The 65,299-nt window shown below is 38.2% G+C and overlaps 2 protein-coding genes across 2 annotated transcripts; one reads left to right on the top strand and one right to left on the bottom strand.

Moving 5' to 3' along the window:
- Positions 1-7,064: 7,064 nt before the first annotated feature.
- LOC110464694 lies at positions 7,065-9,278 on the top strand. Its single transcript, XM_021520084.1, has 2 exons — positions 7,065-7,256; positions 7,317-9,278. The coding sequence occupies exon 2, from the start codon at positions 7,530-7,532 to the stop codon at positions 9,276-9,278; it is 1,749 nt and encodes a 582-aa protein (XP_021375759.1). The 5' UTR covers positions 7,065-7,256; positions 7,317-7,529.
- Positions 9,279-27,227: 17,949 nt separating this feature from the next.
- Positions 27,228-45,470, bottom strand: LOC110464615 (IgGFc-binding protein-like). The gene is made up of 5 exons (XM_021519967.1): positions 44,346-45,470; positions 35,767-35,866; positions 35,085-35,135; positions 28,195-28,341; positions 27,228-27,909 (listed from the first exon to the last, which is right to left on the bottom strand). Exons 1-5 carry the CDS (start codon positions 45,468-45,470, stop codon positions 27,641-27,643), a joined length of 1,692 nt encoding a protein of 563 aa, XP_021375642.1. The 3' UTR covers positions 27,228-27,640.
- Between the last annotated feature and the right edge of the window lie 19,829 nt (positions 45,471-65,299).

Raw genomic sequence — 65,299 nt, 5'->3', positions numbered from 1 at the left:
GTGTAGGAGAAAATATGGTATATTTTCCTTTTTTTTTAGCTCACCTGGCACGAAGTGCCATGTGAGCTTATGCCGTGGCGCGGCGTCCGTCGTCAGTCCATCATCCGTCCGTCCGTCCGGTGTCCGCTGTCAATATTTTACTTTGAATGACTTCTTCTTAATAACCGAAAGGCCTAGGGTGTCAATATTTGGCCAGAAGCAAACTGGGATAAAGGGCTACAAAGTTTGTTCAAATGAATGACCTTCACCCATATTCAAGGTCACAGGGGTCAAATATGTTAAAAACTTAAAACAACTTCTCAATAACCAAAATGCCCAGGGTGATGATATTTGGCCAGTAGCATGCTGAGATGAAGGGCTACAAAGTTTGTTCAAATGCATGACTTTCACCCATATTCAAGGTCACATGGGGTCAAATATGTTAAAAACTTTAAACAACTTCTTCTCAATAACCAAAATGCCCAGGGTGATGATATTTAGTCAGTAGCATACTAGCATCAAGGGCTACCAAGTTTGTTTAAATGTATGACCTTGAATCATATTCAAGGTCACAAGGAGCAAATATGTTCAAATTATTTAAACAGCTTGTTCTGAATAACCAAAAGGCTCAGGATGTTGATATTTATTCAGTAGCATGCTGCGGGATCAAGGACTACTATGTTTGTTAAAGTGAATGACTTTGACTTATATTCAAGGTCACAGGGGTCAAATTTGTTTAAAATCTTTAAACAACCTCTTCTGAATAACCATGGGTCCCAGGATGTTGATACTTTGCAAGTTGCATCCTGAGATGAAAGGCTATACAATGTGTGCAACATAATGACTTTGTTCGACTTTCAATCACAGGGGTGAAATGTTTTTTAAAAAAATAACAGGGTCTTTTGAATGAATTTTAATCATAAATTATGATATTTTGCCTGTAGCTTTATTTTAGGTCACTTTTAAGGTTACAAGTGTGAGATTTATACCAGGTGAGCGATGCAGGCCCATTGGGCCTCTTGTTTTTAAATGGATCTGGATTTTAAGGAAAAGATAAAGTGATGGAGAAAAATCATATTTATTCAGACTTAAAGTTATTTATAACCAGTGAATAGAGTGTGCAGATCGAATGAGACAGATATATAATGGGGAGTACTTCTCTTGGTTTCAGAATAGATACAGATTGTCAGATTTTTGTTCACAAAAGGAAAATTTAATAGAAAACTTGCTTTTTGTAATGTACAGTATTATTTATATTTTGTTTTAAAAAGCAGAAAACACCCTAAATCCTGGCTGAACAAATAGGCACAAGTTGTATTACATTTTATCAATGCAAAAACTTGTCCAACCAAAGATAGCATTCGGCATAATACTGTTATAATGTTGGACTACAAACATTGTAAATCTTAATTATCAAACGGAAGTTAATTGTTGCATATCATACAGAAAATTAATTATGAGTTAACTTATACTGGTACTTTTTTATTGTATACATTTGAAGTTACACTGGGATTACCAGATCACGAAACTGAATTTGTATTCCTACAAAATGATAAAATATGTCATGATTTTCCTGTAACCTCCCCCTTAACCCTTTCACCACTGTAGACCAGAATGGACTTATCCAGATAAATGTATGGTAGAGTCTGCTAAAGTTACCTAGGGATGGAAGGGTTAATATATTGATGTATTTATTCAGATTGATATAACACTGCAATTTGGATCCTGTTTGTGATAAGATTTTCTCAATGATGCTCCGGTAAATTTATAGTGGGCAGGCCCACGAATTTACATCATATACCACGCTTCTATGTATATTTTTTCGTATTTTGTTTTAGTGTTTGACTTACGAGTAAGCTTGTCTCCCAGATTTCGTTTTGAGTGTTCCATCAGCTTTCAGTGAATAGAACTTCCCAAACAGCAGACTGTTGGTTACCTTGCTATCCCACATAATGGTTAATCGACCCTCAGACAATAGGCACATTTTTCCATAAGACTACATCCATTTTTCAACCAAAGAGCTTGAAAGGTGATAATCAGCACTTTGTTTCATTGGTTGTTTGACACAACCTTCACTTCAAGAAATATTTAATCTCTGTGCTGGCAATAATTCTATGGTGCAGTAACATTAGGAAAGCATTGTACTAGTCATCTGGTGAAGGGACACTCTGAGATTCAATTGATATTTTTGCAAACTAACTTGTGAACTTATGAACTTGGCAAAGACCTGTACTTATCTGCTAAAGTTAATTTTCAATAAGATTTATCAGTTTGGAAATATGTGATATCAAAGTTTTTCTTTTTACACAAACAATGTAGATTGTTTGTGTAAAAAGTAAAACTTTGGTATAGCTCCAGTTGATTGTTTCAAATTGTCACTTGGCAAATAACCTATATTTTGCAAATGAATGTTAGCTATTGGTCCAGTTTTTTAAAATCAGTTGGTAACCTTCTGTAGTTCTAAACAGTGATTGATTATAACAAGAGATACATTAACACAATAAGTCAGTATTGTTTATAACTATAAGAAACCCCCTCTCTGTCGCTGGTAAACACATGAAATATGCCTCTGCTATTCACAGAGGCTGGATTGGTTTGGTTTAGTATTGTTTAACGTCCTATCAACAGCTATGGTCATTTAAGGACGGCCTCCCCTGTGTGCAAGATTGTGAAACCTGCCATCAACACTTTTATTATGTTGTCGCAAATTATTTTATATAAAGTCACAATCAGTGAATTAACAACGAAAACATGTCTAGGGTGTTACATTGTGGTTTAACCATGATTGGTGTAGGGAAAGTTAAAATGGTCTGAGTGATAAATTATTATAGACATTTATTCTTATTTGAAGCATTCAATGAACTTACGACAACTGAAATTCTTTGAATTCTCGTCATCTTTTTCAAATATTTTCTGGTTTATAAAAGATATCAAACAATTTTCAGGTGTTATACGGATTCATTTACACCATATACCTTGTTTTTGACAGATTTATCTTTCATGAAAGAATTGAAGTTTGAAATGTGATAAAAAAAATGTTTCTTTAATTTTTTTTACAAGTTTTTAAAGTAGTTTGAATAGTATTAGAACTTTTTGAGGAAGGAGTTGCTGCAAAACAGAATTTCATAAAAAAATTGTAGGTAACAAATACAGTTTTTGTATACATATAAAACAAGTATCATTTTTAACTATGAGATTTATTTCTTGAAAGAAAAAATGGATTACTTTTAAAATGACAATAATCGTTTATTACCCTTCACAAAGCCGAGTTATCTTAGGTAATGTTATGATGCCTACTGGGTCTAAGGTAATGTTATGATGCCTACTGGGTCTAAGGTAACTATCCTACGGTAGCGTTTACCCTGTGAGATTTACCGTTATACATTTACTAGTCCTTTGTTGGGTCACCATCCATTAATTTGCTATTTATGTTTGTATGTTATTCCTGTTTACTTACAATTGTTTTTATTTTTTTGTTTTTGTATAAATGTCATGTTTACGTCAGTATTCCAGATATTTTTGTTATATTACCTGTTTCATGATTCGCATTGATATTGTATAGATTCTTTTAGAGGCAATACCGTAAAATAAATCAAAATGCTCCTGTTTTTTTGTGTTACTGGTTTTCATTAAAAGTTTCTTCTTATTTGCCGGATTACTACACAATCAGGGCTTATAGATTGGTGATTCCTGTCCGTCCTTCTGGTTGTCTGTCTGCACTAAGGTTAAGAAGAATGTTTATGCTCAGTTTCCAAGTTATTAATTATCCCACATCAACTAAACTTGCATGGCCTATGTATCTAAGGATGCTAATTACATGCGATGCTTCGGATGCTGGTTCTGATCTACATTTTCCGCTTCAGTGACCAGGTTAAGAAGTTTGGTTAAGGTCAGTTACTAAGTAACTACTTGTTGTACATCAACTAAACTTGCATGGCCTATGTATCTAAGGATGATTATTACATGGGATGCTTCGGATGCTGCTTTTGACCTACATTTTCCGGGGTCAATATTTTACTTAAAACAACTTCTCAATGAGCAAAAGGCCCATGGTACTGATATTGGGCCTGTTGCATACTGGGAGAAAGGGCTACTAAGTTTGTTCAAATGAATGACCTTGACCCATTTTCAAGGTAGCAGGGGTCAAATGTGTTAAGGTCCAGGGTACTGATATTGCGCCTGTAGCATGCTGGGATGAAGGGCTACCATGTTTGTTCAAATGAATGACCTTGATCAACTCTCAAGGTGACAGGGGTACAATGTGTTTAACTCTTCAAACAACTTCTTCTCAGTAACAAAAAGGCCCAGGGTACTGATATTGGGCCTGTAGCATGCATGGATAAAGGGCTACCAAGTTTGTTCAAATGAATTACCTTGACCCACTTTCAAGGTCACAGGGGTCAAATGTCTTAAAATCTTCAAACGACTTCTTCTCAGTGACAAAAAGGCCCAGGGTACTGATATTGGGCCTGTAGCATGCATGGATAAAGGGCTACCAAGTTTGTTCAAATGAATTACCTTGACCCACTTTCAAGGTCACAGGGGTCAAATGTCTTAAAATCTTCAAAAGACCTCTTTTCAATAACCAAAATTCCCCAGGTACTGATATTGGGCCTGTAGCATGCATGGATAAAGGGCTACCAAGTTTGTTCAAATGAATTACCTTGACCCACTTTCAAGGTCACTGGGGTCAGATGTCTTAAAATCTTCAAACGACTTCTCAGTAACCAAAAGGCCAAGGGTACTGATATTGAGTCGGTAGCATGCATGGATGAAGGGCTACCAAATTTGATCAAATGAATGACCTCGACCAACTTTCAAGGTCACAGGGGTCAAATATGTTTAAAACCTATAAACAACTTTTCCTAAATACCCAAGTGGCATAGGGTTAAGGATATTTGACCAATACCATGCTCAGATGAAGGGCTACCAAGTTTATTTAAACAAATGACCTTCACCCATTTTCAAGGTTACAGGGATCAAGCATATTAAAAACCTTGAAACAACATCTTCTCAATAACCAAAAAGCCTAGGATAATGATATTTGGCCAGTAGCATGCTGGGATGAAGGGCTACCAAATTTGTTCAAATGAATTACCTTGACCCACTTTCAAGGTCACAGGGGTCAAATATGTTTAAAACCTTACAATAACTTCTAAATACCCAAGAGGCATAGGATAAGGATATTTGACCAGTATCATGCTCAGATGAAGGGCCACCAAGTTTATTTTAACAAATGACCTTCACCCATTTTCAAGGTCACAGGGGTCAAATATGTTTAAAACCTTTAAACAACTTCTTCTCAATAACCAAAAGTCCTTGGATGATGATATTTAGCCAGTAACATGCTGGGATGAAGGGCTACCAACTTTGTTCAAACAAATGACCCTCACCCATTTTCAAGGTCACATGGGTCAAATATGTTTAAAACCTTTAAACAACTTCTTCTGAATTACCAAGAGGTCTAGGGTTATGATATGTTGCCAGTTAGATGCTTGGATGAAGGGCTACCAAGTTTGTTCAAATGAATGACCTTCGCTCATATTCAAGGTCACAGAGATCAAATATGTTTAAATCTTTAAATTACTTGTTCCAAATATATTCAAAGGGTCCAGGGTAATGATATTTAGCCAAAAGCATACTGGGACGGAAGGCTATACACTCTGTTCAACTCAATGTCCTTGTTCGGCTTTCAAGGTCACAGGCGTCCTATGTTTAAATCATTTAATAGATTTAAATGAATAGAACACAGATATTTTGCCTGTAGCTGAAAGATTACAAGTGTGCGATTAATACCAGGTGAGCGATTCAGGCCCATTGGGCCTCTTGTATTTTGTTTTAACGTCCTATTAACACCTGAGGTCATTTAAGGTTGTGTGGGAGGGTAGGTTGTTTACTTCTCACATTTGTGTTACTTTGTTAAGTATGATTGTTGTTTATGATTTAGAGACTGGGCTCTGTTACTTTCTGTGTTATTCACCCTTATTTAGGGTAGAGTTTTTCGTTCAGTGTAGGATTCCTGGCGATCAGCTGCTACGATACCGGTGCTGAAATCTGTGTGTTTACACTTTTGAGACGGCCGGAAGTGGGTGATAGTAATAACAGGAATAGGTTCCCTCTCCTCGCTCACATGCTTTTAGATGGTGAGGCTGGGTTCGAGATAAACAGTTGGTCACTCATCTTCGAGGCTATTTGGTGGGGGGCAGGGGGTATAAAACAGCGGGTCCGGGCGGGGATCAGTGTCTTGACAGGGTCGGTGAGCCGACCCACTTCTCCTGGTGAGGAGAACATTACCGCCTCATGCGCTGTTAACAGTGCAAAACATGGGCCGAGGTGCTGCTAACAGTACCAATACCGTAGGACTACATGAAGTTATCGTTCCTGGGATATATAGAGTGCTATAGGAACTACAGTACATGTATTAAGGGATAGTCAGGGGCTTCGGGCTTAGACATCGATACATGGTGGTTCGCTGTAGATCTATAGGGAGCTAGGAGCACGTGGTCGTAGTCTACTGGTAGTACTGTTAGGTAGGATAGGTCATTACTCTACGTAGGGATTGGGTTTCTTAACATTAGTTGTCATTGTTTGGCACTAATGCTATGCTTTGTATTTGTTAAACTTGTTGTACATAATCATTCCGTCTTGTTAATAAACAGTTACTTGTATTTTAAACACCTTGTTGAGTTATTGAATCAATGGCTGGTATTACCACTACATCCAGCGATCGAACCTGTAGTGAAAACAGGTCTGTAACCTGACGAAAGAGGCGAGGTCTAGAGAGGACTGCAGGGGAAGTTGTCGACTCGTTACCATTGCTAAAAACTATACGATCACGAAACGGATTTAACGGAGTGACAACGGATGCAAAACCCTCTCCGGACCTCCCCCTATTACAGTATGGTGCCTCGACCAGGATGTAGTTGTGTAAGTACTGATGCATGATTCATGATCACTTTGTTGTTTTAAAAATAATACATATTAGCGGTATTTTGTACTCAAGTTTTATTGGTATAATTTGTATTTGTGACGTTGTAGATACTCTATTGAAAGATATTCAAGGCCTCTAACAATATACTGTCTACTAGAGTTTACAAGTTTTTAGGTTGATATTTTTGTTGTTGTTGCATTTTTTTAATAGAAATCTACCAATAAATATGGATAAAAATAGTGATACTGAGTTAGTCTCTGATCGGGATTATGATAGCATAGAGGGAGATACAGAGGGGCATGGTAGTGTATATGTTCCATGTTCGTCACCCGGAGATAGACAGAAGGTGTCAGGGGTAGAAACTATCCCACCTATGCCTACATGGATGTCTTCTGGAGATGGACAGGTGTAAGGGGTAGCAACTATCCCACTAACACCTACAACCGCTTCACCTAGAGATAGATTTTTGGGTCAGAGTAGGGCTAGGGTTTCTCGTAGAGAAAAGCAACCCGATACCTTTAATGGATCAAGTAGTGATTGGCAGGACTACATAGTACATTTTGAGCAGGTTTCTACATGGAATGGGTGGACAGAAACTGAGAAAGCTCAGCAATTAAGTATGAGTCTTCGGGGAACTGCTCAGAAGCTTCTTAGTAGCCTAACTAGTGGTCAGCTGTCCAATTATCAGGCAATTAAGAATACACTGACTCAAAGGTTTAATCCTAAGGAACGTAGTGTTGCCCATAGGTGTGAGTTTAGGAATAAACAGCAGGGAAAAGGTGAATCGGCTGCTGACTTTGGGTATACTCTAAGGAGACTAGCTTTGTTAGCTTATCCAGAGCTACCATATACATACCTGGAGACCCAGGTAGTAGATCAGTTTATCAATGGGTTGAGGAACTGTGAAATGAGAAAGAAGGTTACGTTTAGTCACCCACAAACATTAGACGAAGCTATTTCCTCAGCTGTTGAGTTTGAAGCAGTGTTAGGTTGCACCTCCATTAAACTTCATGGCGATTCAGTGAAAGTTTGTACTTTACAAACGGTTAGCGCTAAGTCTAAATCTAATGAATATGAGAATGAGGAGAAATTGACACAAGAGACAATAACCCAACTTATCGATAAACAGATAGGTAATTTGTCTAGGAGTAGAAATGAGCATAGAAAACGTTCAATCGAGACAACTACAAAAACTGGTGCTTGCTATTTTTGTAAAGAAGTAGGGCATTACGTAAGGGACTGTGCTAGGCTCAGTACTCTGAAGGAAAGGGAAGAAAGGGTAGCAAAAGTAGAGTCAGACCAAAGGAAAGCTGAAGTCGCAGCCAAGATCCCAGCTGGTCAAGATGCAATACACACATTATGTATTTCTAGGCATAAAACAAGGTTGGAGAAAAGAGAGAAGACTCAAGGGAAAACAGAAAAACAAGAGACGGTGTCAAGTCAGGTTCGACAAACATTACATGATGTATATTCAGACATGGGTTGTCTTTATACAGATGTGCAGGTGCACAATGTAACATGTATGATGCTGATAGATACTGGGTCTCCTGTTTCTGTTCTCTCCTATGCAGAGTTTTCAAAATTGGGGTTAGATGAACTGTCGCTACAGAGATTTGAAACAAATATCACTACAGCGGATGGTAACCAAGTGGAAGTTAAAGGGTGTATTCCTTTAGTTTTCGAAATGGGCTCAAATACTTTTGAACAAATATTTGTAGTGGCTACCGTAGATAACCTGTCTGGGATGCTGGGAATGGATTTCTTGGTGAAATACAATAGTACAATCCTGTTAGAAAAGGGAATACTTGAGACCTGTCAGGGAAATTTTCATTTAAGTCAACAGAGACGTGATAGTGACAATGTAGTACTATCTGTAATGAACATGGAACCACAAATTGTCCGTAAACAGCCAGAGTTGGTAATTAGTACTGTAGATACAGTAACTAAGGACATAGGTCAGGAATGTACAAAGATAGATGAGATTGTGGATAGTGAACATCCAATCAGAGTTAAACTTCGTAAAGGAAGTAATGCTGTTAATAGGAACACTACTGAGGGAGATACTCATTCCGTGAACGATTCGAATGAAGTCTCAGTCTTGAAAAACGAATCTTATGAGAAGACTTATTTAGCTAGTACCAACAATGCTACCTCAATCAAACTTCTGATAGGTATGACGATAGTGATGATTGCGATGACTATGCTTGGTATGATTAGGTCTGATCAACTAGTTCGTGTATTACTTACGGGTCATACTGATGAGTGTAAAATATCTGGTTCAAATCTGGTGACTCTACTACACAGGAAATGGTACTGTCAGACAAGTCGTGTGACTATTGGTAGACCAAAGGTTTGGTATCCTCCGTAACCAGGTGTAGCTATGGATGTGTAGATGTGTAAATACGTAGTAGGAAATGTGTTGTTATAGTTCGTGTTTATATTGGAAAGTAGTTGATACAACACCGGAAATGGGTGGGGTATCTGTAACAATCCGAGCAACTGTTAATAGTTGTCATTATTGAATTAATATAGGAGCCACCTTTACTCCCTATATGCAGAGTTAGATGAAGTTAGCCAAAGGGTAGTAAACATAAACCTTAGTACAGTAATATGTGTATTTTGTAAGTAGAGATGTGATCTTCTTAGAACTTGTATATAGTACCAGACATATACGAGGTAGAGACAATACTGTCTAGTTTGAACAGACAGGAATAATGCTAAGGTACAAAGCCTAACACTAGTGTCTCTGGAAATAAGTACAGGAGCTGTACCATGGCGTGGACAGGGGTTTGGAGCTCAAGGAACTGTAAACAGTTCCACCGAGTTCCATATCCGTAAAATGTTCAAGAAGATTATGATGGTCCAACAAGGGACACCGAGCCGATGGGAACGGGGAACTCCGTACGCTCCCAACCGCCGACCAAACCATGAGACCAGGAGGGAAATGAACCATACCACAAGCTTGACTGATGGATTAATGAAGTATCCTGACAGATTCGCGGGGATACTTAAGCTTTATTGCGTATTTCAACGCGTGTGAATAAGTGTTATGCATTGTAAATATGTGTGTCATGCATTATGTGGACTAACAGAACCTTGATGAACTTTTGTAGCACGTGGCACAAAGTTTAGGACTTGGATAAATACCTGTATTCACAAATATGGCAATGGACATATATATTTGTTGATTATGTCATGCAAATTACATTTGCATCACTTGGTAGAATAGATATTGGAACTAGGAAAAGGTAGGCAACGTTTATCTGTAGCCTAACGTGGGTTAACATTAGCAGTCGATAGTCATATAACGTGGTTATTTGTTAAGATTGTTATTAGACAAAGTACATTTATTATAGAAAAAAAAAATATTACTTTGATCTTAGGGGGGAGGAGTGTGGGAGGGTAGGTTGTTTACTTCTCACATTTGTGTTACTTTGTTAAGTATGATTGTTGTTTATGATTTAGAGACTGGGCTCTGTTACTTTCTGTGTTATTCACCCTTATTTAGGGTAGAGTTTTTCGTTCAGTGTAGGATTCCTGGCGATCAGCTGCTACGATACCGGTGCTGAAATCTGTGTGTTTACACTTTTGAGACGGCCGGAAGTGGGTGATAGTAATAACAGGAATAGGTTCCCTCTCCTCGCTCACATGCTTTTAGATGGTGAGGCTGGGTTCGAGATAAACAGTTGGTCACTCATCTTCGAGGCTATTTGGTGGGGGGCAGGGGGTATAAAACAGCGGGTCCGGGCGGGGATCAGTGTCTTGACAGGGTCGGTGAGCCGACCCACTTCTCCTGGTGAGGAGAACATTACCGCCTCATGCGATGTTAACAGTGCAAAACATGGGCCGAGGTGCTGCTAACAGTACCAATACCGTAGGACTACATGAAGTTATCGTTCCTTGGATATATAGAGTGCTATAGGAACTACAGTACATGTTTTAAGGGATAGTCAGGGGCTTCGGGCTTAGACATCGATACATGGTGGTTCGCTGTAGACCTATAGGGAGCTAGGAGCACGTGGTCGTAGTCTACTGGTAGTACTGTTAGGTAGGATAGGTCATTATATATTACTCTACGTAGGGATTGGGTTTCTTAACATTAGTTGTCATTGTTTGGCACTAATGCTATGCTTTGTATTTGTTAAACTTGTTGTACATATTCATTCCGTCTTGTTAATAAACAGTTACTTGTATTTTAAACACCTTGTTGAGTTATTGAATCAATGGCTGGTATTACCACTACATCCAGCGATCGAACCTGTAGTGAAAACAGGTCTGTAACCTGACGAAAGAGGCGAGGTCTAGAGAGGACTGCAGGGGAAGTTGTCGACTCGTTACCATTGCTAAAAACTATACGATCACGAAACGGATTTAACGGAGTGACAACGGATGCAAAACCCTCTCCGGACCTCCCCCTATTACAGTTGTACCTCCATGTGTGTTGTGTATGAGTGCATGTGTGTATGTGTGCTGGGGACAGGATATGCCTCCTTGTGATAGCGCGGATCTGATGCCAATTTTATAATGCTATCTCACTGATATACAATGCCAAAGGCACCCAGCACAGCACTCCGCCCGGTCACATTATACTGGCAACGGGTGAACCAGTTGTTGTCATTACCCTTAATGCTGAACGTTTAGCAGGAAAAAACAACTACCATTTTTAAGGACTTGGGTATGTCCCGGCCTGGGGACAGAACCTTTTGCCTTCCTTGCCTGGGCGAACGCTCAACATTAAAGCCGTAAGTGATACATTGCCAAGCCACGAGCTAGGAAATAAAAGGCAGTTAGAAGTAGAAAGAAAAATAAAGTTCCCAAATGTTGTAATAGGTGCAGCAGATTTATTTTGGTCGCTTTTGTGTCCCCAATTAGAGGGCAAAAAAGCAAATCTCCAATTCTGCAGAGTGTTCTAATATTAGACGCCTTTTACGATACACATGCAGTGGTTAATAGTAGGTGTATGGTGTTCAAGGTCAAGAGATCAAATATGTTGAAAATCTTAAAATTACTTCTTTTCATTAACAAAACATCACAGTGTGATTAAATTGGTTAAATTCATGCTGGGATGAGGGGCTTCAAAGGTTTGGCCCATATTCAAGGACCAGAGGACAAACGTGTTGAAAATTAAAAAAAAAAACCACACGTTCTGTCCCCCTTGAATATGCCATAGCAAAATTGAAGGCTCAGTGTGCACCACCTTGTTGATGAGAGAGACATACTTGCGATGGCGCAGATCTGATGCCGACTTTATAGTGCTACTTCGCTGAAATTCCATTCCGATGGCACCCAGCACGGCATTCCGCCCGATCACATTCTACTGACAACAGGTGCACTACGTTAAGCAAGGCGCGAACGTTCAACATCAAATTGAGGTAAGCGCTATGGAACGGAATGTAGTGGGTAGCAGCAGGTGTATTCTTTCCTCGATACTAGACCTGTAGGGGTGCGTGCAGTGTGTGGGTCACAGCAGGTGTATTCTTGCCTCGATCCAAGGCCTGTAGGGGTTTATGCAGTGGGTGGAGATCTGATGCCGACTTTATAGAGATACTTCGCTGAAATTCCCTTCCGATGGCACCCAGCACGGCATTCCGCCCGATCACATTCTAGTGACAACAGGTGCACTACGTTAATCAAGGCGCGAACGTTCAACATCAAATTGAGGTAAGCGGTATGGAACGGAATGTAGTGGGTAGCAGCAGGTGCATACTTTCCTCGATCCAAGAACTGTAGGGGTGCATGCAGTGGGTGGGTATCAGCAGGTGTATTCTTGCCTCGATCCTAGACCTGTAGGGGGGCGTGCAGTGGGGGGGTAACAGCAGGGGTATTTTTTCCTCGATCCTAGACCTGTAGGGGTGCATGAAGTGTGTGGGTAACAGCAGCTGTATTCTTTTCTCGATCCCAGACCTGTAGGGGTGCGTGTAGTGGGTGGGTAACAGCAGCTCTTTCCTCGATCCAAGAACTGTAGGGGTGCATGCAGTGCGTGGGTAACAGCAGGTGGATTCTTTCCTCGATCCAAGTCCTGTAGGGGTGCGTGCAGGGGGGGGGTAACAGCAGGGGTATTCTTTCCTCGATCAATCCAAGACCTGTAGGCGTTTATGCAGTGGGTGGAGATCTGATGCCGACTTTATAGAGATACTTCGCTGAAATTCCCTTCCGATGGCACCCAGCACGGCATTCCGCCCGATCACATTCTACTGACAACAGGGGCACTACTTTAAGCAAGGCGCGCACGTTCAACATCAAATTGAGGTAAGCGGTATGGAACGGAATGTAGTGGGTAGCAGCAGGTGTATTCTTGTCTCGATCCAAGACCGGTAGGGGTGCATGCAGTGTGCGGGTAACAGCAGGTGTACTCTTTCCTCGATCCAAGATCTGTAGGGGTGCATGCAGGGTGTGGGGAAAAGCAGGGGTATTCTTTCCTCGATCCTAGCCCTGTAGGGGTGCGTGCAATGTGTGGGTAACATCAGGTGTATTCTTTCCTCGATCGATCCAAAACCTTTAGGGGTGCGTGCAGGGGGGGGGTAACAGCAGGTGTATCCTTTCCTCGATCCAAGCCCTGTAGGGATGCATGCAGTGTGTGGGTAGCAAGAGGTGAATTCTTTTCTCGATCCAAGACCTGGAGGGGTGCGTGCAGTGGGGGGGTAACAGCAGGTGTACTCTTTCCTCGATCCAAGCCCTGTAGGGGTGCATGCAGGGTGTGGGTAGCAGCAGGTGCATACTTTCCTCGATCCAAGATCTGTAGGGGTGCATGCAGGGGGTGGGTAACAGCAGTTTTTTTCTCGATCCAAGACCTGGAGGGGTGCATTCAGTGTGTGGGTAACAGCAGCTGTATTCTTTCCTCGATTCAAGACCTGTAGGGGTGTAATCAGTGGGTGGGTAACAGCATGTGTATTCTTTCCTCGATCCTAGCCCTGTAGGGGTGCGTGCAGTGTGTGGGTCACAGCAGGTGTATTCTTGCCTCGATCCAAGACCTGGAGGGGTGCGTGCTGTGGGTGGGTAACAGCACGTGTCTTCTTTCCTCGATCCAAGGAATGTAGTGGGTAGCAGCAGGTGTATTCTTGCCTCGATCCAAGGCCTGTAGGGGTTTATGCAGTGGGTGGAGATCTGATGCCGACTTTATAGAGATACTTCGCTGAAATTCCCTTCCGATGGCACCCAGCACGGCATTCCGCCCGATCACATTCTACTGACAACAGGGGCACTACTTTAAGCAAGGCGCGCACGTTCAACATCAAATTGAGGTAAGCGCTATGGAACGGAATGTAGTGGGGAGCAGCAGGTGGATTCTTTCCTCGCTCCAAGACCTGTAGGGGTTTATGCAGTGGGTGGAGATCTGATGCCGACTTTATAGAGATACTTCGCTGAAATTCCCTTCCGATGGCACCCAGCACGGCATTCCGCCCGATCACATTCTACTGACAACAGGGGCACTACTTTAAGCAAGGCGCGCACGTTCAACATCAAATTGAGGTAATCGCTATGGAACGGAATGTAGTGCGTAGCAGCAGGTGTATTCTTTCCTCGACCCTAGACCTGTAGGGGTGCGTGTAGTGGGTGGGTAACAGCAGGTGTACTCTTTCCTCGATCCAAGATCTGTAGGGGTGCATGCAGTGTGGGGGTAACAGAAGGTGTATTCTTTCCTAGATCCAAGACCTGTAGGCGTTTATGCAGTGGGTGGAGATCTGATGCCGACTTTATAGAGATACTTCGCTGAAATTCCCTTCCGATGGCACCCAGCACGGCATTCCGCCCGATCACATTCTACTGACAACAGGTGCACTACGTTAAGCAAGGCGCGAACGTTCAACATCAAATTGAGGTAATCGCTATGGAACGGAATGTAGTGCGTAGCAGCAGGTGTATTCTTTCTTCGGTCAAAGACCTGTAGGGGTGCCTGCAATGGGTGGGGAACAGCAGGGGTATTCTTTCCTCGATCGAAGACCTGTAGGGGTGCCTGCAATGGGTGGGGAACAGCAGGGGTATTCTTTTCTCGATGCATGACCTGCAGGGGTGCATGCATTGTTTGGGTAACAGCAGTTGTATTCTTTCCTCGATACTAGACCTGTAGGGGTGCGTGCAATGTGTGGGTAACAGCAGCTGTATTCTTTCCTCGATCGATCCAAGACCTGTAGGCGTTTATGCAGTGGGTGGAGATCTGATGCCGACTTTATAGAGATACTTCGCTGAAATTCCCTTCCGATGGCACCCAGCACGGCATTCCGCCCGATCACATTCTAGTGACAACAGGTGCACTACGTTAATCAAGGCGCGAACGTTCAACATCAAATTGAGGTAAGCGGTATGGAACGGAATGTAGTGCGTAGCAGCAGGTGTATTATTTCCTCGATCCAAGACCTGGAGGGGTGCGTGCTGTGGGTGGGTAACAGCACGTGTCTTCTTTCCTCGATCCAAAACCTGTAGGGGTGCATGAAGTGGGTGGGTAACAGCAGGTGTATTCTTTCCTCAATTCCTGACCTGCAAGGGTGTTCTCATATTTCGAATTACAAATGATCATATAATTACCGAAGCAAACTGCGACACAGCTAGGTAGCCTTTCGTGTACATGTACCGGGAATACCCATACACATCAGCGTATAGAAATCATCATATTTCGGCCTTTCTACAATTTCACGTTGTTGGAAACGCGTAGGCGGTGACCAAGACGTAGGTACTAATTTGTGGAATGAATGACTCCACTAGTAACCGTAGGCAACATAACGTTTATGACGCGGGACAGGAATGTTTTGCACGTGTTTACAAAATGCATCGTCATATTCGACAACAATTTAAAGTTCAGCCAACGTGTGTAAATGTTTCTCCACAGCCAACAGTATAACAGGTCTTATATTCAAATCATTCACCTTCATCGACAAGGAGATGTCCCTAAGTCTGTGTGTAACTATAAATCTCTCATTAGGCCACATTTGGAATACGCTTCATGTGCATGGAATCCACTATTAACAAAAGACCCAATAATGATTGAAGATGTCCAGAGAAGAGCCACCAAAAGAGTTAAAGAATTAACCAATATGTCATATGGCAATCGCCTTAAATCATTAGGATTACCCAGTCTTCAGTACCGGAGAAAACGAGCAGATGTCATACAACTATATACAATAATTAATAATATTGATATTGTGGACAAGGACAAATCATTCAAAATGTCCCTTAGTACAGCAACCAGAGGCCATACCAAAACACTTTTGAAATCAAGGTCAAGGTTAAATGTAACCAAGAACAGATTTAACATCAGAGTTGTGGACACATGGAACAGTCTACCGGAACACGTGATATCCGCACCTAGTGTTAACTGTTTTAAGTCACGCCTTTAACATCCATTGGCACCATGAACCTTCCCAAGTTTTCACTTACTTGTTATAGAGTTGCCGGACCAATGAACTAAGTTCTACAAGGATATGCCTTTAGAAGCATATAGTGCTTTAAACCGGTGTTAAATTGACATAAAATAAAATGATATGGAATAACCTTGACAGTCCGATGTGTTATACATATTCACCCTAGCCAACTCGTTACTATGGTGGCATATTTCTGCCCATTTTCACGTTTGGCTGTCTCCTGATTTCGTTTGCTGCATCAAAACCTAAAACCATATCACTGTCTCAAATTTGCTAGCATTTTTTAAAAATTCATTTTGTGCTGTGTGAACGGTGTTCGTCTTGAAAGATCATGTTTAAACACATGTGCTTAGAAAAGAACTCCGGGTTTGGCTGAATTCTAAAATGCCGACAATATTTCGGGCAGAAGATAAAGTAAACTCACCTTCACCATTTAATATTATTTTCTCAGTTAATGGCCGTCACTCTCGGAGAAGACGGACCCCTTCATAAAAAACGTTTAAAATGAGGAGGGTCTGGTTACACTCTACATAAGTGTGTCGCTCATGCTGTTGCATGATTTCTCTATTATTTGTTTATATTTCTATCTTTGTAATGTCTGAATAAAAATATTCAACACAATATACAATTCTCGATAGAGATTCAGACAACGTAAGTAGCTACACAGATCAATGTAGAGTAGTGCCCGGTAAGTAGTGCCATTATAATTCATAGTGAACGTCCTTTATTCAAAGTATTATTTGCGATATTAAGAGTGTTAAGACACAAAAGGAACTTTTTACTCACTTTATTGTTTTGTTGAATGTAAACGGTGATGAGATAAATTAGATTAGAGCCGACGAATACTGTGTGGGCGTCCTTGGGTCACTGAAAGTATCCGTACTGTCGTAACCTTTAAATGAGGTTATCATATCTTTTGTTGTTTACTCATTGTTGTAGATGTATTCAGGAACCACGTGATTGTCATTGATAAGTAGTACTTGGACCTATATCGTAGGATAGTGCGTTGACATTATTATGTCAATATGATTAGCTGAAATTCTAACACTTGGTGCACCACTGAGTTTCAATATAGATAGGACACGATCACTATGTTAACACATTAATTGTCTGTCGGTAGATTTATTGCTGGCTTTTGATGATATGATATGAAAACAATTATCGAATGAAAAGGCAAGCCTAATGGGGCCGCATTGTCATCGATTTGACGGCGATATAACCACACGCAAACTGATTTGGTGATGTTTTAGTTTAAACAGTATTTTATTCAATATATTGCAGTGATAATAATAATACAAAATCAACAAAGAGGATTCGAAAACAAGTACATAAGTACTTATATTAATTCGTCTCCTTTATATTTTAAACGGCATACTGTACACCATGTAATTTATTGAAATCATTATAGCATTATAATATGATTTTTGCAATGTAATTTAGACACTTACCCCCTTTTGCCGTATTTCAGAATTTGTTTCAGAACACTTTAGACACGGATTTTCATTCTTTTGACGTCCAGTACCTCTTGTGAATGCTAACTGAAATACATTATGATGGCAGGTGAAATGGTTAATTTGTTATGCGTTCTGCATAGACTAAGTGAAACAGCTACTCCATTACTTTGTAACTATTTTGTAGATTCGTGATTCATTGACGTTATGGTTTTTAAGCATTTAAACGCACCTTACATTATAGTTATTTATTAGATTTAAAACAAGAGGCGCATGGGCCTTAACGGTCACCTGAGTAAATTCTGCAGTTGTAAATATCCTTGCCAAGCACAGGCCTGGGTTGCAATCAGGAATTTTACAATCAGCATGAAAAGTAATAAACTTGATCAAAACATCATAAGGAGCACTTCTACGAAGTTAGAAGTCAATCGGTGTAGCCTTTCTCGAGAAGAAGTAAAATCATCTCAGTTGATTAGAGGTCAGGGTGACCATCTTGGATTTTCTGATCGGCACAACAAGTAAGAAAGCTTGTTCGGAACCTCATTAGGAACATTTGTACAAATAAAGAAGTGAATTGCTACAGATAAACTTGAGAAGTCGCAAATTTCTCGTCTCAGCTAATCAGAGGCCAGGTTCTGCCATCTTGTATTTTCTGATTTGCAGTAACTCTATCAGTTACTGTCTAATCGGGCCCAATTGCGAACTTGTCCGAGTAGCAAAATTCATCGAAATCCATTCACATTTTCTCATGTTATTGTGCTCACAAGTCCCGTAGGCTCCAATAGTAATCAAAATTGCTAAGACCCATAACTCTTCTAGTTACTGTATGATCGGCTCATTGTTTTAAACATGTCCGGGATCTAATGAATATTAAGCTGCAAAGCAAAATTCCTAAAAATTCATTCACATTTACTCAAGTTATTGTGATCAAAAGCCCAAGTCCCATAGGCTCCAATTGTAATTAAGATTTTAAGTCTCCTTACTCTTGCAGTTACTGTCTGATTATGCCAATTTTCGAACTCGTATGCTATCTGATTGATATAAAGAAGCATATCAAAATTTATCGAAATCCATTTACTGTTACCCAAGGTATCGTGCTCACAGACAAAGACAAAGACTTATGTTCAGGTGACCTAAAAACCAACAAAAATGTCTACATTATGGAGCATTCGAACTCAAATCGATTAAACCGGGGTATCATCCGTACAAAATGAAGATTTATTAGTAGGCCGTTCAAGAATTACAAGGAGAAAAGGACTGGATGGCCCCGGAAGGCAGGTGTCGTCTGCTTCATCGTCGACATCCACCGTGTAAATTCCAGGTAAACTCTCATCCTCAAACGGAAAACCGGTGTTGTTACAACGAAATCCATAGATACACTATTGAGATTAATCAAACAAAAGTCGACATTGATATCGCGTAAATATGAAGAACACTCTCTAGTGAGATGATGATAATGATAATACTTGTCGAAATTTGCTCTATTCGGCATTTAACCGATTGGTCGGGGTCCTATTGCATGCTTTTTAATAGTTTCGATGCTTAATCGGCACCCTCATGAGTAACATCTCTCCTCGGTTCCTTTTCAAAGTTGTTCGGAACTTCAGTACTAGCTATTCTGCCCGGAGAAAAACTATTTTGTATGGTTTCGTGGACGTCTCTCGGTTAAAGCCGCTGGATTAATGGCAAACCAGTCTAATTTCTGACAACATCCGTGATCTCCTATTTATTGCAAAGTAAACAACGTTGAAGGCGATTACCACAATGAATAAAAATTCGATCTCTTAGACAATCACAAATATGACTCATACACGTAACGTTTCCGTGTTTTAGTGTTGTTTAAACATGTTATAACTGTTCCATCCATTATTAATTTAATTCTGTTAATTCAGACATTATCTGTGCGTGAATAAACTACCTGTGAAGTTTTAAAAGGGGCTAAGTCAACGAATGTTTAATAATGTGAACAACTAACCAAATTAGATAAATAATAAGCTTTACAGATTTCTGCCGTACTTTGCTGTAATTGTCATCCAAAGAAGTCATTTAAACCTCAGATCATTTGACAATTTTTTAGCATTATGGCGACATTACAGATGTTTTATTGCAACGACCGTTTCGCTTACCGGATTAGTGACACCCTGACAATCTGATAGCAACATTTAGATCAACTCAACACCTCATTTTTGTTTGACTTTACGTCGTTAAAGCTGACTGGATCGTCGTGATCTCGTAACATCCCCATATATATATTAATTATACAAACAAGGTTGTTCAATAGATTTATTTACAATTTAATGAAAATAATTGCCCATGTTTGATCGATTTTGAGTTCAAATTACAGCTTTGTTGACACAGCGGTATTTTGCCTTTTTTAGAAGTAATTTATGAGCATATTTACACATGCTCACGATTAAGGCACATTCATAAATATCGTCCTTGGCCGGGGACAAACTGCGGACACAACGCGGGGAATCTATTTCCAAACTGCCACATACAGTATTTCTCCTTTATTCTAACTCACGGTAATTATCATAATTTTAACAAATACTGACGTTGCGACAATGCAAACACGAACGACGTTTGTTATGTATATGGTCAAGTATACTAGGGAGGATTTTATCAACATCAAACAACTATTTTGTCATTTTGGGATAATTTCCCGAATTAGAACGCGTCAAATCAAATACTTTGCTGTAGCTGGTTAGATTTGACTCTCTTATTCTAATACAAATATGGACATGAGTTATACTGACAACGCGTTTATTTCACACTCGATAATTTTTATCAATATTATCAATGTTTAACGGCCCATCGACACAGGATAGGTCATTAAGGGCCAACAAATGGTCGACACAAATAAACGCTATATAAAAACATTAAACCGAACTGAAAGGTGAAAGACAAACGTCAAATTGAATATTGAAAGGGTGACTAAAAGTTTATTGAAAAGACAAACATCTTTCAGATTGAAAATTAAAATTGAAGCGACAGTTATGCTTTACTGTAAATGGTTCCTGACATGCTATGCATTGAGGCTGGACTTCACGTTTTAATAAATAACAATGGATAATGTATGAATGACCCATCCGAAGACGGGCAAGGACAACGTCGTCTCGGCGCCTCTCTCTGTAGCTAGGATGCCATTCACCGATTTCAGGTTTAATATAATGTAATTTGTTATCGACGCATTGATTCCAATTATTTTACCACTGTGATATTATATATGTTGTGATTAGTGGTTTAAAATCAGCAAATACAATTTATTATAGATAAATACATTTATGTGGTTACATCTAATAAGCCTATGTATACGTTTTGGGGTTTTCAAAATTACGCGCCAAAACCTTTGATTAGATTTGCCTTGTTGTCGGGATTAGCCAATCATCGACTCTGCGTGGTATCAAAACAAAGCGCCCACGTTTTTTCGATCAGGCACGGCCACCATCCAACCCCTCTTTTCATTGTACTATATATATATTAGATGTACACACCACCTCTGGATACAATTTCAGTTTCCATAACCTTAAAGTATATTAAATTGTGTTGTACAGTACAGGTTTGTTTAATTTAGAATTAATCATTTTATTTACCTTTTGTGTGTGTTAAGTTATGATTTATGATATATGTAACAGTCAATGCCAGATACTTTCAGGAGTGACGAAATATTTGGGAATTGTTTCATTCCTTTCTTAAGCTTTATGCCATCAAAATTATTGGCACGGTCAGTGGTGAGACAACACTTTCAGTTGGTCAGAGCTGTATCACTCGATACTATAGGAAAACCTACCTCCCCCTTCCTACATAAATAGAAAAAATATTAAAGGGAGTTAGGGCTAGGTAGCCTGCTCTCCAACATTAGACTGACCTAAATTCGATCTTCTTTAACTTCAGCTTGTTATATATATTTGGTTTACCTTTTCATTTAGTCGATGATTATTATTGTCCGTCTTATTATTTGAACTGTAACTGGCTGACGGGCTGTTGTTATGCTCCAGCTTTTTAGTGAATTGTGAGTTATTAATCACTATTCACGTTTCTTGTTGTATATATGCTATATCATTTCAACTCCGTCATTTTAAATTTTAAAAAAATGACAAACAATTGGAAACAGTGTTTCTGTTGGTTTATGATTGGCAATTACAAGAAGCAAAACCAGCTGCGTTGCGATCTGTCAAAAGCATTAATTGGAGACCACATAAAATGAAGTTTACAATCTTCAGGTGGTAGTAATAGTGCTGCTTTCGCGGCAAGATCTGCCTTTTCATTACCTGGTATCCCCATATGTCCAGGAACCCAGCAAAAGGTAATTTGACATTTTGAGGTAATATTATGCAATGATGTTAATATTTTTCGAATTGAGATACTCTTCAATTTTTTGTTGCGAAGGCTCTGTAGAACAGATAGAGAACTGATTATGGTACATCCTTTGATTTAATGTGCTCAATGCCGAGATAAATAGAATGGGCTTCTGCGGAGAATATTGACGCATCATTGGGATGCCGGCATCCAACAGTAGCATCTTTCGCTGCAATCGCAGCGGCAACTTTATGATCATCTTTCGAACCGTCAGTATAAAACAACTGAAAGTCCTTATATTTTAACTGCAGTTTTGAGAAATTTGAACGATACAAGTAAGATTCGGTGTCAGATTTTGATGTCTCATGAAGTGAGAGATCAACCTCCGGTGATACTAGAAGCCACGGAAGAATATCAATCGTTGCAAATGATTGGATTGTGTCGATACTAATTTGTGCATTTTTCAGAAGGGATGACATTCGAATACCAAAGGTTGGAATACAGTTTGGTCTATTTTGAAATAGAATATGTACTTTGGATTGACTTTAATTGGACTGCATACTGCAATGATAATTTCTTCCGGCGATTATATAATGATAGTTCGTGTGCTTCGACGTAATGTTGAGCCTCCTGATTTTCTGTTTATTGGAGATTGAGATCTACATGTGTTCTTTCTCCCTTCACTTTGCTTTGTCTGCAATAATGTCCACGGAACAGTCTGTACATGGCCCTGTCTATTGCGAAGATGTTATACCAGTACAAACAAACCAAACCAAAGCAGGTGCAGGTCAAAGAGTGACAAATTAGATCGGCACTTTTATAACTAAAGTGTTGACAAGTCTAACGCTCCAAAATACTCACTTTTTGTCTACAGATGTTTCTTTCGAACATAGAATTCTGTATCATTATTCTATAATTGTACGCGTTGAATAAATATAAACGGGTGTTGGAAACTAAAACTCCAGACACCAATGAATGGCGAGGAAGGCTATAACCCTAGAAGTCAATTGAGTTGCGTTGAAAGCTAAAAAGTCTTTGGTTTGGTTTAGTATTGTTTAACGTCCTATCAACAGCTATGATCATTTATGGACGGCCTCCCCTATGTGCAAGACGCATGCGTGAAGTGTATGCGTGTGTGTTTTGGGAGGCTGCGATATGTTCGTATTTGTCTCCTTATGATAGCGCGGAACTGATGTCGACTTTATATATAGTGCTACCTCACTGAAACATACTGCCAAAGACACCCAGCAGGACACTCCACCCGAACACATTATACTGACAACGAGCGAACCAGTCGTCTCACTCCTTAATTGCTGAGCGTTAAGCCGGAGTAGAAACTACCATTTTTACAGACTCTGGTATGTCTCGGCCAGGGAAAAGAACCCAAAGCCTTCCTCACAGGGGCGAACACTCAACTAAAGGCCAAAAGTGAGGCGTTGCCAAGGTAGACATTAGACCTAATGAGTGTCTATGAAAAATAAAAAGGGAGATAGAAACAAATAAAAATAGGAGATATGAAATGGTATAGTTAAAAATGCCATGCATCAAATAGTATGCATTTTCAGACAACCAAGTCAAATTCGTGTTGTAGTAGGTTCACAGATCCATCAACAGGAAATCGAGATATACCCAATATATAGCATACGTTGCATTATCTCGGGCAGTGTTTCCTCGTGAAACCTGATGTCTCTAGTGATATTCAAACATCAAAGGAAAGCTGACCACTTAATACATATTTTACGTTGGTTGTTGATGTATATATTGACTTTTTCCTTTACGTTATTTAGAGTACACTTTGCGATTATCTGATTAAAATCACATTATATTCATCAACAAAATATGTTGAAAGAAATAATTATTATAACGTAAATAACTTTTTGTTTTGCAAATGTAAAGATGTCATCCTATTATTACCTGTAAGCAGTGTCAATAATAAGACAGTTAAGGTAGAAAATAAGCAGTAAATAGCGATAAACAAGAGATCCCAGAGGGATCTTGGCGCCCACCATTGTACCATCTTGATGAGTTCTTTGTCAGTGCGATCTGAGGGATCAAGGGACGTACCTATCAAATTTGAGACAGATCCCTCAAGTTATTCCTGAGAAATAGTACTAACAAACCTTCAATTTCAAAAATCCAAGAAGATGTCTGTCGGTCGGCCATTTTGTCTATCTGATCAGTTTCAAAAGTTATCAAGAACAATAAAGGATAGTGGGGAACCTGCATAAAGAAGTTGAGAAAGAACCCTCTAGTACTCCCTGGAAAATAGCACTAACAAATCTTAACTGTCAACATCGAAGATTTGTTTATCTGATCTGTCTCATACGAAACAGCATACCAAGGGGATCCTACATGAAATATTTAAGAAAGATCTCTCCAGTACTTAATGAGTAATAGCCATAACAAACATTCACTATCAAAAACCATGCAAAACTCAAGAACAAGGGGAACCTTCATATATAATTTGAGAAAGATCCCTCTGGTACTTCCTGAGAAATAGCCATTACAAACCTTCACTATCTAAATCAAAGATGGATGCCTGTCAGCAATGTTGTTTCTCCGATCAGTCATAAAAGTTGCCCTACACAACTAGAGGAAACCTACATATTAAATTTGAGAAAGTTCCCTTTGGTACTTTCTGAGAAATAGTGATAACAAACCATGTTGTTTATCCGATCATTTTCCAAAGTTGCCCTGCACAGCTATGAACCAAGGAGAACCTACATATACAATTTGAGAAAAAATCCTCTGGTACTGCCTGGGAAATAGCGATAACAATAATTGTTTAAGGTCGGACGACGGACGCTGGGCTATTTGAATAGCCCACCATCATCTGATGGTGGGCTAAAAAGTTACACTTGTGAAAATATTTACTTAATAGATTTAACATTCATTTACCTCAATTATTGCTTTTCTGCCACCATTTTGTATACTGCATTGCTTACATTTCATTCGTGATCTAAAAGATGACATTTCGTAATCCAATCCGTCTCCATATACATGTATTTTAGAAGGAGATGACCTGGAGTTGTCACATTACACCAAAAAAACAAACCTCTTAATATATAACATACTGTTCACTTTATAACTAAACACAAAATAAACGTCCGTTAAAGTGCTCCATTTTGTATTGCGCTGTTTTTGTTGTCAGTGTTATTTTCTGGGTTACCGTTACCACTAGTTAAATGCAACTTCAACAAACACAATAAGTTGATCTATATTAATCTTTATTTACAAATCAATATGAAAGTAAACTATTTCAAAATAAATTCGCACTCAATTTACAAACAGTGTTTCGTTTAACTACATCAATATATATCTATAATATAGCAAACTCGTGCCGACATTAAAAGTATAATATATTTAAATTCTGTTACGTACAAAACGTCGATACTCGCAAATGATGCTTTACTAAGCGTGCTGTTGATAACGAGTAGGTCAACCTAGCCATAGTCCCTGCTGAGTTTGAGTCAGTACCAGCAGGTCAACTGATAATTTGGATTAAGCTGTTGATTGGAGGATGTGGTACAATCACTTACAGCCAGTGGTCATATTGGATGTGATAATTCTTTGTTAGTAGATTCTTTAGTAGTACAATGCACTGCAGTCGGTACCACACGCGATAATTGAAAATGTGAATTACCAATATGGCAGTTCATCTTGAAACACACTGAAGGCAATTGGATATATTTGTATTTCTAATTATAAAGTCCTCTCCTATGGTATAAACAATGAATATTATGATATATTTATTGTGAAATGATTTAAAAGTTTTTTCTACATCTAGGACAAAAGTCATCGACCAGAGCTCCCACGAAGTGCCTTGTTAATTTAAGTTATTTTAGTCATATATGCGTTATGGGAGTTCTCTAAGTGGAGATATAATTGGCAAGTTGATTCTGGGTCACCACGTGGATCGCGAAGCCATTATCATTATATCCCCAATGTAGTAAGTCTGTTCCCTAGTCAGTCTCTGTTCCCTAGTCAGTCTCTGTCCCCGTCCGTTCGTGAAACCACAGATGGCCAGCATGGTACATGGTAGACATAGGTCACGGCCTCGTCCCCATTTATCACACTGACGTCCAACGGTCCCACTGGCAGGATGTACAAAATATACAAAACAAAACTTAACTTATTATCTTTTATCTCACCTGCCCGAAGGGCAAGTGAGCTTATGCCATGGCGCAGCGTCCGTCGTTCGTCCGTCAACTTTTCCTTTAAAACGCTACTTGTCCTGAACGGCCCAATAGATTTGGTCTGGAGCATCCTTAGGCCAAAGGGGGCTTACTTTTATATAAATGGTTAGTCTGGCCCCCGAGGTGGCTGAGGTGCGGTACCAAATAGGGGAAATATAGCAAATTCTTTAAATCCTTCTTATTCTGTAGGAATGACAGGATTTGTTCCATATTTGGTCAGAAGCATCCTTGGAGAAAGGGGATTTTTTTGTATAAATGGTGGGTCTGGTCCTCCGGGAGGCTGAGGGGCGGGGCTTAATAGGGGAAATATAGCAAATTCTTTAAAATCGTTCTTCTTCTGTAGGAATGAAGGATTTGGTCCATATTTGGTGTGGATCATTCTTGGATAAAAGGGAACCATGTTTGTATGAATGGTGGGTGTGACCCCCCTGGGGCCTGAGGGGCGGGGCTCAATAGGGGAAATATACCAAATTCTTTAAAATCCTTCTTCTTCTGAAGGAATGAAAGGATTTGTTCCATATTTGGTGTGGATCATTCATGGAAACAGGGGAACAAATTTTGTATAAATGGTGGGTCTGGCCCCCCTGGAGGCTGAAGGGCAGGGCCCAATAGGGTAAATAGAGCAAATTCTTTAAAATCCTTCTTCTACCATAGGGATTAAGTGATTTTATACAATCAGTTTATTTTATATAATTCCTCTATCATAATACTAACATAACAATTTCTTGTATTATTATTAAATTAAAATCAGTTACAAGCTTATTGCATAGTTTTCATTTCCCCAAATGAACCCCAAAGGCACCATTTTTATGAATCATTACAGTGTAATAGCGAGCTGGGGCCGGTAGGGGACATGTATTGCTTTAGCAATACTCAGTATGCTTGTTTAGTCTGGACCATCCTTGGGCCAACGGGACTCAATTTTACTTCATACCAATTATTTTAAACATATTCAGGTGAGCGATACAGGCCCTCTGGACCTCTTGTTCATAAATGTAATTAATATGGTCTCTCCAGCCAGCTAAGTAATTAAATAAAAGACCTAAATGTTTATGTTGTTTTACATTACTTATTACTCATGATATTACTTATGATAGTGTTATTGAAAATAAGGTTTGGATGAGAAATAGTTGCATTGTGGTTTTTTAATGACTATTAATGATTCAATTTTGTTATGATTAAATAGTATTCCCCATTTCTCTGCCCAGTTTGAAATATTTCCAAGGTCTTAGTTAAGTTGGATAGCTACCTGAATAGAATCATTGTTAATCAAAGCATATACATGTAATGATGTGTCATCAGCGAATAACTTAGTAACACATGTGTACCGATGGTAATAACGATATGTTGACAACGTTCTCACAAAGGAGCGGTATTGGACTGTCTAAATTAAGTTTTAACTGTTGTCTCAGACTTTTCGCCTGCGTTTCAGACTTTTCCTGCATGCGGTTGCTGGATTTGATGGTAATACGTGCCCAGGTCTGCTAATAGGAAGGCTGCCGTAAGAGCTGCCAGGATACTGATAAAGACGTACCCAATAACTGCACAACTCGTCCTGTCGTCAGACGCACTATGAAGACTACGTTTGTACTTAGATGTGCTCTTCCTGTCCAGTCGCAGTGTTTTCTCCAGTTCCTTCGTTAGCTTGTCTAAGTCAACCTGAATGACCTCGGTAGACGTTGTGGAAGTGCTGACCGCTATAAATGTAACATATTTGTAAGTTGTGAATATTTCGCTAAGCATACATCAATATCAGTAATACACATACGGGATTTCTGCTTATTTCGGTATAATGTCATTTCTAAAGAATTATGTGAGAAAATTAAAACGAACATAAAGAAATTAACTAGTTTTACAACTTAAATATTCGATTTTCTGTTTAACAAGACATATTGATGAATACTCGGACTCTCCCATTATCTCCCGATCATACATTTCATTTGACATTTTTTTTCTTGATTATTTCATCGACATTATCTTACCAGGCTCCGCTTTTTCACAGGAAAGTGATTCAGAGTTGGGACCAGAGCAGTAGCTGCCCCCTGTACACGTGCGGTTCCGCGTCTGAATGCAGTCTCCCCAAGTACTCCATTCAGCCCAGTCGTTGCTTGCGTTATCCTCTTTCGTGCCTGTATTTGAACATTAGAGATTGACTATATTTACCATTATCTTGCGGGGTAGTTTAAGATGAAGAGACAATTGCATATTTGGATGAACCATGAAGACATTCATAAATGAAAAGTACACACTAAAGTATATTATTCAAAATAGATAAAAAGGCGAAATACCGAAAAACACAGAGTGAGATGAAGTCCAACTGTATATCCTAATATCTTTAAATGACATTAGTTGTTAATAGGATGTTAACCAAAATAAACAGAAACAATGATAGTCGAATAGTTCATCACAGTCAATACCGAAGCCAATTGGTCGCGAGGAATATCTGCTGATGCAGTACGAATTTCGAGATGGAACGTTCAGAGCTTTATTGTTTGTAGTACAGGTCGTTTATCTGATGATGATTAAAGGCTTTGTTTTGTTTTGTTTTTGTATCGCTTCACGACCCACCGACAATGCGAGCCAAACAAAACTTTAAAATAGACATTCACAAAAATGAGTACAACAAACTAGAAATAAAAACGTTAAAAAAGAGTACAAATATAAACATATATCACCAGGGAACGAAATAGTTGTAAAATCGATCAGATTTTATTATAAAGATCAATTGAGTGTAAATAATCACATATTGCTGGAACAGAAACTGTATCAAATACACTTTTCATACACGATACATTCAGGAATATGTGGCTTTTTTTTTTAAATCAGCGCATTCAATCATAAAATGTTTGACTGTAAATGGCTGATCACATGTATGACTTTAAGGTTGGTCCTCTTTATTAAGGGGAACAAAATAGAATTGTACGCAACACATTTTTGACATGCACAATATTATTTTCTACATTAAATATCTCGAGCGTTCGACATATCATTTCGAGCCAGCGCTCTACTTAGGCTTTGTGAAAAACAAACACGTATATGTTTATATTGCAATATTTTATGCAGTCATCTTTTCCAATGTTTGTTTATTGATTTATCCGGTTATTTCTATATTGGATGTAAAAAGACTTAGATTTTGCTAAATACAGTGTAACAATGGATTAGATTTTTCATTGTTCTACACAAGGGGGAAATACAAATGTGTTGATGGTTCTAAACACGGGGGTAATACAAATGTGTTATTGGTTCTATACACAGGGGTACTACAAATGTGTTGGTGGTTCTACACACGGGGGTAACAGACAATGTAATGGTGGTTCTACATACAGGGGTTATTCACATTGTGTTATTGGTTCTAAACACAGGGGTAGTAAAGTGAGGTGGTTATACACTCTAAGGATGTACATACTGGGTTGGTGGTTCTACACACAGGGCTAGCAGACACTGTCGTGGTGGTTCTACACACGGTGGCAATACAAATGTGTTGGTGGTTCTACACACGGGGGTAACAGACAATGTGTTGGTGGTTCTACACACGGGGAAGTAAAATGTGTTGGTGGTTCTTCACACGGGTTAACAGATAATGTGTTGATGGTTCTACATACAGGGGGATCAGACAATGTGTTGCTGGTTCTACATCTACATACAGGGGTAATTCACAATGTATTGGTGGTTCTACATACAGGGGTTATTCACATTGTGTTATTGGTTCTAAACACAGGGCTAACAGACACTGTCGTGGTGGTTCTACACACGGGGGTAACAGACAATGTGTGTTATTGGTTCTACACACGGGGGAATACAAATGTGCTGGTGGCTTTAAACACGGGGGTTATACAAATGTGTTTGTGGTTCTACACACGGGGGTTATACAAATGTGTTTGTGGTTCTACACACGGGGGTTACAGACAATGTGTGCGTGGTTCTACACACGGGGGTTATACAGATGTGTTGGTGGTTCTACACTCGGGGGTAACAGACAATGTGTGTTATTGGTTCTACACACGGGGTAATACAAATGTGCGGGTGGCTTTACACACGGGGGTTATACAAATGTGTTGGTGGTTCTACACACGGGGGTAATACAAATGTGCTGGTGGCTTTACACACGGGGGTTATACAAATGTGTTGGTGGTTCTATACACAGGGGTAGTAAAGTGAGGAGGTTATACACTCTAAGGATGTACATACTGTGTTGGTGGTTCTACACACAGGGCTAACAGACACTGTCGTGGTGATTCTACACACGGTGGCAATACAAATGTGTTGGTTGTTCTGCATAGAGGGGTAATACAAATGTGCTGGTGGCTCTACACACGAGGGTAATACAAATGTGTTATTGGTTCTACACACGGGGGTTATACAAATGTGTTGGTGGTTCTACACACGGGGGTTATACAAATGTGTTTGTGGTTCTACACACGGGGGTTACAGACAATGTGTGCGTGGTTCTACACACGGGGGTAATAGACAATGTATTGGTTGTTCTACATAGAGGGGTAATACAAATGTGTTGGTTGTTCTACACACGGGGGTAATACAAATGTGTTGGTGATTCTACACACGTGGGTTACAGAAAATGTGTTATTAGTTCTATACACAGGGGTAGTAAAATGAGGTGGTTGTACCCTTTTAGGATGTACATAATGTGTTGGTTGTTCTACACACGGGGGTAACAGACAATGTGTTGGTGGTTCTACACACGGGGTAACAGACAATGTGTTGGTGGTTCTACATACAGGGGTAATACAAATATGTTGGTTGTTCTACACTCGGGGGTAACAGACAATGTGTGTTATTGGTTCTATACACAGGGGTACTAAAGTGAAGTGGTTGTACACTCTTAGGATGTACACAATATGCTGGTGGTTCTACACACGGGGGTAACAGACAATATGTCGGTGGTTCTACACACGAGGGTAACATACAATGTGTTGGTGGTTCTACTCACGGGGGTATCAGACAATGTGTTGGTGGTTCTACACACGGGAGTAATAAAATGTGTTGGTGGTTCTACACACGGGGGTAACAGAAAATGTGTTGGTGGTTCTAAACACGGGGGTAATACAAATGTGTTATTGGTTCTATACACAGGGGTACTACACATGTGTTGGTGGTTCTACACACGGGGGTAACAGACAATGTAATGGTGGTTCTACATACAGGGGTAATACAAATGTGTTGGTGGTTCTACACACGGGGTAATACAAATGTGCTGGTGGCTCTACACACGAGGGTAATACAAATGTGTTATTGGTTCTATACACAGGGGTACTACACATGTGTTGGTGGTTCTACACACGGGGGTGACAGACAATGTAATGGTGGTTCTACATACAGGGGTAATACAAATGTGTTGGTGGTTCTACACACGGGGGTAATACAAATGTGTTACAATGTGTTGGTGGTTCTACATACAGGGGTAATACAAATATGTTGGTTGTTCTACACTCGGGGGTAACAGACAATGTGTGTTATTGGTTCTATACACAGGGGTACTAAAGTGAAGTGGTTGTACACTCTTAGGATGTACACAATATGCTGGTGGTTCTACACACGGGGGTAACAGACAATATGTCGGTGGTTCTACACACGAGGGTAACATACAATGTGTTGGTGGTTCTACTCACGGGGGTATCAGACAATGTGTTGGTGGTTCTACACACGGGAGTAATAAGTTGGTGGTTCTACACACGGGGAAGTAAAATGTGTTGGTGGTTCTTCACACGGGGTAACAGATAATGTGTTGATGGTTCTACATACAGGGGTATCAGACAATGTGTTGCTGGTTCTACATCTACATACAGGGGTAATTCATAATGTATTCGTGGTTCTACATACAGGGGTTATTCACATTGTGTTATTGGTTCTAAACACAGGGGTAGTAAAGTGAGGAGGTTATACAACAAATGTGTTGGTGGTTCTACACACGGGGTAACAGACACTGTGTTGGTGGTTCTACACACAGGGCTAACAGACAATGTCGTGGTGGTTCTACACACGGGGGTTATACAAATGTGTTGGTGGTTCTACCCACGGGGGTTATACAAATGTGTTTGTGGTTCAACACACGGTCTAAGGATGTACATACTGTGTTGGTGGTTCTACACACGGTGGCAATAAAAATGTGTTGGTGGTTCTACACACAGGGCTACCAGACACTGTCGTGGTGGTTCTACCCACGGTGGCAATACAAATGTGTTGGTGGTCCTACACACGGGGGTAATACAAATGTGCTGGTGGCTCTACACACGGGAGTTATACAAATGTGTTGGTGGTTCTATACACAGGGGTAGTAAAGTGAGGAGGTTATACACTCTAAGGATGTACATACTGTGTTGGTGGTTCTACACACAGGACTAACAGACACTGTCGTGGTGATTCTACACACGGTGGCAATACAAATGTGTTGGTGGTTCTACACACGGGGGTAATACAAATGTGCTGGTGGCTCTACACACGAGGGTAATACAAATGTGTTATTGGTTCTACACACGGGGGTTATACAAATGTGTTGGTGGTTCTACACACGGGGGTTATACAAATGTGTTTGTGGTTCTACACACGGGGGTTACAGACAATGTGTGCGTGGTTCTACACACGGGGGTAATAGACAATGTATTGGTTGTTCTACATAGAGGGGTAATACAAATGTGTTGGTTGTTCTACACACGGGGGTAATACAAATGTGTTGGTGATTCTACACACGTGGGTTACAGAAAATGTGTTATTAGTTCTATACACAGGGGTAGTAAAATGAGGTGGTTGTACCCTTTTAGGATGTACATAATGTGTTGGTTGTTCTACACACGGGGGTAACAGACAATGTGTTGGTGGTTCTACACACGGGGTAACAGACAATGTGTTGGTGGTTCTACATACAGGGGTAATACAAATATGTTGGTTGTTCTACACTCGGGGGTAACAGACAATGTGTGTTATTGGTTCTATACACAGGGGTACTAAAGTGAAGTGGTTGTACACTCTTAGGATGTACACAATATGTTGGTGGTTCTACACACGGGGGTAACAGACAATATGTCGGTGGTTCTACACACGAGGGTAACATACAATGTGTTGGTGGTTCTACTCACGGGGGTATCAGACAATGTGTTGGTGGTTCTACACACGGGAGTAATAAAATGTGTTGGTGGTTCTACACACGGGGGTAACAGAAAATGTGTTGGTGGTTCTAAATACAGGGGTAATTCACAATGTGTTGGTGGTTCTACACACGGAGTAACAGACAATGTGTTGGTGGTTCTACATACAGGGGTAATACAAATATGTTGGTTGTTCTACACTCGTGGGTAATACAAATGTGTTGGTGATTCTACACACGGGGGTAACAGACAATGTGTGTTATTGGTTCTATACACAGGGGTACTAAAGTGAAGTGGTTGTACACTCTTAGGATGTACACACTGTGTTGGTGGTTCTACACACGGGGTAACAGACAATATGTCGGTGGTTCTACACACGAGGGTAACATACAATGTGTTGGTGGTTCTACTCACGGGGGTATCAGACAATGTGTTGGTGGTTCTACACACGGGAGTAATAAAATGTGTTGGTGGTTCTACACACGGGGGTAACAAAAAATGTGTTGGTGGTTCTAAATACAGGGGTAATTCACAATGTGTTGGTGGTTCTACACACGGGGGTAACAGACAATGTATTTGTGGTTCTACATACAGGGGTAATACAAATGTGTTATTGGTTCTATACACAGGGGTAGTAAAGTGAGGAGGTTATACACTCTAAGGATGTTCATACTGTGTTGATGGTTCTACACACAGGGCTAACAGACAATGTCGTGGTGGTTCTACACACGGGGGTAATACAAATGTGTTTGTGGTTCAACACACGGGGGTAATACAAATGTGTTGGTGGTTCTACACCCGGGGGTAATACAAATGTGTTGTTGGTTCTACACACGAGGGTAATACAAATGTGTTGGTGGTTGTACACATAGGACTAGTACTATTTATATTAAACTCTATAAAAGAGGTAGTAAAAAGGGGGTTTACACACAGGGGTAAAGCATCATGCGATAAGGGTTGTACACATAGGGGTAATACACGTATGTTGGTGGTTCTTCTGACAGGAGTAATACACGTATGTTGGTGGTTCTTCTGACAGGAGTAATACACGTATGTTGGTGGTTCTTCTGACAGGAGTTATACACGTATGTTGGTGGTTCTTCTGACAGGAGTTATACACGTATATTGGTGGTTCTACATTCAGGTGTAATACACGTTTGTTGGTGGTTCTTCTGACAGGAGTAATACACAATGTGATGATGGTTGTACACATGGGGGTAATACAAACGTATCAGTGGTTCTACACATAGGGGTTATACACTATAGGTTGGTGGTAAAAATAGAAGTAATACAAAATTGGCAAAAGACGCAAACTTAATACAAGAAAGTATCTAGTTATAGCATTGGGGTGGTATACAATGTATGTTTAGTTATGAAGGAGTACAATGATAAGATGGTTTTATAATATAGGTTATACAAAATGGATGACAAGGGTATTATACTGTGTGTGGATGGTACTAAACACAGGTGTAATACAACGTGTATGTTCTATGTATTGGGGACTATCAGTTGGGTTGGTTTCATTTTGTTTAACGTCCTATTAACAGCTAAGGTAATGTAAGGACGTACCTCCATGTGTGTTGTGTATGCGTGTGTCGAAGACAGGGTATGTTGGTGTATTTGTCTTCTTACTTATTTCACGTAATCTTACGACCCTACGAGTCATAGACTTTGGCTATCATGTTGTTATTACATTGTTTTGTCAAGAATGATGAACATATAGTGAAAATAAGACAAACAGATGTTTATGCCTATAAAAGAAACAGACAAACCGAACAATGCCTGTGCACAGTCCTCGTCCACTTTATCGTCCCCATCTTCGTCTGTAATGTATAAACATGTAAAAACCAAATTGGGAACAAATACAGAGTAAAGTCTGTTCTAATATCACATGCGTGTTTCTTGCGTTCATCTATCATTAATCAAATCAAATTCGATTTCGAGCTACTACTCAAGTTCCTAAGAAAACAGACGGATTGGTAGATGCGTTTTGTAGTCATAAGTCATAACTTAGTCGTTAATTCCTACTGCATAACATTTCACACTCACCATCATAATCGGGCCCTCTGAACCATTAACTCTTTCCTATACATTAAACACTATTTCCATATAGGTAACCATCAATATCTAAAAAAATGCACAATCTGGCCATACAACTACAAAACATCAACAAATGTTCCCAAGAATCTGTTTTTCTCAAATATGGTCATCCTTAGACGAGATCTATATCATTTACGGTATTTCTAACATAAGTCATATGTTATTTTAGGAGCGTTTAATGTAGATTCGTATCATCCGTTTTGATATGACGTCATTGTGAAACAATAACAAGGGTTCATAACAGTTTTCTGTGCGTTTGAACTCTTATAGATGCTTCAAATTTCACTCAAAATTACCCATTGAAGAGAGTGAACGGTTTCACGTGATTTCCATGTAATGCTAAATAATACAGACCTTGCCCAGCATAGGTACCAGTACATAGCTCCTCGTCTATCAGGCCGTCACAGTCGTTGTCTAGTCCGTCTCCGATCTCGTCTACTGTTACGTTACACGCCTGTGAAAGCAAACATTACGCTTTAGGTTAAAACTTTAAGAAATGTCAGTTATGGTTTTACATTGTTGAACGTCTGTTACGGCACGATTTCTCCCCCCGACACGATTTCTCACCCGTGTGAGAAATCGTGTAAGGAGTAGGCATATTATCCGGTCTCATGATTTTGGGCGATTGTGGTATACTACATGTAAGGCTGTTTTATAAAGGGACTATTTCCAGCTATGTTAAAATTACATAGGAGCCTGTCCCCTCATAAAGGAAGGGTGTCTATAAGGCCCTTTTTTGGCCCCGGTATATTCGGATATTCACCTCCTCATTTTGTTCAAAGATGTCCTATTATTGTATGACATGCGGAAAAACTAGTGGTAAAACTTTGACCGAAAGTGGGTTTCTGGGAGTACCAAAAGGGGTATGGTAAATCACAAATATAGTTTGTTGTTTTCAAAATGAGTTCAAAAACAAAAATAATACCATTTCTGATTTTGAAAACATGTATAAATTAGACAAGCCTATGTAACGGATGAAAAATGACAGAAATTCAATTGTCAATTAAAGATTGTTTATATAAAACGAAGGATTACGTCAGGGGGGTATTTTCGGTCATTTTCAATTGAAAAGTAATTTATACATGTTTTCAAAATCAGAAATGGTATTATTTTTGTTTTTAAGCTCATTTTGAAAACAGCAAACTATATTTGTGATTTACCATACCCCTTTTGGTACTCCCAGAAACCCACTTTCGGTCAAAGTTTTACCACTAGTTTTTCCGCATGTCATACAATAGGACATCTTTGAACAAAATAAGGAGGTGAAAATCCGAATATACCGGGGCCCAAAAAAGGGCCTTATAGACACCCTTCCTTTGACTTCGTGTTGTTATCAATTCGGTATTCCCATCTAATCAATAGCTTATATTCCTCATTATACGTTGATAAGTAGATTGTCCAGGCTTATTTCGGATTCGTAGTAATATACATTATGCATATGTTCCTACAGGACATTCTCAGAGCTAAGCGTTTATCCGTTGTTTATCCGAGGTAAAGTGAAAATTCATCGCGCTTTTTTGTTCCTCTCTGAATGCGTGTGTAATCAGTAAGGAGTTATCGCTTCACTATTGATGCTTTTGTAATTCATATAGCAAACATTTCTTCCAAATTAAATGATGTATGGATTGCAGTTTCTTAACAGAGAAAAGATAATTTTAAAAAGTAAAGAAACCGTTTTGTTATTGTTGTAAAAGAAAATTATTCGAAAAGATCAAACACCCTGGATGTAAAACATCAGACAATAGTAATATAGAGCGATTGTTTATACGGCGCCAAAAGAACGTTGATCGTAGGATCGTGACGTCACAGAAGGTGAATTGGATCCGCCTACTTCCGGAGACGTGGAGACGTGAGTCATGGGAGAGCCACGTAGTCCTATGAGTCATAGACTGTCATAAGTTAATATGTTGACGTTTGATAATCCTGACGAAATTACAAACGGAATGATGACGTCAGAGAAAGGCCTTGTCATTGCATGGGTAGGGAATCATCGTGAAAATACCACAGGCTATGATGGTGAAATATAGAACAATTCTATGCCTATTTCATTGCTTTCGTTTGTCATGTTAATCAAGAGTAACCATGTGGAACAAGTCTGCCCAATTCAATGACACATTTATTAGAAGCATTGATTGGAATCAAAACTTTTTCATTTAAACAAATATGCACGAGTTTGGATTTGGAAATAGGCACCCTTAAATAATAAAACACAAATGCTCATTGACATAAGTAAGATAAAAATCCAAATTTTGTATGAAGATAATGTATGATCTCGTGGGTTGTCTGGATCTCAAACTGACCATCTGCGGCACCAAACCATTACCTTCCGACCATTTCAACCTCCTAGTAAGTTTTACACTTCGTAACATTCAATAACATGGTATCGTCGGACCAGTATAAATCGCAAATTCATGAAAAGTATTATATGTAAAATTACATACAAATCTAATATTCTGGTCTAAAACATCACCAAATGAAACACTCACGTTGGAAAGCGTCAACATTTGACAAAACGAAACCATCAAATTAAAACGTGTGACCACTACACCAAATATAACTATTACAATGGAAAGTTTGACCATCACCTCAAATATAACTATAACAATGGAAAGTTTGACCATTACATCAAATATGACTATTACAATGGAAAGTTTGAACATTACATCAACAATGACTATTACAATGGAAAGTTTGACCATTACATCAAATATAACTATAAAAATGGAAAGTTTGACCATTACATCAAATATAATTATTACAATGGAAAGTTTGACCATTACATCAAATATAACTATAACAATGGAAAGTTTGACCATTACATCATACATAACTATTACAATGGAAAGTTTGACCACTACATCAAATATAACTATTACAATGGAATGTTTGACCATTACATCAAATATAACTATAACAATGGAAAGTTTGACCATTACGTCAAATATGACTATTACAATGGAAAGTTTAACCATTACATCAAATATAACTATTACAATGGAAAGTTTGACCACTACATCAAATATAACTATAACAATGGAAAGTTTGACCCATTACCTTAAATAGAACTATTACAATGGAAAGTTTGACCATTACATCAAACATAACTATTACAATGGAAAGTTTGACCACTACATCAAATATAACTATAACAATTGAAAGGATGACCGTTACCTTAAATATAACTATAACAATGGAAAGGATGACCATTACCTTAAATAGAACTATTACAATGGAAAGTTTGACCATTACATCAAATATAACTATTACAATGGAAAGTTTGACCATTACATCAAATATAACTATAACAATGGAAAGTTTGAGCATTACATCAAATATAACCATAACAATGGAAAGTTTGACCATTACATCAAATATGACTATTTCAATGGAAAGTTTGACCATTACATCAAATATAACTATTACAATGGAAAGTTTGACCATTACATCAAATATAACTACCACATAATGTCCGATGTACTTATTATGTAGGCAATATCTGTATATTTCCAAACAATACAAACAATAAATATTAATTTGTATGTAATTTACTACATATATTATATATTTTAAACATCCGAAGTCATTGGTAACGGTCAGATGCGTGATGTTATATCATTTCAATGTAGTACACAAGTGTGCCGATTGAAATAACGCAGTCAATCAGACACACTCCGTGTTTCCTTTTAGGGGATGTGATTTTAGATTCTGCTGAAGTGGGTTTTCCTGTTTTTCTTATCTTATTTACGTCCTGTTTATTTTCTATCTGAGTCTTCAGTCCTCGCTAGATATCTATTACTTCAATCATGTCATGTTATAATTAGTTTTATGCACTCGTGTATATACTCCTACACATGTTCATTTATGTATAATGCTGCACAATGAACGGAAACGTGTGATTAGTACATTGCAATATATACAACTATTAACAATGACTATTGAGTTATGAATTATGTATATTGAAATAAATTGACGTGACCTGTTACACACATTACAGATGTAAAAACGAAAGAAATATGTGATACATCTTTATTCAAAATCTTTCATTTTCAGACATAACAAGGATGCGAAAAAAAACCTCGAATTCTTTTATTTTAAATATGTAGAATTTTACCTTAAGACTACAAAATTGACACGAAAGCTCTCTAGAGAAAACAAGGCTAGTTAAGTAATTTAGTATCAACAGCCTAAACCCCTTAACTTATTAATATTGAGACAGGTGTTCGTTTAAGTCATATCATTCTCCACTCTTCACCAAAATTCATCTACATTAGTGACCTTGAGGTTGAGTACCGGTATCCTAGAAGTTGAATCCTAGCTTATTCCAGTAAATGCGTGCATACAAAATAATGTGTAAAATAATTGATCGAAGGGTATTTTGTATATTCAATGGACAGTAATACGGAAGATATAAATTTCATTTCTCAACAAACGCTGTGCTGTTTTGTGATAATACATAGGATACTATCAAATTCGTACTACTGGTCAAAGAATCAGTGTATGATAATGTATATCCAGAAATGGATGACCGGATATTTAAGACCACAACATATCTTTATTCTTATAGAACGAGCTCCCATTTCCTAATAAAAGGCGAATGGCGATATAAACATATCGTTGTTAACCAATTTCGACCTTCGTTTTATATATATTGAGGGGGGATAGATGTCAGTAACCAAGATGAAATGTAAATGAGGATGAAATCGTGAGAATACTTCAATTTCCTGATCGACGGTATTTCCAACAGACTGCTGGTATTCCCATTTCATATAAAACTAAATGAATTAAGGAAATTTCCAGGACAGGTTAAAAGAAACCTTGTCAGTTCCTTAATATCATTTTCATACATAACAAAGATGTGCTGTCTTTAAATAAATAACGATTCGGTCGTGAAGGTTGAAGCCCAGCTGCGTAACCTCAGACCTACTTGCAGCAACATATTGAAGACGCAGGTTAAGTTGTATGGCCCTTACCTCGGAATCCGAAAGTCTAACCTTTTTGAAATTTGACATGGTTATACAATGTGATATGTACAAGTGCAATAGGGATTTAAAAAATGCTTAAGGTTGAGGTCCTGTCCTTAGTTCGGACAGATATTTTACATTTGACATAGGGATACACTGTGATATGCAGATGTGCAAAAGAGTTTTTTAAAGTTTTTAAGGTCAAGGTAATTGTTACTTAAAAAATTCAGATTCTGTGCTCAAATACAGTTTCATGTTAAGTGTAAGAAGTGATACATCCATTAAAAGTCACATTTAATCAATAATTTGGAAGAATTGTGGTTTGGAAGTAATGTGGAGAGATGTACATGTACAGTCATATTCTGTTTTCAATTTTGACACACATTAACTGTGTGACACAAGTTGCTAATTAAATTGTGAATCGAAAGGCTTCAAGACCGCCGGAACGCCACGGTGTAATCTTTGCACAAAGGATGTACGCCTCGAGTAGACCGTATACTGTATTATCTCGAAATACATCTTTCGATTTGATTTAAAATCCTAACAGAGATAAATAATGAATACAAAAAACATTCTTCATTAAAGACATATTAATTATCATTTAACTGAATTGATTTGTTTGTGCATGTTGTCCAAAATATTTCATAAAAAAAGGCAGATCCATTTTATTGCATGCGAACCCAATGATCTAATGACCGGAACCACAGGGATCTCACGGACCAATGATCCGTTCACGATGATTCCCCACTCTTGCAATGACGACCTTTCTCTAAAGTCATCATTCAGTTTGTAATTTCGTCAGGATTATCAAACGTCAACGTATTACCTGTGTGATAGTCTTTGACTCATAGGACTACGTGGCCCCTTCCACGCAATGACATGGCCGTTCTCTGACGTCATCATTTTGTAATTTCGTCAGGATTATCAAACGTCAACGTATTAACTGTGTGACAGTCTATTACTCATATGACTACGTGACGTGGCTCTCCCATGACTAACGTCTCCACGTCTCCGGAAGTAGGCGGGGCCAATTCATCTGTGACGTCACGATCCTATGATCCACGTCTTTTTGGCGCCGTATAAACAATCGATATATACTGTTGACAACACCCCGATTGAGATAAAGAGCTTGGGTGAGAAATCGTGTCGCCTATGCCCATATAGATTGCACAATTTCTCACCCGGGTGAGAAATCGTGTCCGGGTGAGAAATCGTGTCCGGGTGAGAAATCGTGCCGTAACAACGTCCTATTAACAACTCAAGTAATTGCATGATATCCCTCTATGTGTATTATGTATGCGTGCTTGATTGTGTGTTTGGGGTAAGGTAAGCTGATGTTCTGGTGCTGAATTTTGAGTGCTACCTTAACCAAATACCATGTCTAAAGCACCTAGCAAAGTACTTCACCCGGTCACATGATACTGACAACAGGTACATCAGTTGTTGCCGCTACCCTTGATGCTGAACGTTAACCATTTTAAGGACTTTGTTTGTCCCGTCTGGGATACTTATTTTTTATCTTAGTCAAAATATGCCAAAATCAATACTAAAAAACCGGATGTGCATTCGATAAACGTGTCGACATTGCCGTCCACGCAATATAAGTATACAGAAGAACCAGTTCTTATGTTACAGACCTTTAAGTTTACTTTTTGTATTAGTATGAAATACCAACAAAAAAAGGCATGACCTATAGAACAGAACAAAAAAATCCCGTGAGTTAGAGTACATGACCACACAGTCCCGATACCTCGAATATGGGACGGAACACCTGTTTTAGTACCAACATTTCGGTGACCCCGATCATGTTACAGAAACGTTTTGACCGATAACATATTACAGAGCATTTCGAACTCTTCAGGAAATAAAAGACCTCTTGTGTTACAGCAAACTCAATGAAACAGTCGAAATGCAAAAATATGAATCCGGTCAGCTTTATATAAGAATAAATAAAACGCTGAATATAAACAAATTGAGTGCGGTGAATATTTTACAACGATCATGAAACAAGTTATGATAACTTATATCAATCACTCTTGTTGGCCCGTTGTTAGCGCGCCGGGATTCTTTATGTGGGAAGAAACCAGAGTACCCGTAGATAATCCATGTGGTCGGGAAAGTGAACCCATAACTTTTCACATCCGATCGGGGAATCGAACCCCAGCAGCCTTGGTGAAAGGCGAGCGCGTTATCTACTGAATACGATAGCCCCCATCCTCGTGATAATACGTGTTATAACCGGTAATTCCGACGGGGATGTTAGTTTCATTTATTCGATGAGCACGCGATGGAAAATATTAAACTAAGTAATAATATAGAACAGGTAAATAGTATACATAATATAACATACATTGCAACCAACCATTACATCATTGTTATAAACAAGCATGTTTCTATGCTATCACAATCAGACGTCAGGCAAATATGAACAAGCAAATTCGTGGAATTTATATCCCCCGCTTTCAGGACATATTGTAGGTAAACATTATTGAGGTTAGGTTTAAACATGTGAGTATCGTGCTCTAGAGACATAATGTATAGCTTGAAACTCGAAGAAAAAAGCCTTATCTAATATTTGCTAGAGTTATTAAGCGGAAACTGCAGAGAGTTAATGAACAGAAACGGAAGATAATGACGTTTTTCCTTGATCATGGGGCCATAACTCCGCCAGATGGGGTCCGCTGAAAGTGGTCATCAAACTTGATCGAGCCCTTAAGACTGTTAACCCTGGTACCAAGTTTGAAGAGAAACGGTTAACATTTGTTGTAGTTATTGCACGGAAACGAAGCGTGACAGACAGACAGACAGACAGACAAACCCACATTTGGTGAAAGCGGGGGATAATAAGATATCATGTTCATTTAAAAAGTTGTTAGGTCACCGAGTAACTCAATATCTTGCATCATTTGCTTCGCCTATATTTTCCATGCGATAAGTCAGTCGTCGGTTATACAATTTTTTATTTCCAACAGACATGTTAAATGAATGACATCAAACAAACGAAGCGATAAGAGAGAAAAACGTCAAAATAAAAATATAAATAGATATATTAAATTTTATCTTGTTGGCTGAATGTTGATGAGGTCTATAAACAGGTGTGTTTATGTAAATGATTCATGGATTGGTGTGCATTGAGGCTGATCTTTGCGTTTTGAAAAAAAAGAATGTGTAATATATGTATCATGTATGGGAGACGGGCAAGAACTCGTCCCGCGGGCTTTCTCTAGCTGGGATAACAGCCATTGATTCAGGGTTTACTGAGTAAACAATTGATTTCTACTCATCAGTTCCAAACTTTGTTATTGGCGAAATGGGCACAGACACCTATAATGTAACAGAATTATACATATGTACTAAATCATTAAGATCAGCTCATTGATAGCTCATTTCCTTTAAATAATTCACGAAAGATACCCCGATAACCTGGATGTTTGATAAATAACACAGAGATTATCGGATTCAAATAAAACACACAATTGTTTTAAACATGATGTTGTAGATAAAGATCGTGGGAAGAGGATGATGGTTGATTCAGCGCATCACAGTGTTGTGTTGATGTGTTCTGTTAATTATCCTTTCTATTGAATTATGACAACAATCTTTGGCCCGTTCCATTTATTTCAGACTATGTTGTAGAAGCACTATGTATGTGACTTGAAAAAGGCAGGAAAAAGAAAAATGGAATATCGAAATAAAAAAACAGCATACTGTTCAAGGGATATCCTTTCAGATTTGGTTTGGCTTGGTTTTATTTGATTTAACGTCCTATTAACAGCTACGGTCATTTAAGGACGTGCCTCCATGTGTGTTGTGTAAGCGTTCATGTGTTTATGTGTGCCGCAGACAAGGTTTGCTGGTGTGCTTTCAGATAGAAAATAATTAAACAAATAAATAAAACAACAAACACAACAACAATCCCCATAATGAAGACACGCATGAATTACAAAACACACCAGCGTCAACACAATTTACCTTATTTATTTTTGCCATTCGCAGCCCCACTGGTAAGCCGTATGTCTCATACGTATAACGGCCATACATGATCCCACCAAACACAGATATCGGTGATATATGATTGAATTTGTGGAATCCATCCTCGACTACCATATAGCCTGCAACAAGGGAGCTGTTTGGTATGCTAACGTAATCGATTGTTGAGGGGAAAGGCTCCTCATCAAGGCGAAGACCGGCTTTATCTTTGTCCTTCACCACAAACAAAAAGAAATTTTCATAGCTCCCGACCGTTTTCTTAGGAGTTGCGAATACATATTCTGCTGCGTATTGTTCTATTGGAGGAATCAAAATTAAGGCTGGATCATGATTATCCCTATTATATTGACTCTTCACGAAATAACCAATAAAGATGCTGTTGTTGGCGACTATATAACAGTATGATTTCGGGTTCATTTCTACAAGTTGATAGCTTCCTGCTTTGGCCAAGAGGATTTTATCAGATGTAATCATAGAGGTACTACTGATGCATGTAAAGTCAACTTCAGTAGCGTCCGTGTTTCCTATAACCTTGAAGAAGTCTCCAACAGCTCGTTCTGGTATAGGAACGATCACGAACCGTTTGCCCCACCTGTCTGTAGATATCAGCTGCTCTACTAAATGGTCACTACTACCGGCCGCCCCAACAACTGCTCTAACATTTCCACTGAAAAATGCGACAGGTTTGTCCGATTTAAGATATGCCCCGGTCAAGTCATAATACCCCTCAGTCTGGAGCTGCAGTGCGACACACCGATTCAAAGTAACAGTCAATGTTTGTCCTCCATAATAATCTTTCCCGTCGAAACTTACGTGGTCAAAATCGTTGCTATCTGGAAAGGTGATCTCAACTTGTGTTCCGTCAACGGTAGCTACCACCATTAACTGGGCATATTGAGGAGGAGTCCTCAATTTAACTGTTGGGAGATATGACACTGCATAATATTCATTTCCTAAAACGTCTACAGGAAGGCCAAGAAAGGCATCGTTGGTATTGTGTTGTCGGTTTACTCCATAGACGATGACTTCGTCTGTAGCCTGTATAAGAATTCCTTTGGGAGACAGAGATGTTCCCTTCATTCGTAGTTCTACGTCTATAGAAACCATTGTGGTATTTCCTCTGGAAATTTGAAAATGCTGGTTAAGGTATGCATTTCCAGAATATTTTGGAGTGCTCACTGTGACATTGACAAGGCGATCAACTATGGTTGCTACAAACAATTCGAGATTTTGCATATCGTCAGTGTTTTCCATAAAGGCAACAATGAACTCTTGACCTTGGTTATCAAACACACTTCCAAGCGATACTGAAAATGATTGAAAACAAAAAATTAAATGTTGCAAAGGTTATCTGTTTCTTTATAATCCTTCCAGTCATAAACATGTGATTGGTTTCTAATCTATCTTTGCGTTGGAGTCTTCTATATCTAGTAATTACAATAAACATATTCACCTGCGGGCTTTTCGGCTTGCTTAGTAGCAGCCACTATTGCTAACCCACTCACTAGTCGTTGTAACAGTTGTTTAATGAGTTATAATATAAAACATTAATGACGTCATGTTTATGTAAAACATAGATTGCAATAAGCAAACGTATCTCACAAGCACTTGCTGGCGTTTAAGTAACAAAAGCTATAACAAATCTCCGGGTTCGTGTATATAATAAGAACAAAGATAAGGAAGCTATTTTATTGTTAGCTGCTGTTTGCCGCTGTTGCCGAAAACGATCAGATGTATTTGTTAATTTATATTGAGTATTTTAATGATATTAATTCAATTCAATAACTGGATTTCTATTTAATCAAATTCAGATAAAAAAAAAAAAACACAGCGAGATTTGTATAACAAAGCCAGTAATACAACATTTAACGCCCCTGTTGGAGGGAATACTGATTATTTGTCCCCCATTCGCCGTCGTCAAGCGTGAGTAATTACGAAAAAACAAAAGATTCCTTATCGTGAACAAGAACTACAGCACAACAAGCAAGATGATTATGCATACATATTTCACACATCATTGACAAAACCCATTGTCTTTATCACCTGGACGAACGTTCAACGCAACGGCCAAACGTTAGATATTGTCCAGGAATGCAATAGGAAAAAAAGAAATTTTAAGTAGAGAGAAATATGACATTTCATTTTGGTCATGCTTGTATCCTGAAGTAGGAGATGCAGGTCTAGTGACCATTGTAAATGTGCATTCTCGTATGCTGAAGTAGAGGATGCAGGTCTAGTGGCCATTGTAAATTTTGATGCCTGTATGCTGCAGTAGGGGATGTAGGTCTAGTGACCATTGTAAATGTTCATGCTTGTATGCTGAAATAGAGGATGTAGGTCTAGTGGCCATTGTAAATGTTCATGCTTGTATGCTGAAATAGAGGATGTAGGTCTAGTGGCCATTGTAAATTTTGATGCCTGTATGCTGCAGTAGGGGATGTAGGTCTAGTGCCCATTGTAAATGTTCATGCTTGTATGCTGAAGTAAAGGATGCAGGTCTAGTGGCCATTGTAAATTTTGATGCCTGTATGCTGCAGTATGGGATGTAGGTCTAGTGACCATTGTAAATGTGCATTCTCGTATGCTTAAGTAGAGGATGCAGGTCTAGTGGCCATTGTAAATTGTGATGCCTGTATGCTGCAGTAGGGGATGTAGGTCTAGTGACCATTGTAAATGTGCATTCTCGTATGCTGAAGTTTGAGGATGCAGGTCTCGTGGCCATTGTTAATGTGCATGCTCGTATGCTGAAGTAAAGGATGCAGGTCTAGTGGCCATTGTAAATGTTCATGCTCGTATGCTGAAGTAAAGGATGCAGGTCTAGTGACCATTGTAAATGTTCATGCACGTATGCTGAAGTAAAGGATGCAGGTCTAGTGGCCATTGTAAATGATGGTGCGATAGAAGCGTAATTAATTCTTTCTTTTTTCACGCAAAAATGGTTAGCACAAAAAATCGTTAAAATTAGAACTCCAAATAAAAATAACTTAATCCGTACAAACGAAAAATAATAGAATAATAGAAATATAGCCGGATATATAACGCATTATTTTGTCATTGAACAAACTTTGGTTTGGTTTGGTTTAGGCTTGTTTAACGTCCTATTCACAGCTATGATAATTTATGGACGGCCTCCCCTGTGTGCGAGATGCATGTGTATAGTGTATGCGTGTGTGTTTTGGGAGGCTGCGATATGTTCGTGTTTGTCTCCTTGTGATAACGCGGAACTGATGCCGACTTTATAGTGCTACCTCACTGAAACATACTGCCGAAGACACCCAGCAGGACACTCCATCCGGTCACATTATATTTACCAACATATAGCACAACACGTTTTATCGCACATAACGGTTGGCTGTTTGATACGGTTTATATTGCCAGCTAAGGTAGTTTAAGGACGTTCTTTGTATGTGTAATGTATGATGATGCATCATCGCAAATAACACACGTTTTATAACATACAGCGCAACATGTAAGACACGCCACGTTTAGTTTTATCAGGTGTTATAGCATACAAGTCAACATGTAGGCGCGGTAGCTCCACTTGTTCCAGTCTACTCAGCTGTAAATGAGTACGTGGTTGGGCAGAGCTCCCCAGGGAAAGAAAGATATTGACTGGTTGCCCTATAACCACGGAAAATAATTTGTGAACCGCTTTGAGACCACCTACGAACATGTCAAGTATTATTTAGTTAAGCATCCTATTAATAGCTCAGGTCAGTTAGGAAAGTGCACCCAAGTGTGTAATATACGTGTATATGTGTATGTGTGATGGAGACGAAGAGGTTAGCGCGGATCAGATGCCGACTTTATAGTACTACCTCACTTAAATACATATAATACCAACAACGAATAATGTATTAACCCCTTAATAATGAACGTTAAGCAGAGTAGCACGTGTAAAGGGAGCATATGTTGTATAATGTTGCTTTTTTCCAGGGCTGTTGAAAGATCTTGAAATTGAACTGATTTTTGAAATTGTACGAAATAGATTTGTATTATACATGTTATACCACTATTGTAAACGTTATGTTATTCTCCGTGCTTTTACTGCCAAAAAGGATGATGGAATACACAATGTTCTGGGATGCTGTGGTAACTCGATTATGACAATAATAAGTCCTTATACTACCTACGCCCTCTTCATTATAAATAGCATTTGGTTTTAACCTGTTGAACTTACGCAGTGATCGTGTAAGAAACAACTTTGTTTAATGGACCTGTCTTGTTTGTTATGTTGTAAAAATTAATTAGGGAAGGATTGTCTAAAAATAATGGACACTTTGCTTATTCAGTATTGTCGGCATTCTTGATACGCTGTCGTTGTAACTATAGACCTTCCTATTAATTGATATACTCATGAACTCATTATTATTTGTTTACCAGTAGGTTGTCACTAAATGTCTTCCTATATCAGAAATACAATGCCAGCATATAATGATTTAATGATCTGGACTAAAAACAATCGTTATGTAGAATGAATTATTTCAAACTGTGGCTAAAACTCAATAATATTTAATTAAAATTACAATGTACAGAAGCTATGAAATAGACATGTGCTTAAAAGTGTATTGATTATTTTGTCCTATGAAGCATACATTGCTTTTCAGAGATAATATTCTCAATATATTTCTTGTTGAGCATTCATGAAAAGGTATTCTAAATGGTATACATGTATTTATAGAAAAAACGTAAAGCAACAATTTGACTGCAAAACCAATTTTGTTAATTAAAAGTAAATTATGACATCAATGACGAAATAATTACACTGCCAAACTCAGTGTTTTATGAGTGTCTCTTCGACAAGCGGAGAAATATTTTATCTATAGTATTTAACTTCTCATGTACGAGGAAATGTATATTACACACACAACGATATTAAGAACATTTATAACTATGGAACGTGGCGCCACGACTGTCTTTTTTCATTGTCTGTATTATATTGGATTAAACATATCATTTTGTTGGGTGGACATGTCATAATGTTAAGTAGACATGTCGTTATGTTGAGTGGACATGTCGTTATGTTGAGTGGACATGTCATTATGTTGGGTGGACATGTCGTTATGTTGAGAGGACATGTCGTTATGTTGGGTGGACATGTCGTTATGTTGAGTGGACATGTCATTATGTTGAGTGGACATGTCATTATGTTGTGTTGACATATCGTTATGTTGAGTGGACATGTCGTTATGTTGAGTGGACATGTCGTTATGTTGAGTGGACATGTCATTATGTTGTGTTGACATATCGTTATATTGAGAGGACATGTCATTATGTTGAGTGGACATGTCATTATGTTGAGTGGACATGTCATTATGTTGAGTGGACATGACATACTGTTGTGTTGACATATCGTTATGTTGAGTGGACATGTCATTATGTTGAGTGGACATGACAGTATGTTGTGTTGACATATCGTTATGTTGGATTAACATATCAAGATGTTGTGTTAGCATGACATTATGCTAGGTGGACATGTTGTTATGTTAGGGTTGACATGTCATGTTGTTGGGTGGAAATGTTATTATGTTCGGTTGGCATGTCATTATGTCGAGTTGACATATCATGATGTCCGGTTAGGATATCATTATGTTCAGTTGACATATCATTATGTTGGGTGGACATGCCGTTGTTCGGTTGACATGTCATTATTCTGGGTAGACATGTTTTTTATGTTGGGTTGACATGACATGCTGTTCGGTTAACAACATCAGTTTCAACTCAACATGGTGTTGCGTTGAAACTATATAACATTGAGTAATAATGGTATGGTGTCTAGTGGTATCGCCATGTACTTGCCTTAATATCCTATAGTGTTAAGTCGAAAAAGTGTAATGTCGAGTAGTCATGTTATGTCGTTAGGGGGATCGTAATGGCGTTGAGTTGAAAAAGCATCATGTGGAGTATTCATGCTATGATGTTGAGTATTCGTGCTATGTTGTAGAGTGATTTCATCTTGCTCAAAGATACAACACAGTGCCGTGCCGTGACTCGAACCCGCAACCCTTCGGTCACGAGCCCGGCGTCCTACCACTCGACTACCATGAGATGGATGTGCTAGGTATCAAAAGCAAAGATGATATGGCAAAGACTTACAAATGAATGCATCAGGTACAGTCGCCACCAACCATCGTCAAAACGTTCGGGGTGTGGTCCTGCGCAATTCAAGATACCCAAATACATCATTGGGCGTGTCAGAAAGTACCATTTATAGAAGAATAAAGTAGTTTGACAAACGGAAAGAAATGTTCTCCGATATTGATGATGACCATGGTTTTCCATGTTTTTCAGACAAATTCATAATAAGTATTTTTGAGAACCCACCTTTTTTAGAATTTTCGTAAATTTTACTTTGTCAAACGCAATAATAAATTCACAATAAATGAATACGGCTGCATCGAATTAATTTGTAGTCCTTCAGAATATATATATATATTTAAAATGGTACGGGAGTACGACTTTAAAAAAAATCGAGTCGGTGTGAGGAAAGATTAACAAAAAAAGAATTGCCTTAAATCATGAGAGATTTGGTCCAAACGTGTTTATTATATATTTTAAGTTCAATAGTTGATCGAATTATTTATTTCAATTCGTTTGCTTGAAACTGTCAACTAAGGGATTATGTAGGCTATTCTTAAAAAGTAATATGCTTATACAGTTATGCAAAAGAAACAAAGATTTCAGATGAAGTATTTATTTACAATAATCAAACATATAACTGATACATAAAACACTTTCAGCATGCATGTATAAATACTTCTTTTTTACAAAATGTGTGGCAAGCCAACTGAACATTGAATACCTAAAAGAGATAAATCAAATGCGTTAGAAAATATGTCATAAACTTGATGCGATACTTCTTTAAATAATAACGGGAAGTTTCTTGTTTTTAGTTTCACTATAACTATAAAATATCTTATAAACAATTGAGATATCTCAAACAATTAATACGTCTCCTGGAATATCCCAACTCAATCGATATGTTTCTATTATATCATATATTATTATACAGATTAATTGAATGTAAGTAATTATTGATTAATTTCACAGAAACTGTATCAAATGAACGTTTCATAGAGTGTACATTATAAAACCTGTCACGTATTTGTTTGAAATCAGCGCATTCAATCATTAAGTGTTTGACTGTTAATGGCTGATCACAGGCATGACAACAAGGTTGGTCTTCCTTATGTAAAATGTAACAATGTGTGATGTAGTCGGCCTATGCGTAGTCGCGAGAGGACAGCTTCATCTCTGCGGTCTGCTCTACCTTTTGCACATGAGCCTTCATTAGGTTGAACTGAAAATAACTTATTGTTTCTTCCTTCCGACCATTTATTTTGCCAATTCGTTTTAATAAAATTAGCTTATGAAGGTTTAAAATCATAATACGACAGTTTCATATGTTTCGTATTTTGGTTAAGTGCTGCTTAATCAACTCTTTCTACTTTTTCACTTCCATTTATTACGACATGGCTGGGAATCCCAAGTAAATATCAGTAGACAGAAAACTAAGCATGAATACTCAACATCATAACATGAATACTCGACATCATAACATGAATACTCAACATCATAGCACGAATACTCAACATCATAACATGACTACTCAACATCATAACACGAATACTCAACATCCTAACACGAATACTTAACATCATAACACGAATACTCAACATCATAACACGAATACTCAACATCATAACATGAATACTCAACATCATAACAGGAATACTCAACATCATAACACGAAAACTTAACATCATAACATGAATATTCGACATCATAACATGAATACTCAACATCATAGCACGAATACTCAACATCATAACATGACTACTCAACATCATAACACGAATACTCAACATCATAACTCGAATACTCAACATCATAACATGAATACCCAACATCATAACATGAATACTCAACATCATAACATGAATACTCAACATCATAACACGAATACTCAACATCATAACTCGAATACTCAACATCATAACATGAATACTCAACATCATAACACGAAAACTTAACATCATAACATGAATATTCGACATCATAACATGAATACTCAACATCATAACACGATTACTCAACATCATAACATGACTACTCCACATCATAACACGAATACTCGACATCAAAACACGAATACTCAACATCATAACATGAATACTCGACATCATAACATGAATACTCAACATCATAACACGATTACTCAACATCATAACATGAATACTCAACATCATAACATAAATACTCAACATCATAACACGAATACTCAACATCATAACATAAATACTCAACATCATAACACGAATACTCAACATCATAATATGAATACTCAACATCATAACACGAATACTTAACATCATAACACGAATACTCGAAATCATAACATGAATACTCAACATCATAACATGAATACTGAACATCATAACATGAATACTCAACATCATAACACGAAAACTTAACATCATAACATGAATATTCGACATCATAACATGAATACTCAACATCATAACACGAATACTTAACATCATAACACGAATACTCGACATCATAACATGAATACTCAACATCATAACATGAATACTCAACATCATAACATAAATACTCAACACGATGCTGTTTCAACCCAACACCATTACGACACCACTTAACGACATGACTACTCGGCATTACATTTTTTTCGATTAAACACAACATATCCTTTATCCTGCTTACACACACGCAAGCATGCATACACTACACACATGGAGGCACAAATTATGATCAAGTTTATTAGCAAACACGCATCTGAAAATATGTCAAAAAACTAGATACCTGTTGTTTGTAGAATACAAGAATTTAAAAAAAAAACCAATTTGGCGGCCATTTTGAAAATGTGTATTAATGTATATTTCTTGCGCTTCAGAAAAGGCCAAAATTTCATCTCTTTTGACACTAGATTGATCACTTAAATTGTCATTGTGTCGCCATTTTTAATTGTAGCAGGTTCAATTTTGCTGTACAACTTTATAATGTTCAAGATGATGAAAATAATATGCAGCAAACTGGAAAATTATACATTATTAATATTTTTAACGTTTTTAGTGTAACTGAAGCACTTTTGATTTATGAATCCGAAAAAGGTAAAAAAAAAAAACCACAAATGATAATGGGACAAAAAAGGAAGCACACTGACCCCCCATTTTTGTAGATGTTTTAGAAAGAGAAACGCATTTTCATTTAATTCATTAAATATTAAAAAAAGTTTAATACCAAAACTTTTTATATCAAGCGTTTAATCTGCAAAAAAATGGTAAAAAAATAGTATTTTTCATTAAAAAATAGTGGGTAGGGGTAACTAAAATCGGCTTTCTGAGTTAAAAGGATAAGATTAAGAAATGTTCCTTCCACAATTTAAAAGAAAATAATATTTTCATCAATTCTACAAACATTCATACATATCTGATAACACACTTGGAAGAAATTGTATGAATTTGTTCTGCAAATGGTCAAAACCTGAAAAATCACCTAAAATCACGTGTTGTGTTAAATTGGTATCTTTGACCGATCATAACACAAAAACGAACACACCGACATATTTATTTTTTGCATTTTCTACTATGCCATTAACTCCTTTTTCCAAAAAAAACATATAAAAAGTTGAATACAGGAAATTTTTGACCTCTCAGAGGTGTACATCCTTAAGTGAACTTAGCTGTTAATGTGACGTTAAATAAAATTAAACCAAGTACATGGAGAGACCACTGGACATCATACTATGATTACTCAACGTGATACAGTTTCAACTCAACACCATGACATGTCGACCACACATAATGACATGTCAACCCAACATTACAACATGTCGACTACACATAATGACATGTTAACTCAACATAATGACATGTTAACTCAACATAATGACATGCCTACCCAACATAATGACATGTTAACTCAACATAATGACATGTTAACTCAACATAATGACATGTTAACCCAACACAATGACATGTTAACTCAACATAATGACATGTTAACCCAACATAATGACATGTCAACCCAACATTATTATATGTTAACCCAACATAATGACATGTTAACCCAACATAATGACATGTCAACCGAACATAAATATATGTTAACCAAGCATCATTGTATGTCAACACAATGACATGTTAACCCAACATAATGACATGTTAACCCAACATAATGACATGTTGACCGAACATAATTATATGTTAACCCAACATAATGACATGTCAACCGAACATAATTATATGTTAACCCAACATCATTGTATGTCAAATCAACATAATGACACCCAACATCATGAAATGTTTACCAAACATCATGGTATGCCCATACGGGTTGACTTACGCGTGTTTCTGAATGTCTTTGTATTGCCAAGTAAGGCGCAGGAAACAAAAGGCAGCCAGAAGATAAAAATATCCAAAAACGTGCAATGTATCAGCAGATCTAATTTGATTGATCAGAAACTGTATCAAATAAACTTTTCATACACGATCCATTTTACAATCTGTCATGTTTTTGTTTGAAATCAGCGCATTTTATCATAAAATGTTTGACTGTAAATGGCTGATCACATGCATGATAGTAATGTTGCTCTTCTTTATGTAAAATGCAACTATGTGTGATGAATGTATGGCCTATAGGCAGCCGCGAGAGGACAACCTCCTTTCTTCTTTTTGCTCTACTTGTTACACACGAACCTACGTTAGGTTGAATTGCGAAAACATTGGTGTTGTTCTTTCCAGACCATTTATTTTGCCGTTTCGTTTTAATAAAACTCGCGATTAAAGGTTTAAAATCGCAATAAGGTATTTTGATATCTATTTGAATTAGATAAAGAGCTGCTTTGGCAACCCTATCTACTTTCTCATTTCCACTCATTCCGACATGACCGGGTATCCATTTGTTTCTGACACTTAACACGTTTCATCCTGTGAACCTTTAGTTCCACTGTTGAGCCAGAAATGGACGAAATGGCAAAATGATGCAGCACTTTTGTTAACTCTGGCTTTCTACTTTGACATACATAATTTTAAAAGGCTGCTTCCTTTGTTTATGTAGAAACTGTTGTACATATATTTGAAATAAAGTTAAGAATAGTTCTGGAAATATAACTGGTAAAATCACACCGTTAATATATTTAAACATATGTAGTCAAATTACGGAAAGACAACAGCCGGAACAAAAATGTCACCAAAGGTAAGAAGAGAAACTTACTTTGAAAATTGATGACGAGAATGATGAGCAGCACCCTCCAATCCATGGCGCTATTTATATGTTAGTTAAACGGTACTGTTGACTCCATGGATATGTGTGATACACTAAAGGTAAGGTGGATAAACCCCGATATTATGTCTGATAAATAATACAGGCGCAGAACACATAGACGGGAAGTACTCTCGTTGCTACGTACAGTTGACGACAATTATCGAGTTTTAATATATTCAGTATACTCTATGTGCCTCCTCTAAACAGCGTTAGCAATGAAGGGGTATGGTGCAGTATCGCAGGAATATTAACTATGTAGTGAGACATTTGTTCCACTTGAAACAGGTTGTTGATTATCCATAGATCACGTTGAGGTTTATTTGATATTTCCTCTCATTTTAGAGCCAGATGTAGCTGTATTGTTCAGTTTCAACTATTGCATATCATATAAGCTTGTACTGTCTGGCTCAGCTGAGAAGGCTCAATACTTAGTGGTTAGGAACTTTAAAAAGTGGAGTGTTGTATTGAAGCATTATGGATACTTTCACCTACGAAATAAAGTGTCTAACTGCAGATGTCTCGGAACGAGAAAAGAATGAATCGTAAGAGGCGACTAATGTGGGACCCCTGCAGAATTAGGGATTTCCTTTTGTGCCCTTTACTTGGGGACATAAAGCGACCAAAATAAACCTGCTACAGCCATTGCAATATTAGGGATTTCTATATTTCTTTCTACTTTTTAGTACTTTTATTTCCGAGCGCCTTACTTGGCAATGTGTGTGTTGTCTCCTTTCTATATCGCGGATCTGATGCAGACTTAATGGTGCTACTTCACTGAAATTCCTTGCCGCACAGCATTGCACCCGGTCACATTATACTGATAATTGCATAAATGGGTTAACCAGTTGTCGCCATGAATAATGAATATCAATTATTAGGACTTTGGTTTGTTTTAGGTCACCTGAGCTTTAGCTCAAGTGACCTATTGCTATCCGTTTTCGTCCGTCGTCGTCCGTCGTCCGTCGTCCGTTAACATTTTACATTTCAAACTTAAAGTCAAGTTTTGCTAGGCCAATTGGACTGAAAGTTGGTAGGAATGATCGCCTCATGGTCCTGACAAAGTGTTGTTATTTTTCGGGTCGATCAGAAATTCAATATGGCCGCCATTTTGAAAACCTATTTCAAACTTAAAGTCAAGTTCTGCTGGGCAGATTGAACTGAGAGTTGGTAGGAATGATCGACTCATGGTTCTGACAAAGTGTTGTTTTTTTTCATGTCAATCAGAAATCCAATATGGCCACCACAGCCGCCATTTTGGAAAACTATTTCAAACTTAAAGTAAAGTTCTACTTGGCCGATCGAACTGAAACTTTGTAGGAATGATCGAATCATGGTCCTGACAAAGTGTTGTTATTTTTCGGGTCGATCAGAAATCCAATATGGCCGCCACGGCCGCCATTTTAAAAACCTATTTCAAACTTAAAGTCAAGTTCTGCTGGGCAGATTGAACTGAGAGTTGGTAGGAATGATCGACTCATGGTTCTGACAAAGTGTTGTTTTTTTTCATGTCAATCAGAAATCCAATATGGCCACCACAGCCGCCATTTTGGAAAACTATTTCAAACTTAAAGTAAAGTTCTACTTGGCCGATTGAACTGAAACTTTGTAGGAATGATCGAATCATGGTCCTGACAAAGTGTTGTTATTTTTCGGGTCGATCAGAAATCCAATATGGCCGCCACGGCCGCCATTTTGAAAAACTATTTCAAACTTAAAGTAAAGTTCTACTTGGCCGATCGAACTGAAACTTTGTAGGAATGATCGAATCATGGTCCTGACAAAGCGTTGTTATTTTTCGGGTCAATCAGAAATACAATTTGGCTGCCATGTCCGCTATTTTGTAAATACCTATTTCAAACTTAAAAACAAGTTCTAATAGGCCGATCTCACTTAAAATCGGCCTAGGAATGATCAGCTCATGGTCCTCACAAAGTTAAGTTAATATTATACTTAACTATTTTTTACTCAAATTGGTACATATTTCAACAATAAAAATAAATACTGTAGGACTCAGGTGACCGTTAAGGCCCATGGGCCTCTTGTTTAACATCCTATTAACAGCTGAGGTCATATAAGGATGTGCCTCCATGTCTTTTGTGTAAGTGTGCATGCGTAAATAAAGGAATAAAGAAAATAATAATAATAATAATGACAAAGGCACCCAGCACAGCATTCCGCCAGGTCACATTATACTGACAACGGGTGAACCAGTGCAAACGTACTGCAGATCGAGATTGAGGCAGACTCGCAGTGTTTGTGATACTGACTTAAGGTCATCCGACAGCCCTATAACTATTAACTTAAATTGATAATGTCTGTCACGTGCAAAGCCCATACAGCTACGGTAGTCCACTAGACGTATTTTAATTGAGCCATTTAATCATATAGGATGCAACAAATGTAAGACAAGACTTGGACGACTTGAGTTATCTGTTAAATATATATCGAACTACAGTTTATATTTTTATTGGTTTAATTACTTTTATTACTAACCATGCATTATTCACACATTATTGTATACACCAACAACAATACAGCGCATTGTTATCATGATTACCCACGCACAGCCATGTAAGCACGTATATCATCAATACAAAGCTTATTATTGCAGAAATCTATCTAAAGGCAGCCGTGCCAATATTGTTTTACTGCGGGTATTTATTGACATATTGCCAACAAGAGTGATATTTAGTTTTATGCCTGATGTGACAATGCTATCAATTGCTGGTTTCAAACTTGAGTATGACGTCAATCGGCTGCTTAACCATACAGCATTTTGTTTTGTATATTACTGTTATTTAGAATATCAACAATTAGAAACAATGATGAGATAGCGATTTTTATGTACAAAGGATGTCATCGACGCCATAACAAAACGCCCGGGGTTCATAAAAAACATATTCCAAATTTGATATATTTCAATACAAGAAAAGATAATATTATAATCAATTATAATTTGAATAATAATAATACAACTGAGGTGTATTTAAAGTCAGCTAGTCGAGGGATAACAATCCCGGTTACCTGCTTGACCACGGGGGTTTTCTCCGGATATTCCGGCCTCCTCCCATCTTAAGAATAAAATCATCTGCGTGCTTCCGTCAGGTCACAAAAAGAATGCTTGAAATAAGGTGGGAAAAAACTGTTCGGTAATCGCTATAGAAAAAAGTGCATAATACATATTTGACGATAAGCCTATAAAAGTAAATGTATAGAGATGTTAGTTAAAAAAATGAAATAAAAAAACAACAACATTGTATTACTTTGATGTAACTGAGATGGTCGTTATATCGATATTTAGAATTCCTGTTCCATCTTAAAACACCGGATTACAATTTTATAACTGTCACTGAGGTTTGACAGGTAATAATGCCAAATACAATTAAACAGTTTTTGTCTCGAACTAGTTATAAATCGGCATGCGTTGTGAAAAAGTAATATGTTACTGAATGTCTGGACAATTATTGTTGATTTCGACATTGTTTCTTTTATGAGTGGTGATGCATACATAAATTATGTAAAGACTATAACCAGATTTTCAAAAATGTTAATTATTTCATTCATATTCTCAACAAATGGAAATCAAAAGCAGATGAAATTTTAGACGATGACAAATAAATGTACACGTTTAATGCGGCTCTTTTTGAAAATATCTCCCGGTAGAAATATTAACAGAACCTGGTTGATGACAAAATAGGATCTTTAGAAAACATCCGCGTTTTTACTTTTTGTGCCTTTGGCAAAAACTGAAATTAAAAAGTCATGAAGCACCGACAAAGAGATAAAAGTTCCAAGATTTTCCGGTTATTTTTCATCCTTCCGGAAATAACCGATGAAGGCCGATGGAGTGTGACGTGTTTGTGACGTCACAGTATGATAATCTCCGTGGGACGTTTCATGTCTGCTAGTATCAAAATGTATGTGATAGATTTTTTTCACTCAGAATGTATATTAGTTTTTATCTAAATAAAAAAAGTAATATATCATGGGTATTGTTTTCACTATATGAAGTTGTTCATGTATGGGTTGAAACACAATTGTCTTTCCTTCCAGGATATACTTCCGGTTTCCCCACTGGACGTCTACTTCCGGACGAAAAAAAAGGAAAGGAAAGGTGTAGAAAGGGGAAGCAACTCTATTTACGCACGCATGTGTTACCATTAAAGAGCAAAGTATTAAATCCAGAGTCCTCCATCAATTGTCTGATGGCGCACTCGAGTACGCAGACATCTATCAACACTAAGACTACATACTCACCCCAGTGCGGGCCAAAATCATTGATTAATGTACTGTTTCTGTTTAAGAAAGGCCTAAGTGTGAGACACCTCTCCTCCAGCCATGGTATACACACTTTGAGCACATGTCATTGCTGATGATAAACAATTTAGATTGTGTATCAGTAACAGGCCTCCTCCTTCCATCTAAACAGAATGCTTTCCGAAATACAGTGTTTTTTGACGGGTGGTCTACCTTTGTATACCACCAAAAGGTTGTACCAAAAAAGATTACGATCACGGGTGACCTAAATTTCCACTTAAATGATCTATCTAATGTTGATGCTCTCCAGTTCTCTGGGCTACTAGATTCCAGGGGTCTGATTCAGCATATAACAGAAGCTACACATACCTCTGGACACACACTGGATGTGGTCATAACAAGGGAAGATATATCAGTCAGTCATGGAGCAGTTCCAGTGATTGATACATATCTAAGTGATATTTCTAAACATTTTCTTCATATTGGTAAGTATGGATTATGAGAAGTTCTTTTTACACAACCAATAAGATTTTCTATGTGACATTTCGATGACTAGTACGATATGTACACTGTCACCTTCATCAGACAAATGACCAGTGAAGCTTATGCACACACAGGTGTAATGTGTACGAGTTGTCCACAAAATCGAGTCGATTCGGCTACGCTTTGTTTAATACGTGGTCATAGATGTGCGATTAGATCATAAAGGAAGCAGTCAGAGTCTCAGATAAATAAATCGGCAATCACAGACCATGCGACACGAAAAAATCATATGATCGACTGGAATAACTCCAAAGTTTTGGACAGAGAGAGCAATCTGTTCAAGCGGCAGATGAAGGAAGCTGAATACGCCTAAGTGGGCCAGTTCTTAATCGAGATGAGGGGGCTCAAAGACTCTCGCACATCTTTGACCAAGTACATTTATGGTCTTTAATGTATTCGTTACAACACAACTTAACTAGAAACCCACAAGGCCTGCATCGCTTTTTCTTCAATGCTGCTCACAATCCTACATGTGACCTCCAAAGGAGATCAAGGTCACTTATTTGATAATACTTCATCCGAGTATACTTTAATTTACGGAGGACACCTAATTGTATCACTACTGTTTCTAGCTCGTCCGTCCGTAAACCGTAAACTTTTCCTTTAAAACGCTACTAGTCATGCACGGCCAAGTAGATTTTGAGTAAATATGGTCTGGAATATTCTTAGGCCAAGGGGACTCAATTTTGTATAAACGGTGGGTAAAATAGCAAATTCTTCAAATACCTTCTTCTGTACGAATGACAGGATTTTGTCCAAATTTGGTATGAAGCATCATAAACGGTGTATCTAACCCCCCTGGAGGCAGAGAGGCGGGGCCCAGTAGGGGAAATAGAGGAAAAACCTTTATAATCCTTCTTCTACTATAGGGACTAAGGGATTTTATCCTAATTTAGTCTGGAGCATCCTTGGGCCAAGGGGACTTAATTTTGTATAAACAGTGGGTGTGGTCTCCCAGGGGGCAGAAGGGCGGGGCTCAATAGGAGAAATAGAGGTTAAACCTTTAAAATCCTGCTTCGACCATCGGGATTAGTCTGGAGCATCCTTGGGCCATGGGGTCTCAATTTTGTATAACTGGTAGGTTTGAAGTTTGTTCTCGCTATGTCTCAAGTACTGGATGGATCTTTCTGAAATTTCATATGTACTTACAGCACCTACCATGGAGTGCTATATCTTTACTTCATACCAACTATTTTAAACATATTCAGGTAAGCGATACAGGCCCTCTGGGCCTCTTGTTTACATATATTATCGATGAATACTCCCAGATGCTTATGGTTATCAACAAAATCAATGTTAACATTGTTGAAAATAAGTTCAATCATGTGATCTAATTCAAAATTAGAGATAAGTAAAGCTTCTGTTTTTGCAGGATTAAATTTAACTTGCCACTTATCTGCCCACTGTATATTTACAAGATCAGAATTAATGTTTTGTTCAATAACTTGTGGGTATTTATCCGAACATAAAAGAGAAGTATCATCAGCAAAAAATTCGATAGACTTTCTAAATTATCTGTTATATTATTATATAGAGTATGGCTAATAAAGGGCCGAGACCCGAACCCTGTGGTACACCTGCATTAGTTGTCCTAATAGAAGATTTACCATTCCTTAGCCAGACCAGTACATTTCCTGAGATAAGATAGCTTGCTAATTTCACTCACAGACCCTTATGCCACTCTCGATCAAACGCTTTAGAAATGTCACAAAAAGTGGGCTGTTTTTTCAAAGATTTCCGCACACGTAATGGTATATTTCAATATGTTTGTGTACAATGGAATGGCCGTGCTGGAAACCCGACTGATATTTATGTATAATAGAATTGTCTTAAAGGTTGTTATGCAAATATTTACCAAATAATCTTTCGAAAAAGTTACCAGTAGTACTAAGTAGTGCAATGGGTCTATAATTGGAGGGGTCTTGTTTTACTAGAGCATGTTTCCATTGTTTGGGGAAAGATCAAGTTTCAAAAAGGAGAAGGAAAGATCAACGATAGAGGATAAGCATGTTATGACTAATTGTATGATTTCCTACAGCGTTACCGGTTTTCAATGTCGAATGTCAATAATGTCGTTGATATCTGAAGGTATGTCCGAGATATTCCGAGTCAGTTCTGGGTTCGTTCATTTACCGGTACGTCAGTGTTAGTTTCGTCAAAGGTAGATATAGATACAAAATAGTCATTGCGTATGTCCGTCTTAATGCCGTCATACGTTTCAATATTTCCAGTCGCACTCCTTAAAGGCGTATTATTAGAATTATTAGAACCACAGAAATACTGTAAACAGTTTGGAGGTCTAGAAGATATTTCTTGTTTGGAAACGGGATCTTGGTCCATACAACTTCGCCTATCTGGAATTGTAAGTCTGTTCTTCGACGTGTGCCCAAGAGGCTGGAAGTATAAACGTTTATCCCCCCACCCGGAGTTCCACGGTGTTATAACCATCTCTAGAAGTATGTCATCATCTGCTATGGTTTGGTTTGGTTTTATTTTGCTTTACGTCCTATTACCAGTTAAGGTCATTTAAGGACGGCCTCCCCTGTGTGCAAGATGCATGCGTGTAGTGTATGTGTGTGTATTTTGGGAGGCTGCGATATGTTCGTGTTTGTCTCCTTGTGATAGCGCGGAACTGATGCCGACTTTATAGTGCTACCTCACTGAAACATACTGCCGAACACAACCAGCAGGACACCCATCCGGTCACATTATAATGACAATTGCTGAGCAATAAGCAGGAGTAGAAACTACCATTTATACAGACTCTGGTATGTCTCGGCCAGGGGACAGGGGCCAGGTACTTTAAACATGAACATATGACGGTCGGTTTGGAATACAGGCAATATTTTTGTTGTCCTAAAACCGACTCTTGAGGAACCCCGAAATTTGGCACTTTGTCGTGTGAGGTTGTAGTTCCGATGGCAACCCACTGTCGTCGTTGTGGTCGTTCACTCAACAAGACTGTATCCAGCAATGTGCGTTAACAGTCACGTCATAAGAGTACTCCAGACGTGTATAGAGTATGTCATGGACGATGACGTCAAATACAGCTGAAATGCATATTCAAGCAAGACATGCACTGCACTGCACTTACCCAATGCAAAAGCTACATCATTATGCACACGTAGGAGGGCCGTCTCAGTAGAGTGTCCCATGCGATAGGCGGGTAGAAGGTTATGAACATCTAAACGCCGGGACATAACCTTCTCCAAGATCTTAGACAGAAAAGGCAGATTGGATACTGGACGGTAGTTATTCAACTCCTCCTTGTCCATTCCAGGCTTCTTCAACAATGGTCTAACATGAAACACAATGGAACCTTTGACTCATCCATGTGTGATTGTTTTTTACCCCTTCTTTGTATTGTTTAACGGCCCATCGACAATGTGATTCATTTAGGGCCAAACACAGTGTAAACAGAGACATTCACGAAAATAAACACGTCAAACCAAAACTTAATAAAGCTTAAAATATGTAAAGGGTTAAAGAAATACAACAATATCGAACAGATTGGCTGCACAATAAATCATATTTTATTGTAAAGATCAATAGCGTGTGACTAGTCATATATTAGTTGCACAGAAGCTGTATTGAATCATCTTTTCCTAGGCGGTACATCATAATATCTGTCTCGTATTTGTTCGAAATCAGCGCATTCAATTATAAAATGATTGAGGTCATCAAAGGAAGCAGTATTTCAAGACATTACTTTAATAGGTCTGTAGGAAGAGGATCAAGCTTACAGGACTTCCGATTGCGAGGAGTCATGAAATGGTATTGCGCAACTCGTCTTGGCTTGTTGGGGAGAGCTTTGGCAAAGGTTCCCCATCAGATATAATGCCAGCAGTCATGACAGCTGTCAGCAGTAGGGTTCACTTCGCCAATACTTTTCCTGATCGAGCTGAATTTTTTTCAGAAAGTTATCACTGAACTTGATTGACAAGTCTTTTTCATATATGATATATAAATATAATATAAACCTTTTGGTCTAATGGATATGAAATATTTTCTTTTTCTCCGTTTGCAGGCTGAAAGAGAAATGCTGTCAACAGTTACAAGATAAATGCACAGTGGTGCTATGAGATGCTGTTGGCGGCAAAAGTGAAAGATACAGCAGACAAAGACTTATCCAGTATTTTTTGTGATGAAGAAACGGACACTGACTGCTCTACAAGAATGGTATCATGTTATTCCACACCATTACCGTCATCAGCAATTTCATACTATGCAATAGGAGTAGAAGAAATTCAAGTTTCACAACCTCCTTTCTAACAGCAGAAGAATTTAACTAAGAGCTGATCCAAGTATCTAACTGAAACACCATGCTGAAGGATTGTTTGTTTGTTTTGTTTGTTTATGTTTAACGGCCCATCGACGGCTGTGGTCATTTAGGGCCATGGTGATTTATTTATTTATCTATTTTTTTTAACAAACATGTGAGTAGCGAAGATAAAATAAGATAAAATGGTTCATTTTAAAAGCATTCGCATTGTATGTGTAGATAATAAAAAATAAAAAGGGGGTTAAAATAATAAAAGAGATAACGAATAGATGATATGGAATATGTGATATATATATAACGTCAAAAAGGATAAGGTGGGTTTAAAGACATCAGTCTATAAAACAGACCGATGTCTTTCAAATAGTTAAATAATGCCTTCGAGTCCACAGAACTGAAATGAGTTTTCATATCCGGTACTCTAAAGTAGTTATCACGAATGTGTTTAAAATCGGAACATTTTATTAAAAAATGTTCCACTGTAAATGGAGTGTCACATGCGTGGCATGAAGGTAGATCTTCTCGTTTTAAAAGGTACGAATGAGTAGGATATGTTGGCCCAGTACGG

The sequence above is a fragment of the Mizuhopecten yessoensis genome, unplaced genomic scaffold (assembly GCF_002113885.1).
Source record: "Mizuhopecten yessoensis strain PY_sf001 unplaced genomic scaffold, ASM211388v2 scaffold213, whole genome shotgun sequence".
Classification (NCBI taxonomy): Eukaryota; Metazoa; Mollusca; class Bivalvia; order Pectinida; family Pectinidae; genus Mizuhopecten; species Mizuhopecten yessoensis.
The sequence above is the reverse complement of the archived record's forward strand: the minus strand, read 5'-3'. Positions and strand labels throughout refer to the sequence as shown.

Excerpts from the sequence above, each read along its gene's own strand:
- LOC110464615 (XM_021519967.1), bottom strand. The coding sequence starts at position 45,470 with ATGGTTTCTATAGACGTAGAACTACGAATGAAGGGAACATCTCTGTCT. Across the intron at positions 35,867-44,345 it reads GAATGGCAAAAATAAATAAG|GCGTGTAACGTAACAGTAGA; the intron begins GTAAATTGTGTT and ends TTGCTTTCACAG. Across the intron at positions 35,136-35,766 it reads TGGTACCTATGCTGGGCAAG|ACGAAGATGGGGACGATAAA; the intron begins GTCTGTATTATT and ends TATACATTACAG.
- LOC110464694 (XM_021520084.1), top strand. The coding sequence starts at position 7,530 with ATGAGTCTTCGGGGAACTGCTCAGAAGCTTCTTAGTAGCCTAACTAGT.